The sequence below is a fragment of the Salvia splendens genome, chromosome 5, assembly GCF_004379255.2.
Source record: "Salvia splendens isolate huo1 chromosome 5, SspV2, whole genome shotgun sequence".
Taxonomy (NCBI): Eukaryota; Viridiplantae; Streptophyta; class Magnoliopsida; order Lamiales; family Lamiaceae; genus Salvia; species Salvia splendens.
This window is the reverse complement of record NC_056036.1, coordinates 32639826-32711914: the sequence shown is the minus strand read 5'-3', so window position 1 is coordinate 32711914 and position 72089 is coordinate 32639826. Positions and strand designations below refer to the sequence as shown.

The following is a 72089-nucleotide window of genomic DNA, read 5'->3' as shown; positions in this document are numbered from 1 at the left end:
CCGAAGTATCTCCAAGATACAGCAAAGCATAGAAATGAGACTTACCTTATATTCATATCTAGAAAACTAAATAACTATAAAGTATATTCTCTACTTAAAATACCTGTCTAGTGTCATTTCACCAACCACGTAAGATGACACATTACGTGACACTCTAATGATCTCTCTCAGCATTTGTTTGTGACACTACCTCCGTCCATAAAAAATAGTTCTGGTTTTCTATTTTGGAACATCCACCAAAATTAGTCTCTATCTATTTATAGTAAGTTATCTCTCTTTGTCGATGCAGGTCTCATTTTCCAATAACAATACTTTAACTACTTTTTCTCACTCTCTCTCTCTTTCTTACTTTACCAATTTATTAAAACTCATGACGTCCACTACCAATAATATTTTTTGTTGACGAGTTAGTATTAGCTTAGATGTCAGGTGTATAACAATAATAGTGGCACATTTAGTCGAGCAACTGGCAGGCATGGACTCATTTATATCTCAAAATCAGAACGAAATTCAACCAGCAGAGATGATGGATAGAGCAACAAGGAACCATTATCAAAAATCATTTGGGTGCAATGCTGACTCAATGAGATAACTTCCTTGTTGATAACTAGAGCAGCTTGCTACAAGGATGCTCCTTCAATACAACAATCATATCATACCAGTAACATCTGAATTCCACGCACCCAATTTGGACGAATTGAGAAGCATAAATAGGAAATAATAATATTGGCATAAAACGGTAAAAAATTTATAAAAAATACAACTGTAATCGAGACTTACTGAATACCTGCAGGCTGTTCGGTTAGAGGCGTCTGATTGTCGATCTCCTCTTACAAATTCACGCAGAAAAATCCTCAACTGCTCATCTTCTGATCGAAGAACTTGAACACTACAATGGTGAACTCATCCCACTAACAATTCGTGGCGTAAAATTCTTGAAATAAGTTACTCTCTTTATATGTTTTGTTGATAATTTATTACAATTTTGCATTAAAATTTCTAGTTTGTGATGAAAATGGTGTTCTATACAAATTATGTGCCCTTTCCATTTTTATCCAAAAATATGTGTATTTCAATTTTGAAAAATTTATTAATTTAATAATGTAGGATCTCCCTATTCAGAAAAAATTCTCTAATACATGTATACCACATGGCGATCTTATTTGGTATACCTTACTAATAAAATCTTGCCAAATGAAAATGTATAGCATGGCCAAATGATTATAATCACATAATACGATGTTTTAAGGAAATTTTTATAATTTCCATATATAAAATGATTATAGTTGCACTAAAATGATTATAATATTGCACCACCAATTTATATCGAGACTGTTATTCTTTTATATTGATATATAAAATATAAATTATATTGATTTATTTATTTAATGGGAACTTTTATCCTTTTATCGATATATACATAAATTTAATTATATTAGCATCGCACACAATAAGTTTAATATATGAATGACTATGCAACGTGGTTCTATTTTTTTATTTTATCATTACACATAAACTATATAATGATTATATGTTAAGTTAAAATATTAATTAAGATAGTTAATAATAATAAAATGATATGATGGATCTTATACAATAGACAATATGTGAATAAAATTTAATATGAATTTAAAGAAATTAAAATACTACAACTATTTATTAGGGTATTCAAATTAAGGATTACAATCTTCTATTATGTAATTAAAATAAGATTATCTTGATAAAGGAACATCAACTATAAATCTAAGAAGATAAGACTTTACTAGTCATAAATATCTGTTTTTAATTTATATTTACTTAACTGTAAAAAATAATTATAAACTAATGAAGATAAATATTAAATTTATATAAAGATATAATCAATAAATTATAAATATAGTAATTAATATATTTACTTGACTAAAAAAATAGACCAGATTTTGATACATACGATTCTAGAAAATTATGTGATGAAAAATAAAAAATGAATAAATATGTACTCAAGTGAAAAAAAAACAAAGGAAAAAAAGCATTATACAAAAATAATGTGCTTGTCAAATCTCAAACGACTTTAATTCTTTAATTGAATTGAACAATTAATAATTTAACATATTGTGTGTGTATATATGATTGTATATATTATATATGGGAATTATAAAAGTTTTCTTAAAATATCATATTATGCAATTATAATTATTTGGCCATGTATGCTATACATTTTCATTTGGCAAGATATTATTAGTGAGGCATGCCAAATAAGATTGTCATGTGGTGTTCATGGACTATGGGAATTTTTTTCTCCTCATTATCCACTTACATTACTTTAACTATCATTCTCACCCTCTCTTTTATTTCAATAATTTTGTCTTAATATTCGTACCATACATATTGCCCATATTTTTATGGGACAGAGGGAATATGTTTTTAAGATTTGTAGTAAAATTCAAATTTTGTATGAACATAAGGGATCAACTCTAGCTCCAATATGGGACACATTAATACAAGACTTATACTAAAATGACAATCCAAATTAAAATGACAATTTACTACATCAAAAGTCTTAGATTTAGGATCAGATTGAACCTTAGTTTGCTATGTGGTAAATTTGTTTGTGTATGTGTTGCAAATTGTTTGATGATTTCTGATTTTGTATCATAGATTGCTTAGAACCATATGTTGAGAATTGTTTACATATGTATCACATATTATTTGTCTATATACTATAAATTACTTGCTTAGTTATCATTTTAATTATGATGTTATTATAGTGCTCCTAGATCAAATATAAAACATATTAATATGGGACGGAGTAAAATATATAATCGGAGACTAATGGAGTAAAATAACGTTTGAGTTGTTAGTAGTTAAGTGCCATCACCTAAGTGACGGCCCTGCCTTTTATAGATGCAAACATAATTAGTAAACCACTTTTTTTCTAAATTTTATTATAGTACTCCTAGTACTTATTTATTCTAGTTTGTTTAAGAAATAATAAACCTAGTACATATTTATTCTTGTTTGTTTAAGAAATAATAAACGTATTTTTAAAATTGATTCTTCTTTAAATAAAAATATCTAAATTTAACACTGTAAATCTTGTTTGGTGGTTGGCTTTAGTTATCTTTATTTTATTATGAAAAATTAAAGGTAAAAATGTGAAAAAATATAAGGCTACGCGGATTTGAGTTTGAGGTGCTATTCGAATCTATTTAAATTAAATTTAGTACTTATTATGTTTGTTATTGGTAAACTTTATATTCGTAACATATTTTCAAGAAGTTTCTAAATCTAATGGTTATGATGGTGATTTTATATTATATACTCTATCTGTATATGAAAAAATAGTTTTATTTTACTTAACAATATTTTAACAATTTTTTTCTATTCTATCGTATCGTCTATTATTAAAAATATTTTTTATGAACAAAAGGATTATTATTTTTTCAAATGCATTTACGGCAGAGCCTCTATAAAAAAAATTTCTGGCGTCCGGGCCAGGGCAGCGACGGATCCTTGAGTAGTGCGTGAAATGGAGGAAGAGTGAGACCGACGCTTGATGGTATAGACTGGGCCTTTATTTTATTTCATAAAATGCGAGGGAGGGAAAATTGTTTTACTAGTAGAGTGTGTTTGGGAACATAGAATTGGAGCTATGGAATTGGATTGGAAGCTTCAATATCAATTCTATTGTTAGTATCACAAAAATGTATTGATTTGGAATTGAATTATAATTCCAAAATTTTCGATTTCATGATTTGAATTCCATATAAAAATAGAAAAATAGTCATAAAATTAGATAGCTTCACTACCCACTACACACATTTCACATACACTACACACATTTCACACACTACATATATTTCACACGTTTCACACACTACACACACACGTTTCACACACTACACATACACATTTCACACGTTTCACACACTACACAAATTTCACATATTTCCTGCATTACACACACCACACAAATTTCACACACTACACAAATTTCACACACTCACAAATTTCACACACTCACAAATTTCACACACTACACACTCTACACAAATTTCACACACTACACACTCTACACAAATTTCACACATTTCTCGCACTACACACATTTCACACACTACATAAAATACACACTATTCACAAACCAAAATTTCAAATTTGGTTCAGTTTAAACTTTTGGAATATTTCAGTTTTTTATTCAGATCGGAAAAAAAAATCTAAAACTGAAAAAAATCCAAAAATCGAAAGCTTGAAATGTGTAAAATGTGTGTAAAGTGTGAAAGTGTGTGAAATGTGCGTAGTGCGGGAAATGTATGAAATTTGTGTAGTGTGTGAAATGCATGTAGTGCGGGAAATGTGTGAAATTTGTGTAGTGTGTGAAATGTGTGTTTTGTGTGAAGTGTGTGAAATGTGTGTTTTGTGTGTAGTGTGTGAAATGTGTGTTTTGTGAAATGCGTGAAGCGTGTGTTTTGTGTGTGAAGTGTGTGAAAAGTATGTAGTGTGTGAAAAGTGTGTAGTGTGTGAAATGTGTGTAGTGTGAAAAATGTGTGTAGTGTGTGAAATATGTGTAGTGCGGGAATGTGTGAAATTTGTATAGTGTGTGAAATGTGTAAAATTTTTGCAATGTGTGACGTGTGTGAAATGTGTGTTTTGTGTGTGTAGTGTGTGAAATGTGTGTAGTGCGGGAAATATGTGAAATTTGTGTAGTGTGTGTACTTTGTGAAATGTGTGAAATTTGTGTAGTGTGTGTACTTTGTGAAATGTGTAAAATTTGTGTAGTGTGTGAAATGTGTGTAGTGTGTGAAATTTGTGTAGTGTGTGTAATGTGTGAAATGTGTGTAGTGTGTGCTGTGTGTGTGAAGTGTGTATTATGTGTGTATAGTACGTGTATTTTGTGTGAAGTGTGTGTGAGTGTATTTTGTGTATAGTGTGTGTACAGTGTGTGTGCACAAATTATTCAAATTCAATTTCATATCAAATACTTTCACTTAACCAAACATAGGATTTGGAATTGAATTAGAATTCATTTTCTTCCAATTCAATTCGATAGAATTCCAATTCAATTCTAATCCTGCGTACCAAATTGAGCCTTATATATGTATGGACCGAATAAATTAAGGTATTGGGCATGGGTTAGTATCTTTGTTGCATGGATCTTAATTAAAATGTGGTCTAAATAACGTTGTTTAGGCTGAGTACAAAATTTAGTTCCGGGCTCTTTTAATTAAACTAATTTATTTTAAATTTAATTAATTGGAGTAATAAAAAATTTGATATAATTTTTCGATTCAAGATTATCAAAATAAGTAGATCATTGAATTTAATTAATAGTCGAATGTAACTAATTTGCAGATAAATTAATCCATAAATTAAACTTGTCGTGTTAATTAAAGAGAAAGAACTAAAGTCTGCGAGAAGAAAAAATCTAAAGTTTTTGTAACTAATTTCCAGATAAATTAATCCATAAATTAAACTTGTCGTGTCATATCATCTGACTATAGATTCCTTCTCGAAGCTAAATAGCTTGTCAATGTTTTCTTCGAAAAGGGCGATCGCGAGGAAAGTAAACTCAAGGTGGAGATTTTATCTGAAGTTGGAAAGCATACCAGGTGTGCTTTATATATCATACTGACAGGTTTTAAGTTTCCAATCGAGAGGTTTATAGAGCACGCGAAGATTGAATGGAGTGAAAGAGATAATTCCCTAGTTGAAGTTCTAGGATTTTTGGAACAAGAATGAAAATAGAAGTTTATTTCATATTTCTCAATGAATCGTAATGATAGACAATTCCATTATTTATAGAATTCTAAACCCTTAAATCTATCTTGCTAAGCAAGCAAATAAATAAATAAAAAGATTACAAAAGATATGCAAAATCAAATCAAATACTATTAAAAGATACGTTGGAGATTAAGAGAGATTTGGACACGATCTTGAGCGTGATTTGGATGCTCGAAGGCCCTATCACATACACGTTAAGTGCGAATATATTATAAATTACTGAAAAATAGTACTCCCTCCGTCCCCAAAGAGTATGAACTTTGGGTTCGGCACGAGTTTTAATAAATAAGGGGAAAAGTAAGAGAGATAGAGAAAGGGTATTGGAAATAATATTAGTAGGGAGTGGGGTCCACATTATTATAATGGTATAAGTGTTGATGGTAATGATATAAGTTGTAAATAAAATGAAGTGTATGGGTAGTATTGATGGGGTACGAACTAAACAACTAAACCCTAATGGCGAGCCCAATAGCAGTGACGGCCCATTAGCCCAAAACCCAAGAAAGAGTATCAGTTCGGCACGACCAAAGAGTTCAGTTCGGTTCGGCACAACCAAAGAGTTCGGTCGCAGCCTACAGCTCGGTAAAAGCCAACCAATCAAGCTCTACTCTCAGATCGGCAAAAGAACCAATCAAGCTCTACTCTCAGATCGGCAAAAGCTGATCGGCAAAGTTCAGCAGTTCGGTCTCAGTATTCGACCGAACAAGGAGATAGTGGACCCATGCAGGACCTCCACGACCTCCACTACACCCACGATCTATTTAGTGGTATGAAGCAGTTGTCAACCTGCAAGCCACGATCTTGGTTCAAATGTATAAATAGAACTTAGATCAGATAGACAAGGGTTAAGCTCTCTAGATATCGAATCTCATATAGCAAGTCAGTATTGTAAGCTGTAATCCAGATCAAGCAATACAAATTTGCCCTCCTTTCTTCCCGTGGACGTAGATTTACCTCAGTAAATCGAACCACGTAACTTTCTGTGTCGTGATCTATATTTATTACCTGCATTTATTACCATCAAAAATTCGCCCAATCATCACTGGCGCCGTCTGTGGGAAGCAGAGAACCAAATCTGTGATAAAAGCGAGTTTTTGATCCTCTTCCACCAAAAAAATGCATACCAGATCACATAATACCCGTGCTTCCGTCCGTGATAACCATGAGGAAGCTAGTCCAGCCCGTAGGTCTGGAAAACAGCCTCGTGAGAAATCTGTCTCCAGTCCTCACGGTGAAGGAACAAGCCGCTCCAGAAGTCGTCGCACCGAGTCTTCCCAGCAGCCCGATTTGAACGAGGCTGTCAAGTTGTTTTTGGCCGAGATGCAGGATGAATTCTTAACATTCCTGCAAACAGGCCAAAAGCCGGAGACGAAAACGGCGGATTCTCCCTCTCCATCCAGACATGAAAGTCACTACCGCAGTAGTGTCGCATCTCCCCGGAGAAAGAATCCTCACCACCGACATGTTCCTCTTCCTCCTCGTTACCGGAATCACAGGAGAACTCCATCTCCACCATACCGAAGAGATGTCGGGTTCGCCATGTATGGAGCGCTGAAGACTCCATTCTCGGATGATATCACCCGAACTCCGTTGCCGCAGAATTACCGAACTCCGTCAATGACTTATGACGGGTTAGTGGATCCTCATGATTTCTTGGGACGCTATCAGTATAATATGGCGAACCAAGGTCTCAATGAGGTTCACATGTGTAAGCTGTTTCCCGAGCTGCTCATCGGGAACGCAAGGAGGTGGTTTGATAGCCTCCCTCAAGGCAGCATTAGATCTTACAGAGATCTAATGGATGCTTTTCATAGGAGATTCTTCCAGAAAGCGGAAGCCCGAATCACTTCGGCTCAGCTGCTTTCTATTCGTCAAGGTCGCGATGAAAAAATTAGCGACTTCATGACGAGGTTCCACAAGGAATGCCTACAAGTAGATGATCTCAATGATCTACTTGTCATTTCGGCATTCCAAAATGGAATACTGCCATGAGCTCTCTACAGGAAGCTCGTTGAATGCAGTCCGCAAACAGCTCAAGAGATGTGGGACATTGCGGACCAGTTTTCTCGTGCCGATGAGGCAGACCGTCGAAAACGGTCTTTAGACAGCTCATCTAGAGGAGACAAAAAGAAGCCCGATCATAGCGATCAGAGGCTTCCTCGCCGAACTCCTTTTGAAAGAATTCAAAGGGCACCGGTACAAGGCAGATTGGGACCACGTCTCGATCTTGAGAAACCGCCCGCTCAGTTCGTACCATTGAACAAGTCGAGAGCGGAAATTTTCGAACTGCATTCCGATATGTTCGAAAAGCCAAAGCGGATGACGAAATCGGCCGCGCGCCGAAGTCAGGATAATTATTGCTCCTTCCATCAAGACCACGGTCACGATACCGAGGAGTGCCGACATTTGGCTGCAGGTATTGATGTTCTTGTGAAAGCAGGGACGTTAAAAAAATACCAAAGCAAGCAGCCGAAAAAGAACAAGAAGCAGAGAGGTGCGAACTGCGCTCCTCAGGATCCGAAAAGGCAACAGGATCCCGAAGACGATGACGAGCCGCAATATGATGGAGTAATCCAGACTATTGACGCTCTCCCAGCCGGGAAGACTAAATCGTCCCTGAAGTCAGAGCGCAGAGGCTTCAATCGAGAGGAGCCAACGCATAAAAGGCTGAAGCAGGACGAAGTGATTACATTTTCAGATGCCGATCCCGTCCCGGCCATCTCTCCTCATCAAGACGCCATTGTCATTCAAGCCGGAGTGGCAAACAAACTGATCCACAGAGTGTTCGTGGATACAGGAGCGTCAGTTAGCATTCTTTTTAAAGAATGTTTCGATAAACTGGAAGTGGATCCAGCTCGGCTCAGTCCGGCTCCGCTTCCTCTGAAAAGTTTCGCCCAGGAGGACACCCGCCCTGAAGGTATTATCAGCCTTCCGATTACGGTGGGAAGAGCGCCTACAAGCTCCAGTACGATGATCGAGTTCTTTGTGGTAAAAGCTCGGTCCCCGTACAACATTATACTGGGAAGAGACTGGCTCAACACAGTTCGGGCCATTTGCTCTACTTATCACCTCACCATCAAGATCCCCACTAAAGGAGGGATAGCGGTCATCCGAGGTGATCAAAAGAGAGCAAAAGAGTGTTTGCAGATTGCGCTTAAAAGTGACGAGCAATCAGATCGGCACCATCAAGCATAGCAATCACAGCAGCCGGAGTCAGAGGCAGGCGAAATGACCGAAGTCACACCGGAGCCGAACTCGATGGAAGTTCGGTTATATGAAGATGATCCATCCAGAACGGTGAAGATCGGTTTCGCGGGAACACCTCTACTCCGGGAAAAGACCATCCAGCTCCTCAAAGAGTACAAAGACGTCTTTGCGTGGTCGCCGTTGGACATGACCGGAGTGCCCCCCGAGGTAATTACACATCGGTTAAATATTGATCCTTCAGTCCGGCCTATAAAACAGAAGCAAAGACTCTTTGCGGCAGAAAGAAGTCAAGTCATCCATGACGAAGTCCGCCAATTACTGAAAGCGGATGTGTTATTTGAAGTGAAATATCCTTCTTGGGTGGCCAACCCTGTGATGATCAAGAAAAAAGAGGGAGGATGGCGGATGTGCATAGATTTTACCGATCTAAACAAGCACTGTCCTAAAGATTGCTATCCCCTTCCGAACATAGATAAAAAAGTAGAAGCTTTGATAGGCTTCGAAATTTTTTGTTTTCTTGATTTATACAAAGGATATCACCAAGTTTTAATGGATGAGAGTGATGCTTCAAAAACGGCTTTCATTACTGACTTCGGCATTTTTGCTTACAAAAAGATGCCATTCGGTTTAAAGAATGCCGGAGCCACATATCAAAGGATGGTTGACAAGCTATTTCGGCACCTAATCGGAAAAGAGGTTGAAGTGTATGTTGACGACATAGTCGTTAAAAGCAGAAGCACTTCGGAGTACGAAGACAATCTCAAGTCCACTCTCGACGTGCTCCGAAAAGCCAACCTCAAACTCAATCCCCAAAAATGTACCTTTTTGGTAGATTCGGGAAAGTTTCTAGGTTGTTGGGTTTCAAAGGAAGGACTCAAGGCAAATCCGCTAAAAGTTCAAGTTGTTCAGAACATGGCAACGCCGAAGTCCATACATGATGTGCCAAGGCTAACTGGATGTCTAGCCGCACTGAATAGATTCCTTTCCCAAGCAGCCGAAAAGCAAATGCCGTTCTTCAATGTGTTGAAGAAGGCACCAAAGTTTGAGTGGGGAGTCGAGCAGAAAAAGGCTTTTGACGAGCTCAAAAGTTATTTAGCCGAGCTTCCTATTCTCTCTGCTCCAACAGATGCCGAAGTGATATTCTTATACTTAGCGGCATCAGATCAAACCATTAGCGCGGTGCTTGTACGAGAAGAAGGCCTAAAGCAGCTTCCCATCTACTTTACAAGCCGAGCATTAAGAGGTCCAGAAACAAGGTATCAACCTCTGGAAAAAATTGCTCTGGCATTAGTAAATGCAGCAAGGAGACTGCGGCCATATTTCTATGCTCACAAGGTATGCGTCTTAACCGATCTTCCACTTCGGCAAGTTTTGACTAAGCCTGAAGCATCAGGCAGAATTGCCAAGTGGGCCATAGAGCTGGGAGAACACTCAATAGAATATCTACCTCGGAAAGCCATCAAGGGACAAGCCTTGGCAGATTTTCTTGCAGAGGCAAAGTTCGATCAAGCAATCCCTGTTATTGCCGAACAGAAAAATCCTGCCAATGACGAACTAACACAGCCCCAGGAATCCGAAGTAGAGCCGCCGGACTGCTGGAGTGGATTCGTAGATGGAGCTTCGAATAAGACGGGAAGTGGAGCTGGTATTCTACTTATCGCTCCCGACGGACACGAGGTAACTTATTCACTTCGGTTCTTATTCCCAACTACTAATAACGAAGCCGAATACGAAGCCCTCCTTGCCGGACTTCAATTAGCGCAAAGTCTATTTGTCAAATCTCTCAAAATCCATTGTGATTCACAAGTCATAGTGAATCACATGCTGGGTACAAATGAAGCCCGAGATGAGAGGATGAAAAAATACTTGGACAAAGCGCAAAGCATTAGCCGAAGTTTCTCTTATTTTCGGATAATCCGCATTCCCAGAGCGGAAAACAGCCGAGCAGATACTTTAAGTAAGTTGGCCTCATATCCGAGCTCAAAGGTGGAGGAATTACTACACCGAAGCATTGATGAAGCTGAGGTACATTCAGTAACCAGCTCGCCGAACTGGATGACGCCGATCTTACAGTATCTAGATCAAGGACAACTGCCCGAGGATAAGAGAGAAGCTCGGAAAATCACATGCCGAGCACTTCGGTATGAACTTCATGAAGGAGTCCTATACAGAAAGTCCTACCTTCAACCGTTATTGCGATGTGTAGGACCAGAAGAGACGGACTACATCCTTAGAGAAGTTCATGAAGGATCTTGCGGTAGCCACATCGGAGCTAGAGCTTTAGCTAAAAAAGTTCTGAGATGGGGATATTATTGGCCAACTTTGGTACAAGAAGCAGTGCAGCTCATCAAGACATGTACGAAGTGCCAAATCCATGCAAATATCCCAAGGATGCCGCAGACCGATCTATGTGCTATGCAAAGCCCTTGGCCTTTTATGCAATGGGGCATAGACATAGTAGGACCACTACCACAAGCTCCTCGGCAAATGAAATTCCTTATCGTTGCCGTGGATTACTTCACGAAGTGGGTGGAGGCTGAACCATTAGCTACGATAACGAGCTCGAAGGCATTGGATTTTGTCTGGAAGAACATAGTTTGCCGATTTGGCATACCCCATATCCTCATTTCGGATAATGGGACTCAGTTCACCGACAAGACATTCAAGAATTGGTGCCAAGAGCTGAATATTCAACAGCGGTTCACTTCGGTCTCTCACCCACAAGCAAACGGACAAACGGAAGTAACAAACCGTATTCTGGTGAAAGGGTTAAAAGCTCGGTTAGAACAAGCCAAAGGACAATGGGTAGAAAATCTTCCTCAAGTCCTATGGTCTTACCGAACTACACCAAAAACCTCAAACGGTGAAACTCCGTACAGTCTGGTGTACGGCACTGAAGCCGTGATTCCGGTTGAGATCGGCATACCCAGTCCCCGAACTCTTAATTTCTCAGCAGAACTGAATGAGGACGGACTGAGAGCCGAACTAGATCTTGCCGAAGAAAGAAGAGAATTGGCCTGCATAAAAGCAGCCAAGTACAAGGAGCAAGTAGCCCGGTATTATAACCAAAGGGTGAAAAAGCTGCAATTTCAAGTGGGAGATCTCGTCTTGAGAAACAATGAAGTAAGCCGAGCAGAAAAGCTGGGCAAACTCGAACCCACATGGGAAGGTCCATATCGGGTGTCAGAAGTCCTCGGCAAAGGGTCTTATAAATTGACTCACATGTCAGGAGAACAAGTACCCCGAACATGGCACATTTCCAACCTCAAGAAGTTCCATTTGTAAGAGACAGTCCGGTCAGTCAGTCTTGTGTCTAGTTCGGTCCTAGGGGTATGTGCTTTCTTTGTTTTTTACTTGTTTTTCATGCTTGTCGTTTTATAAAAGTTTAAAACCTTTTTCGTCTTTTTTATTTGTCTTTATGTGCGTTGTCTCTCTATGTGCGTGTCGTCTCTTACAAATGTTACTGAGGTATCTTGTTCTTTAAAGGCTGATCCCCTTTTTAGAACATGTATTAAAGACAATTGTGAGTCCAAGCTTCTCAGGAAGATACAAGACTCCACAATTCAGCTTAAGAAACAAGCAGTTCGTCTGAAACGAACTGCAAAAGGGGAAAGTCCGATCCGAGCGATAAAACTCGCCAAATTAGGACAAAGGGAAAGTCCGATCCGAGCGATAAAACTCGCCAAATTAGGACAAAGGGAAAGTCCGATCCGAGCGATAAAACTCGCCAAATTAGGACAAAGGGAAAGTCCGATCCGAGCGATAAAACTCGCCAAATTAGGACACAAACCAAGTCCGGTCAAAGAAGATTTTACTTAATAAGACCACTTCGGTTAACAAAGGGAAAGTCCGATCCAAGCGATAAAACTCGCCAAATTAGGACACAAACCAAGTCCGGTCAAAGAAGTTTACTTCATAAGACCAAAGACGAGTCCGGTCAAAGAAGTTTACTTCATAAGACCAAAGACGAGTCCGGTCAAAGAAGTTTACTTCATAAGACCGAGGACGAGTCCGGTCAAAGAAGTTTATTTCATAAGACCGAGGACTAAGTCAGGTCAAAGAAGTTTACTTCATAAGACCAAGGACGAGTCCGGTCAAAGAAGTTCACTTCATAAGACCAAAGACGAGTCCGGTCAAAGAAGTTTACTTCATAAGACCGAGGACGAGTCCGGTCAAAGAAGTTTACTTCATAAGACCGAGGACGAGTACAATAAATGAAATAAAAAATCGCTGAACTGTAAGTACACAGTGATAGAAGCGAAATAAAATCGCTGAACTGTAAGTACGCAGTGATAGAAGCGAAATGAAAAAAATTTCATTTATTAAGTCTTGTTCGGCATACAACTCCGCTGCCATACGAGAAGGCGTTACGCTATTACAAAGGACTATTCTACTGTCCACGGTTGCTAAAGTTGAGCCACCTATTCAAAAAATCCTCGTGAAGCCGAGTTCGGGCGTTCCGGGCAGCTGAAGAATAAGCAGGTCGACGAGATGCTCTGATCGACCTACCGCCTCTTCCCTGAGTCCGGGAAGTTCTGGCACCTCGGCGGCGAAGAGTCTCTTCACGAAGCATTTGTTGATCTTGCTCACTCATAATCACAGCTCCTCTACGAACTTCAGTCCGTCCTTGTCTTGACGTTTCCGGTTGCTCCTGAGTCCGTTCTCGTCTTGACGTTTCCGGTTGCTCCTGAGTTCGTTGCTGATTTGGAGTAGGATTTTGAGCAAGTGGATCAGAGGTTTGAGCTGGAGTGTGAGCATCTGTTGGCGGGAAATGCCTAAGGAATCTCTCGATTGAAGGACGCCGGGAAAGAATGATGTCGTACCGAGAAGCCCAGCGCCGCAATGATTTCACAACTTGTTGGCAAGCCGAGCTCTCCAGCGCATTGTTCCTCCGGAGTACATGAAGCTCCTCCCACAGTTCATCAACTTGATTCTGAACTTCAGATATGCTCATTCCCCCGCGTCCGCAGATGAAATCCTCATATGCAGTCCTCTCAGCGACGACAATATCCAGCTCGGCCTCCAGATCCTTCCTTATGGACTCTAAGTCCTTATTGTCGGACTCCAGCTCCACTGAACGAGCCAAGAGTTCGTCATACTTCATCTGGTCCTCTATGGCTTTTTTCTCAGCTTCGTTTAAAGCCGAAGAGTATAGCCGCTTCCAGTGAAGTACCTCCAGCTCCTTAGAGTTAAAGAATACAAAGCAGCTAGTTCAGTTCGGCATTTCAGCTTACCGAGCAGGCAGTAAACCACAACAGGAGTAAAAGAGATCAAGAAAAGCTATACGAAGACACGAGTGTAGAAAGAAAATTTTTTCATTCATAAGAAAAAAATTTTTTTTTACACAAGGAGGGCTTCAAGGCCATTTTACAAGAAGGAAGAAAGAAACTAAACTAAGAGAAGGGAGACGAAATCATACTCCGCCAGTTTCATCTCCGGCTCCCCTCCGGGTTTCAGCTTCTCCCTCCTTGTCCACCTCGGCTTCAGCCTCAGCCTCCCTACTCCCCCCAGCCTGCTCGGCGCCCCCATAGCCGATCTGCTGCACCTCCTGCTCGGCCTGCCCGTCGCCGGTCTGCCGATCCGGCTGCTCGGTCTCCTTGCCGGCCTCGTTTTCCTGCTCACCCTCTCCTTGGAAAATTGGAGCGGGTGAAACAGGTCCCAAGGAGGCAAAGATGGCCTCCATGTTCTCGTCCCGGTCAGCTCGGCAATTACGGACTCGGTCAGCAGAAAGCAGGACCGAGGAAGACGCGAGCTCGTCAAGGAGCGGCAGACTCTGGAGACGAGCTGCAATTTCTCGGCCATACAGCGGCAGGACGACTTCGGGTCCTTGCTCAGCATTATCGGTCATCAGTTTCAGCAGATCACCGACAAAGGCTGAAAATTGATTGCTCAAAAAGAGTTTCTCCGCGAAAGCACGGAGAGCCTCCCCTTGGGCAACCACGGCAGCAGCCTCCCTCTGTTTCGACTGCTCTCTCTGGATAATGAGCTCGTTTTTTGCCCGCTGTGCCTCATCCTGAGCCGAGATCCTAGCAGCCCTTGCCTTCTCAAAGTCTGCCCTAGCCTGTTCGGCCTGGTGACGAGCAGCAGTCAACTTCCTCTGCATCTCAGCATAGTCGCTGGACGCTTTAGAGAGTTCAACTGCGACGAGCTTGCTGAGCATATCGTTCCTCTGAAAATGGAAAAAGGAAAAAGTCAACCGAGGGGCCACAAAAAATACAGGAAAAAAGCAAGGCCAGAAAATCAAGAAGAGAATTCACCTCGGCGAAGTCCGTGGGCCATAAAAAGGGCTCACAGATATGTTCCGAAGGAGGCGCCAAGACCACGTCTTTCTCTGGCGTTCTTGGGGGCTTCTGAAGCTTCGCCTTCCCCTTTGCCGAAGTCGACTCCGGCTTCTTTGGATCCGAAGAGGTCTTTTGCCTCTTCGGATTCTTCTCGGCATCAGACGCCGAGCTGGTGGTTTTCGGCCTCTCCGGTTCCTTAGATTCGGAGGATTTGCGACCGAGCTTGTTTAGCAAGTTCACTGCCAAAAAGCAAGAAAACAAGGTTAGTTTTCGTCGTCAAGGCAGTAATGCATAAAAAAGAAATCCTCACCCTCAGTCTCGTCGTCCGAAGACGAGGAGTCGAACACGAAGTCGCCCTTGACGAGCTCAGACTCCAAGTACTGCTTCCTAATCATGGGAATCTTATTGAGCTCGGCCTCGAGCTCGTCCAACGGTTCTACCCGAGGATGAGGAATAACGGACTTCGGCCCTCTCCAGGAAAAGTCCGAAGCCGAAGTCCTATTATAAAAAAAGAAACGATTTTGCCATTTCGGCCATTTGGTTTTACAAAAGGCTCTAAAGGGCTGTAAAGGGATCAAGTAAAACCAAGATCCCTTCCTCTTAAACTGGAAGAAATTAAGGATTGCCCTCAGAGACAGATCCTTATCTAGCCTACGCAGTTCGGCAGCAAAGGCCGATAAGTGCCTCCAAGAATTCGGAGTCACCTGACCTAAAGGGAGTTGGAAAAAATCAAGAAGCTCTACAAAAGGTGGGGGAAGAGGGAAACGAAGCCCGCATTCTAAGCAGGCTTCGTAAACGGTGGCATAACCCTCCGGCGGCGAGTTAGCCCTATGATCGTCGTCGGGAATCACCACCTTCCCCCCGGGAAGAAGATATTTTCCGTGTAGGGATATCACAGTGTCCTTACTCAAGATGCTGTGAAAGTATTCTACGGTCTTCTCCCCGGACTCTTTCCGGCTAGAAGATCCCTTACCCCCTTTCCTACCGCTACCTGACTCAGAAGAAGAAGAAGAAGACATGATTCTTACTCTTTGAAAGTCTGAAGAAGTTCTGAAGAAATTCTTGAAGGAGCGGAAGGAAATTTTGCGCAAAAGAGAGAGAATGCAGAAGAAACAATAGCAAAAGTGTTCCAATGATGGAAAATGGTAATATTTATCAGATTCACAGAGGCATTTCAAATCCGTAGCGCCGTTTCAAATCCCCCTTTTTCTGGATTCAACGGCCGGATTTGCTATCGCATTTAATGCAGACACGCGCATGGCACGTCCCCTGACGTCAGCCTCCCCCTTACACTCATCCAAAATGCCGAAGTGATTCACTTCGCTTTTCGGGGGGGGGTAGTGATGGGGTACGAACTAAACAACTAAACCCTAATGGCGAGACCAATAGCAGTGACGGCCCATTAGCCCAAAACCCAAGAAAGAGTATCAGTTCGGCACGACCAAAGAGTTCAGTTCGGTTCGGCACAACCAAAGAGTTCGGTCGCAGCCTACAGCTCGGTAAAAGCCAACCAATCAAGCTCTACTCTCAGATCGGCAAAAGAACCAATCAAGCTCTACTCTCAGATCGGCAAAAGCTGATCGGCAAAGTTCAGCAGTTCGGTCTCAGTATTCGACCGAACAAGGAGATAGTGGACCCATGCAGGACCTCCACGACCTCCACTACACCCACGATCTATTTAGTGGTATGAAGCAGTTGTCAACCTGCAAGCCACGATCTTGGTTCAAATGTATAAATAGAACTTAGATCAGATAGACAAGGGTTAAGCTCTCTAGATATCGAATCTCATATAGCAAGTCAGTATTGTAAGCTGTAATCCAGATCAAGCAATACAAATTTGCCCTCCTTTCTTCCCGTGGACGTAGATTTACCTCAGTAAATCGAACCACGTAACTTTCTGTGTCGTGATCTATATTTATTACCTGCATTTATTACCATCAAAAATTCGCCCAATCATCAAGTATGTTGTTTGAATTTTAAAAAAATAGAAAGTTCTTACTCTTTAGGGACGGACGAAAAAAGAAATAGTTCATACTCTTTGAGGACGGATGGAGTATCATTTTCATGTTTTTGTTTAACTCGCACTTATGATTGTTTTCAAGTTATTATGTTGTCATAAATAATTTGTTTTATGTGAGGTCTATCTGTTAGTTACGCCATAGATGATTGAATGAAATGAATTCGGCCTCCGATAGGAACGTAAATGCTATTCGAGTTAGTGTACATAAAGAAATGAACCGAGTGTTATGGAGAGGATTGGTCGGTCAAGTGTATGCGGGAGGTGGTCAACTTCATGGCACACACGGAATGTTCAGATATGGTGGAATGTTGGAACGAACTTTGTTTGATCAGATGAAATTCATGTAAATAAATTTAGTAAGCTTGGCTTTTTAAGAAAAGTCCTCATATGTATGTTTTGGCAAGTGTAATTACTAAGTCATGCATATATTTATAAATGTGCAGGTTGAGCTATGATGAGAAAAGAGTTGAGCGGAGTTTTGGCAGTTAATCATTGTTTAAAGTAAGATTCTTGAAGGTGCATGTCTTTAAACATGTCATTGTGTTTAACATTTATTCTGCTACGTACTTTGATGAGTTCTTTAAACATGTCACCGTGTTTAACATTTATTCTGCTTCGTACTTTGATGAGTCTTTAGAAAATCGTTACTTCAAATGTTCTATTCAGATCCATGTTTCTAAGTATAATTATTATGAATTCTCTTTTGTTATCATATAAACGAAAAGTAAATTCCAACTTCATAAAGATCAGATTCAAAACGAAGTATGTAAAAATCCAAGAAGAAACGACGATAACAAAAGATCCCAAATAAAACAAGTAAAAACTAGAGTTAAACTACAAAAGCGAGTAAAGATTGTTTGGCCCCTCGGGCGATAAAACAGTGTTTCTGCGACTACAACTGCTGATTGGAACGGTGGTGAACTCCCTCCGACGGAATACCAGAGTCTTCAAGTGATCATGACGGATGGCGAGGAACGAGAAGTGGCGAAGCTAGTCTCCACGGTAGGAACTTGGGATTTCCGAGAGTGAAGTGAGCGCTTTAGTGTGTATGAGTATAGGTCTCCCTCTCCCTTCATGCGACCTTCTATTTATAGGGTGGCTCGCCCTCATTCTTAGGGTTGCCCTCTGATGTGGAAATGTCGTTTTTGCCCTTTTTGAATAGTAAGTCTTTTCTAGTAATCCTCCATTCTCTATCTCGAGCCTTATGACATGCATCCTGACCAGTATTGCACCCTTCTGGCCTCCTTTTCACTTGAATCTTCCAATTTCTCTCTTACTAAATTGTACCCCTTTTCCTGCATACTTAAGAAACTTTCTTACGGATAATGCACGTTAAACTCATCATACTGACCAGTAACCAAAGCCTAGAAAGCGACTTATCAAACACGGAAAGAACTCGACATGAATAATAGAGTGAAATTGATTTACATAATACTCACAGTGTAACATGTTACTCGCACTTTTCTATTTCGACTCATCCCAAACTACTTACACTATTTATATTTTAAGTAAGAATTACGAATTAGGATGTTTAATTAATACATTGGAGTTAATTAAGTATTTCATTATTAAGTGATCTCTCATTATACTAAAAATATTAATTTAATTATATTAAAAAATCAATCTCCAATTAATAATTGAATACAAAATAAAATTATTTATACAAGATTAGTAGCTATAAGATTATATAAAATTACTAGAGAAAATAAACAAATTACTGACATTAAAAAATCTAACTAGTAAAATCTAATAAGTACTCCCTCCGTCCCACCGAAGATGACCCACTTTCCTTTTTCGTCCGTTCCAACCAAGATGACCCCTTTCTTATTTAGGAAATATTTAAAATACTCAACTATCTTTTTCCTTCATTACTTTATTCATCTCTCCTACTTTTAAACTCCCAACAACCTTTTCTCTTACTTACTTTTTGCATCTCTCCTACTTTTAAACATCAACAACCTTTTATCTCTCTTACTTTATATATCTCTTATACTTTTAAACTCCCAACAACTTTCCCTCTCCCTTTTTAAATACTATAAAATTAGCATGCATAAAATCTCGTGCCGTCCCAAGAAGGGGTCATCTTCCTTGGGACGGAGGGAGTAGAAGATAAAAGTATTTAAGTGAAACCTAAAGACTTGAACAAATACAAACATAATGGGGACGCCAGGGTGTGTACCCGGGATCAATGGTTTCCAAAACCGATATCTATACCAACTACGATACCAAAACATTGGCTAAGTGGTGCGTTCATATAGAATAATATATAGGTAATAGTCGAATGGGTGAGGGGCCCTTGAGCCCCTCTGGCCCCACCCTAGCTTCCCTAATGGAGGCCATCCGCAACGCTGTCTTTTATCCGTCTCATCTCTTCATTATTCATGAATCCCACTGTACTTTTCACCACATCTCCTAACTAAGAGACAACACCTGCATCCCTCCATCTCTTAACCATCTCATCCCTTAATTATTCATTCAATTTCATTTTTTATTTTTATTAACAACAAATTCAATTAATAAAAACACACTTCATTAAATAAAATAAAATTACTAACTTAAAATTCTACAAAAATAATAAATCACATTAATAAAATCCTAAAAAAATATAAAATACATAATTTAAAATATTCCGCTCACTATCTCTAAATTCAAAATCTCAAAACGCAAAGAACCAGAAGAAGATATCATCAGTTGCGACGTCTTATTCCATGGGATCAAAGCTCGAGGCAACAAAAATTCGCAGCGATAGACTTGGGGAAGTGAAGGATTTTATTTCGAATTTGGGAGAGAGTTCCGACGAACTTTTAGTCTGTGGATTCCAACGATACTTGAAAATTTAGGGTGTTTGATATTTTTATTCGACTCATTTGCTCAAATGGATCCATGAATGGATTAAATTTGGGAGAAGAATAATGTTTTGAGATGAAGAATGTAGAGTGTTTGAGTGAGAATAGAGAGTTTTTTTTATGGTGGATTAATTTGTTGGAATGATTTGATATTTATAGAAGTGATTGGGGGCTTAAAAAAATTTAAAAAAAATTTAAAATTTGCAAAAAACGACTATAAACGGCTAGTATATTTTTTGGAATTTTTTTTAATTTTCAAAATTTTCCTGGATTTTAAAAAAAAAATATTTTTTCAGATAAAAACGACGCCCACTCGCGGGCCGGTGAGTGGGCGTCACGGACGAACCGGCGCTCGCCACGTGGCGCTGGCACGTGGCGAGATGTCTCGCCAACTCTCCCTCCGAGACGAGACCGAGACGAAGGGCTGCATCGCCGTCTCTTATCCGTCTCGTCTCTCCGAGATGAGACCGAGACGGATAAGAGACGGAGAGACGAGACCGAGACGGATAAGAGACGCGTCGCGGATGCTCTCTCATCACTTTAGGTATGTCTGCCTATGTATCTAGATATTGGTGAACGTTCTTTTCTTTCTAGGTACATGTCGGCAAAAGTAAAAAAATAAAAAAAAAAAGTAAATTAAGGAGTACTCCATATATGATGAAAAATAAAGTGATCAATATTTATATTTGGACAAAATAGTACTGTATGGTTTCAATTTCAGATGCATGCATACAATCAGATGGGCCAAAAATAACATTGATGAAAATGCATGACTTTTGACCATAATTTATACTATACCCTTAACTACCTAATCTAAACCCCATGCTGCCGACATCCTCTTCACTTTTTGCTAAATGAAAAAGTTGTTAGCATTATGTTCATAGTGCGTTATGATATATACACAGAGAATTATAATCAAAATTACATCTTATAGAGAACACTAAATATCAATTTTAGAATTGCGTTATACCAAACGGTTGTAATTGATTCCACATGACGTTTAATTAATTATAACGTTTAAGGATAATTTTATCTTAATATAACAAGTTGTGAATCTTATGATAATTCGTTTTTCAATTGCAAGTTTTAGCCAAATTCACATAATTTCCATACACATTTAATGTTACTCGCTCTCCATAGTCCATCCCATAAAAATAACACAGTATGTAAGTATTTATTTCAACTGTCATTATAATGATATAAACTTAATGTTATGATAAAATATATTCTCGAATTTTGTAATAATGCAAATGAGAGTTATCACTCTACCTTGATTATCATAGAGTTAATATACTTGTAATATGATGAAATGCATTCATTGTTGTGATGAAATAAATTCGATGCTATGCTGATTTACATTTAATTTAATGATGAAATGTATTTTTAAACTTGTAATTAAAATGACTTATAAAGAAAAGATTTAATTCGACGCTATGATGAAATAAATCATTGTGCATTCATATTTTTTGGCTTTTTCAAATACAACCATTGATACTATTTACACCAATAACTACTTTACCATTTAATCTTCTGAATTGCAAAATATAATGGCATGCACAATGATATATTCTTGACCACTCAATGAATCATTTTTAATCTTTGTTATACTAAGAGTTTGTTCGGTTTGCAAGATTATATCTTATGATTGAATATGTATTATGTTTGGTTCATGAGATTGAATTCTATAATTTAATTCTAGATGAATAATCATGTGATAATTAGTTATAGTCACCCCTTCAACTAAAATAATCTCACCACTTAATCATAGATGAATTATCATTTGTACATATTTATAAAGATTTAATATGATATATATGTTCGTGTTGCTGATGTTGTGCGTGATCAACTGATATATATGCATATTTATATCAAAAGCCTCCGTATGATTTTGTTCTATGTTTTGATATTAAGATCTAATTTTGTATAGATCAAAACCCCATGAATTTATGTTTATAATTCTATTGGTACACGAATTGTAGTAACATAATATGATAGATGTATTTATAAATGTATCTTTTAGAGACCCAAAAATTGAGACGCAATTATTATTGTTTGAAATTTTTTAAAACAATCATAATTTATGATGCAAAACAAAGCGTCCCTAAATTGAGAGCAAATTATCTTAATCTTTTACCTTTTTAGGACGCTTCTATTTGCGTCCCTTAATTTAAATTTTTTAAAACAATCATAATTTATGAGGTAAAACAAAGCGTCCCTAAATTGAGAGCAAATTAACTTAATCTTTTACCTTTTTAGGACGCTTCTATTTGCGTCCCTTAATTTTAATTGAGACACTAACAATAACAATAAAGACATTTTATAAAGCGTTGGTGGTATAATTAGATACACAAATTAGCATCATTAATAACATTAAAAAGTGTTTTTATTCAATTTTTTTGTTGCAATGGTGAGTCGACTGATGCATAAACCATATAAATGATTTGAGAATTTGATCTAGAATAGCATCAAACTCGAGATCAAACTCGAGCAATCAGATTCGTTCCACAGTAATAGAGACATTTTATTTTGCCCACTCATTTTGAAAAAATAATTATAAATAGTTAAAGTGGAGAAAAAGTAAAGTAAGAGAGAGAATATTGTAGATAAGACTCTTCTCTACATTATTCTCTCTCTTACTTTACTCTCTCTCCACTCTAACTATTTAATACTCCTATCATTTTTTTAAAACGAGTGCAGAAAATGAAATGCCTCTATTACTGTGGAACAGCGGCGGATGGAGGTGGGGTCGAGTGGGGTCGGCCGACCCCACCGCCATCCTTGGTGAACTGCCAGAATACTCCTCCCAACGGCCCCCGACCCCACGGCGTTCGGAACTCTGGCCCATGATTCATCTTCAAGCTGCGGGCAGCTTTTGCACCTCCATTGTTATTTCCTCTACTACTAAATCTTTTATGCGTGGGCTTAGGTTTGGGCCTTGAGGAGTAGAGCATAGGCTCTGCAAAAAAAGATTCGGTGCATTATATTATAGGAGTATAGTTTATTGAACATCTTGTAGTCATGTTTTATTAATTAATTTATTTTATTATCGTAGTAACCGATAAATTTTAACCTAATTTTAATAGATATTCCCTCCGTCCGATAAAAATATGAATATTTGGAATGAAACGGAAATTAATGTACAATTGTTAAAATAAGAGAGAAATAGAAAGAAAAAGTAATTATAGTATTGTTAGTGGAGAATGTGACTCATCTAATAGAAAAGGAGTTACCAAATACTATGAAAGGAGATAATTTTACGTGACATTCCAAAATGAAAATGTATTTATTTTTTTGGGACGGATGGAGTAATATCTATCTTTCACTTTTAATTATTGATTTTAGTTACCTTCTATTTTAGATTAATAGATACTCCATTCGTCCCACAATAAAAGTCATATTTTGTCATTTTGATTCGTCCTACAATAAGAGTCACATTTCACTTTTATCATAAATGGTAAATAGGTCTCACATTCCACTAACTCACTTCACTCACATTTTATTATAAAAAATTAATATAAAAAGTGGGCCTCATGTTCCACTCACTTTTCCTACCCACTATTCTTTACATTTCTTAAAATGCATGTCTACATCAAATGTGACTCATATTATGGGACGGATAGAGTATTCATTTTTGAAAAAATCTCGAGTTTCCATCAACTCTTGTAATGCTAGTGGCGAACAAAAACAAAAGCAACTAGAAGATATTTTCGCAACTAATTTTGTCAGTTTCATAATATAAGTACATATAAAATAGAGATATTTCATTTATAATGTATCTCTATAAGTATATATATTAGTATATTTTATTATTTCTTTCGACCCCACGGCATTTTATTCCTGGATCCGCCATTGCTGTGGAATGGAGGGAGTATGTCACTATGTTAATCTACGATATACTCCATCTGTCCCATGAGAATATTTACTCTTTCTTTTTTAGTTCATTAAGAATATACACTTTCTAATTATGGAAACTCTTTTCACTCTAATGAGGTGAGACCCATTCCCCACTATAATACTTTAATTATTTTTTCTCTATACCTCTCCCCTACTTTATCAATTTTGCATTATAAGTTGGTGACGAACCCAAAGTGCATACTCTTTTGTGACGGAGGGAGGAAGTAATATACAATATCAATATAATTGTGTTAGTATCTCAACAAAGAGCACCGATTCATAAAAACATCATCTGGTATTATATCATTATTAACGTATTGATATATATATATATATATATATATATATATATATATATATATATATATGGTCTTGTTAGGTTGAGATTTTTTAGCTTAATTGAGAATTGAGATGCATTTTCAGCCACTCATTTTGAAATGTCAACTGCAAGTAGATTATGTCAACTAAGGGGTATTATCGTCATTTCATTTCAATAGCCAGAATATCAAATGTCAACAACTCGTATTAAAATGTCAACAACTAAAAAAAATTTTAATTTTCTTTATTTTTTAAATTTTTTTTAAAATTTTTTTAAATTTTTTTAAATTTTTTTTTAAATTTTCGCGCGATGTCAACTACTGAGGCATTATGTCAACTACGATGTGTAGCCTGCACATCAAATGTCAATAGCCCTGCACATCAAATGTCAATAGCCTGCCCATCAAATGTCAACGCTTATAATTGACATTATATATGTGTAGTTGACATGAATTGTACATGTAGTTGACATTATATGTGTGTAGTTGACATGAATTGTATATGTAGTTGACAAAAAAAATAAAAAATAAAAAATAAAAATAAAAAAATAAAAAAAAATAAAAAAATAAAAAATCGAAAAAAAAATTAATTTTTTTTTAAAAAAATATTTATTAAATAAAATGTATGATGAAATTACGAATCTGCCCTTTCACAATTAATTAATGTAAAAATATTTTCCATGTGGCAAATTCCGGACCACTCATTTAATAAAAATGAGTGGCTTATAATGCATCTAATTCTCAATTAGGCTAAAAATGAGTGGCTTATAGGGTTGTGATCAATTGAGATTTTTTAGCCTAATTGAGAATTGAGATGCATTATAAGCCACTCATTTTTATTAAATGAGTGGTCCGGAATTTGCCACATGGAAAATATTTTTACATTAATTAATTGTGAAAGGGCAGATTCGTAATTTCATCATACATTTTATTTAATAAATATTTTTTTAAAAAAATTAATTTTTTTTTCGATTTTTTATTTTTTTATTTTTTTTATTTTTATTTTTTATTTTTATTTTTTTTGTCAACTACCTATACAATTCATGTCAACTACACACATATAATGTCAACTATATGTACAATTCATGTCAACTACACATATATAATGTCAATTATAAGCTGTTGACATTTGATGTGCAGGCTATTGACATTTGATGTGCAGGGCTATTGACATTTGATGTGCAGGCTACACATCGTAGTTGACATAATGTCTCAGTAGTTGACATCGCGCGAAAATTAAAAAAAAATTAAATAAAATTAAAAAAATAAAAAAAAATGTGAAATTAAAAAAAAAAAAAAACTTAGTTGTTGACATTTTCATACGAGTTGTTGACATTTGATATTCTGGCTATTGAAATGAAATGACGATAATACCTCTTAGTTGACATAATCTACTTGCAGTTGACATTTCGAAATGAGTGGCTGAAAATGCATCTCAATTCTCAATTAAGCTAAAAAATCTCAACCTAACAAGACCCTATATATATATATATATATATATGCGTGCTTATATTGATATAATTTGACTTTTATTAGTATATTGATATTGATATTGATACTGATATAATAGATGTGTTGAATATTAAAAAAATTTATCAAATTTTTTATCTGATTATATGCAATTAAAATATTATTAGAATCCTTTTAACATTATATTAATATTATATATTGCTTCTATTAACAAATGTGATTGCTAGTACTTATTTTTGAATCTAATGAATGTTACTTGATCTTTATTATGCACGTCATTAAATGGTCTTTGTTATGCACTAATGTGCTGGTAAAATGAACCCATTAATTGTAATCACAAACAATTGTGAATTATATCACGAACATGTGTGACTTTATATAAGTAACATTAAAATTATCATTGCAAATATATGGATGGTTAAAACATAAAAATAGAAAATCCCATGTGACCTCATAGAGTAGGGAGGGGCTAATTCTCCATTTGTCATATTTTGACGCTCCCAATTAATTTAATCAGTCATTTAAAAGAATGCTTTTTTCCATATATTTTGTCGTGTTCAACTGACGGATAAGAATAAAAAGTTGAAACAGAATTGAAATAGAGAGAGCTATATGCACTATAGTTATATCTAATGTTACTATATTAATAAATTAATAAGGACAAATAAATAGTTAGAAAGAACATATAGTATAATCCAATTTTCTCTCTAATTAAAGAATTATTTTAAAATAATATTAAATCTGAAAATATGCATATACATTTCAAAACTTTATTTTAAATTACGAATAATTATCATATATTATTTTAAAAGATATACTACTAACAATATGTAAGATCCAAGTAAAAAAAAAGTTTGCATCAGGTAAATTCATCACAACATCTCGTGATTAATTTACTTTTCAATGTCTAGTTAATAATGGGCGAGTTACAATGAAACCCTCTAAATATTGTGAGAACATAAAACTATTTTCAGTCTTTGTATACACAATTTATTTTTATGGCAAGAATACTTTATACAAAAAAATCATTACTTTATAACCATTCAGATTCAAAAATTTGTTAAAAGATCTCACACTCACCGGCCGTTTTTTTTAATATTTTTTTAATAAATTTGTCCCCATTCATTTAGCTATTCATTGGTTTATTAATTAAGAGAATTGAGTCAGCCTCAACATTATGTTGTTTAATTACTATTAATATTTGTAGCTTTTGCTTTTGCATCGATTCCTTCATACCTTACACTCTCTGTATGTATATATGTATGTAAACGATCCTCACCTTTAGATAATTGGTATACATATATTTAAGTATTTAACCATATGTCTCCAATTCGCTTTTAGGGTTTTCCCACTTTGTACTATTTTCTCTTCAGCTTCATATAAACGCACACACACACACACACAGTTCTCGTTTGACACATTAATTAAGAATGAATATTCATTTGAAATATCAGCTCGGTGATCGAAGATCTACATAAACTAGCTGCTGTTTTCCCAAAAAAGAATAGGTTTTTCAAGAGAAGAGAGAGATCCAACTAAGGAGGTGTGTACCAGCAAGGCAGGTTCAAGCTTTCAAATCTAGTTTTAGATCCATTTATTTCTTTCTATTTTGCTGATTAGTTTTAGTTTGGTATCTTAATCCTCATCACTCAATTTTTCTTTGGAAATTCCTATGCACACAATTTATGTTTGTCCCATTTGGATAATTTTCTTAACAACTTTTTTCACTAGTATTAAAGTCAAATTACAAAGACTGATTAGAATCATGGATGAATTTTTATATATTTGAAAACGTTTTCTTTCATTGCAGTTTTTAGGTTCTCAAATACAAATTTGTTGAAAATTTCATCAACTATTCGAGGCAATTATTTTTCCTTTCTTAAGTGTTTTTTTAATGCTGATCAGAATGCTCTAAACTCTCTCTCTCTGTGTGTATCGAAAATGTATTGATTGCAAATTTCAATGTGATCATAATTATTCCTGGTAAATTATAATTAAAAGAAAATTCACATATATGGCGCTTATATATTATAGACAAACGCGTCCTACTTCAATCGTATTGTTAAATTATGTACTTAATCAACGGAAGAAAGTATAGTAATTAACCGATCAATAAATATTCTGAATATTTTAGCCATGTACACACAATTTGATCGCATCATAAACAGATGCTGCATTCATCAGTCACAAGTATTTTTCCAATAGAAGAAAGTATGGCGGCTGGGGAATTTTTACGTTCTTTTTTTCCTCTAAAAAAATAATTAAAAAATAATTTTATTTCATAAAAAATTCAAGCTGTCAAATTCTACTTTTTATAAAGACTTGGTTCAAAAAAAACCTAACACTTCACAAAATCTCAACCTAAATACACAAACATCATCTTGAATTACACATACATTTGTTATTATTCCAATTGGTTTGGATCATGCTTTTATTAGATACACTGATAGCATATGGTTTTCAATTTCTTCGTGATGCTATTATTTTTGTATTTTTTTTATTTATAAATAATTTAAAATTTATAATCATGTTGGCTTCAGAAGACCGATGTGATTATTTATAAATAATTTAAACCATGAATCTATTAGCTATATTCGCAGACAAAAAAAAATGTTCCCTCTTTATTGTGTAGATTATGGCGGCTTCTTCTTCGAGCAGCAGCTACTCAAACCCTCCGTGCGCCGCCTGCAAATTCCTGCGGCGGAGATGCCTCTCCGGGTGCATCTTCGCGCCATATTTCCCGCCGGAGGAGCCTACGAAGTTCGTGAAAGTCCACAAAATCTTCGGCGCCAGCAACGTGAGCAAGCTGCTGAACGAGATCCCGGCTTACCAGCGCGAGGAAGCGGTCAACTCGCTGACTTACGAAGCCGAGGCTAGGCTGAAAAACCCCGTCTACGGCTGCGTCGGCGCCATCACCATTCTCCAGCGCCAGATTTTCACCCTTCAGAGAGAGCTCGACGCCACCAATGCTGACATCATGCGCTTCGCTAGCGGAACCGGAGCCCCTGCGGATGATCCGAGAGGAAGCGGGTCGGGTTATGCTGACCCGAATAGTACGGATTATTGGACTGGGAAAGGTCAAGATCATGGAGGCATCTAATATACTATCACTATGTGTGTATATGAAAATGCATATATCATATGTATGTACATAATTGACTAAGCTTTGGTAATTACTACTAAAGTGTTTGTATATGAAAATGCATATGCATGTTGTGTATATGATGAAATGATACATATTGACTATGCTTTGGTAATTACTAAAGTGTGTATATGGTGTATTATGTGTTTCAGTTTTAATCTTATACTACCTCTATTTATAGTAGTGGAGTCATTTTGGTACGTTCCATATTAGTGGGGTCATTTCCCTTTTAAGTAAAAGTCAACACATTTCTCATAACAAAACAAAAGGAGTATAGTTTGCATGCGTTTTTTAATATGTCACCTTTTTCCAGTATATATACATAAACTTACAAGTAGCGATTGTACTAGCTAGTATAGGAGATTAGTAGTTGTATATATGCATTATGTATGAGGCGAGATCGTAGGATTATTTGACGATAGAAGGATTAATTATCTATTTTACGATGGATTTAATTTAACTACAATATTAATTTACCTTGAACTCTTTTTCCGACAAACGGGGAAACATATATTAAAAGAGAAGTCATGTCTAATCTAGGAAATAATAATAATCAAAGAACGATAAGATTGTGGAATGATTCAAAGAACCAGCCTCCTTAAAAAAATTCATATCTTAAATACGTGGAATGGTATAAACCTTTAGAATAAGAGCATCTCCAATGCACGGATGTCCCACTCGGACATCCACTAGGACTACCCAAAAACACCTCCTGCCACGTCACTAGGACTTCCCATCCCACTGCCACGTCACTAGGACTTCCCCTGCACAATCCGCTCTTCCCATCGCCCTTCCCACTAGGACTTCCAGCAATAAAAAAAATCACAATTATTTAATTACGTAACGGAATTGTAATTACGTAACGGAATTGTAATTACGTAACGGAATTGTAATTGTAAAAATGCACGGATGTTCAACGAGCCGTATATATAGAGTTTAAAAAAAAATTTAAAAACCGGACGTCCGACCCACGCCACAATGGCGGACGTCCGCCCACCCGTCGCCCACACGTCCGAGGACATCCGACGTCCATACGGGACGTCCGTATCCGAGTTGCCACGGCACAATGGCGGACGTCCCGGTCGCCCGTCGCGGATGTCCGACCGGACGTCCGCCATTGGAGATGCTCTAAAAGGGTGACTAATTAAGAACTTCAGAGCTTATATGACAAATAAAAGGGAATTTTATAATAAATCTAACGATATTCGATTTTGTGTGTTCAGATAAAAAAACGATATTCGATTTTGTGTGTTCAGATAAATTTTTTTTGACATTTTTTAAAAATCAATAAATACCAACATATCTATGTATACTGTTGTATACATGTATAATATCAGTCTATACCATACACAATGTCTATGTCTCTGTATACGCCATATATAGCAACTTTCACTACAAAAAACTTATGTCACTTTTAAGGATACAAAAATCGAGACACAAATTTAGAAAATTTTAAAAAATAACAACAATTTAGGACGCAAAAGAAAGTGTTTCTAAATTAAGGACATATTACCTTAATTTTTTTTGTTTTTTTGACGTTTATATTTGCATTCTCTAATTTTAATTGAGACACTGACATTATGGACAATTTTTGAAGTGTTGGTTGTATATTTAGAAACATAAATTAGTGTCCTTAATTGCATTAAAAACGTCCTTAACGAGTTTTTTTTGTTGTAATGTTTATGTGTCACGCAACATATAGTGGTACATCCAATGCTGACATCATGCGCTTCGCTAGCGGAACCGGAGCCCCTGCGGATGATCCGAGAGGAAGCGGGTCGGGTTATGCTGACCCGAATAGTACGGATTATTGGACTGGGAAAGGTCAAGATCATGGAGGCATCTAATATACTATCACTATGTGTGTATATGAAAATGCATATATCATATGTATGTACAAAATTGACTTAAACTTTGGTAATTACTACTAAAGTGTTTGTATATGAAAATGCATATGCATGTTGTGTATATGATGAAATGATACATCAACTATATGTATGTAAAGAATTGACTATGCTTTGGTAATTACTAAAGTGTGTATATGGTGTATTATGTGTTTCAGTTTTAATCTTATACTACCTCTGTTTCATAGTAGTGAAGTCATTTTGGTACATTCCATAGTAGTAAGGTCATTTCCCTTTTTTGTAAAAGGCAACACATTTCTTCTCACTTACTTTAATCTCTCTTCATATTTCATTTCCTACTTTATTCTTCCTTTACTTAACTCACTTAACACAATTTTTCTTAAATCGCGCCGAAAAGAAACGCATCCACTACCTCAGAACAGAACAAAGGGAGTAGTTTGCATGCGTTTTTTAATATGTCACCTTTTTCCAATATATATACATAAACTTACAAGTAGCGATTGTACTAGCTAGTATAGGAGATGAGTAGTTGTATATATGCATTATGTATGAGGCGAGATCGTAGGATTATTTGACTATAGAAGGATTAATTATCTATTTTACGATGGATTTAATTTAACTACAATATTAATTTACCTTAAACTCTTTTTCCGACAAACGGGGAAACATATATTAAAAGAGAAGTCATGTCTAATCTAGGATATAATAATAATCAAAGAACGATAAGATTGTGGAATGATTCAAAGAACCAGCCTCCTTAAAAAAATTCATATCTTAAATACGTGGAATGGTATAAACCATTAGAAAAAAAGGGTGACTAATTACGAACTTCAGAGCTTATATGACAAATAAAAGGTAATTTTATAATAAATCTAACGATATTCGATTTTGTGTGTTCAGATAATTTTTTTTCAACATTTTTAAAAATCAATAAATACCAACATACATACTGTTGTATACATGTATAATATCAGTCTATACCATACACAATGTCTCTGTATACGCCATATATAGCAACTTTCACTACAAAAAACTTACGTAACTTTTAAGGATACAAAAATCGAGACGCAATTATTTGCGTTAGAAAATTTTTAAAAAATAACAACAATTTAGGACGCAAAAGAAAGTGTTTCTAAATTAAGGACATATTACCTTAATCTTTTTTGTTTTTTTTGGACGCTTATATTTGCATTCTCTAATTTTAATTGAGACACTGACATTAAGGATAATTTTTAAAGTGTTGGTTGTATATTTAGAAACATAAATTAGTGTCCTTAATTGCATTAAAAACGTCCTTAACGAGTTTTTTTGTTGTAATGTTTATGTGTCACCCAACATATAGTAGTAGATCATTATATCGGTTTTATATAGCGTCATCCGGTTGTTTTGACAATTTTATAGGGAGATACAATATGTGAATATAAGTAAAATATTGAATCCTGGTAAAAGTATTTATTTGATTGGAATGATAGATTGTGTACATTACACATACTTAACTGATTTACTTAAATACTCTAATCTTTACAACTCTTCAATGTGAAGAGCTTGAATTCTTTTGAAAAATAAACGATAAAACTGTACAAAACATTAATTTCAAGCTCGATTAATTTTGTGGAGATAGGCAGCCATGATTCCTTATCATGTCATTATTCATCTAATATTATGTTGTAAATTTCAATCATATGAACCGAAGATACAATCAGAAAATCTAATCTCTCAAACTGAACATGCATAATATATTTATTTTAGTGGATACCTATATTCTTTTTGCATTAAAATAATTAAAAATCATTCTGCTACATAGTGTTGGTTTCTGGATTACAAAGATAACCACCGGGCGTAATACAACCCAAAAGAAAGAAAAAGGAAGAACTGAACTTAAAATTACAACGTATAATCGAAACTACTAAACCAGTATGATTAGCCGAGTTGAGGAGGCCTCTTCCCGCAAGACGAGATACGCCCCGGTAGTGCTCTTCGGTTTGGCGTGTCGTCCCCAAAGGTAAAACGGCTACGTCTCTATTGATGCAGCACCGCAATCAGTAGAGCTCCGGCGAACGGGATGGAGGAGAGGGCAGAGCTTCGACAGAAAACAATGCAGAGAGAGGGAGAGAGCTTATGATGCAGAATGCTTGGATGTGTAGTGTACTAATGCATTGGTATGGCTAGCCTATTTATAGGCCAAGCCACCATGCAGGGTCAACCGAGCCATGAAGGCTCATCATGGCAGAATCGTAACCGACGTCGGTTACGAGCGAGTGGCAGGCGTGTGCCTTTCGCATGTGGAGCGTGTGGATTTCTCACGTGGCAGCCGTGACTGTGCCTCGCTTGACGACGTGTCAAGCCACTTGGATTGCTGACTCGGCGGTGGTCCAAAAAGAATAGTTTGGGCCAAGCCCCAAGCCCAAAGACCACCCAAAGACCAATTGCCAAGATCCAAGTCCAAGCCCAAACCCAAGCCCAAGATCGAGATCGGGCCCGAGGCCCGTGCCCACGAGCACGAGCACGGGCTCGGGCGGGGCGGGCGGCGGCGGCGGCGCGCGCGTGTGGGCTTTTCCACCCATCTTGATCACTATAATTATTAAGTAACATAAAGTCACTTAATTTAAACACATTAAAAGATGTAGTAGTCTTCCAATGTGGGATAATTAACACTAGTTAATTATTCCCTAAGCACATGCTCCAAGCTTTAATTAAAAGCTAATTATGCCCAACTTTAATCCACTATTTCTCACTCACCGGAAATCGGATTAGAGAAAGTGAATATACTACGTTTATCTACGTAAAATGTAGATCGACGCTATATCATTTAATTTCACAAAATTAAATGTCTCGTCACATTTATTGTTTGGTCAAAACCATTGACCGGACACATTAATCCATGATTTTTTACAATCCCCCACATGAGTGAAAATAGCCGAATGCATATGCATGCAGACACAAGCTCAACCCTCGAGAGGTATATAAGCATAAGGATAGGTAGTTGTTGACTTTGAACCCTCCATAGTCGACACCATCGGATACACAGGCGGCTTAGTAGCGCGATGCTTTGAACTAATCCCCCACGGCGTGCACCGAGACAACGGTGTTAACGCTTAAACACCTCAACCTCATCCGTTCTCACGTTTTGTGTCCATTGCGGTCTTGGACACCACTTTGGATTCATAAGTACGTTTTTATGAAGCGACCACACTTCACACTTACATAGGTGATTCTTAGTCAAGTACCTTGCCATACTTGGTCTCTTTGAGAACTCCATCTCTTTGAGGTCTTTAAGAACCATTAAAAGTCATAGACTTAGCCTTTACCACTAGGCAAGTTCTCCAACACTCTATTGCTCTTAGGGAATAGATATAGTTGAGTGTTTCTCATGAACTCTCATAGCTTAGTTGTCCCTTTGAACCAAGTTCTTGGGATCTCCAGTCATCATGGTTGGGTTACCACTATGACAATTCTTTAGTTTGTGGATTTCAAACCCATTCCCTCTAGCAACTTATTCATTTGATCACGGTTTAACCCTTTGGTTAGCGGATCCGCTAGATTATCTATTGACTTCACATAGTCAATTGTAATCACGCCAGTTGTGATCAAATGTCTCACGGTGTTATGTCGTCGACGTATGTGTCGAGACTTGCCGTTATAGAAACCATTGTTTGCCCTTCCAATAGCCGCTTGGCTATCGCAGTGGATTAGCACTGGTGGCACTGGTTTAGACCAACATGGAATGTCTTCTAGAAAGTTCTTAAGCCACTCGGCTTCCTCACCTGCCTTATCCAAGGCAATGAACTCCGATTCCATTGTTGATCGGGCTATACATGTCTGTTTTGTGGATTTCCACGATACAGCACCACCCCCAATAGTAAAGACGTATCCACTTGTTGAAAGTGAGTCTCTATTATCGGATATCCAGTTGGCATCACAGTACCCTTCAAGTACCGGGGGTATCTCGAGAAGTGTAGCCCATGATTTTGAGTATGTTTTAAATATCTCAAAACCCTCACAAGAGCTCTCCAATGCTCTTTGCTTGGATTGCTCGTGTAACGACTCAACTTGTTCACGGCACAAGCAATATCCGGTCGAGTGCAATTAGTCAAGTACATAATGCACCCAATGACCCGTGCATACTCTTCTTGTGCAACGGGCTCGCCTTTGTTCTTGCTCAAGTGAACGTCGAGTTCAATTGGAGTCTTAACCGGCGCGCCATCATAGGCTTTGAATTTATTCAATATCTTCTCAACATAATGTGATTGTGTTAAGATGATTCCATCATTCGTCCTTAGAATCTTCATTCCAAGAATTACATCGGCTAGACCCATGTCTTTCATGTCAAAGTTTCTCTTTAACATGACATTTGTATTGTTAATTACTTGAGTGTTGCTACCCAAGATTAACATATCATCAACATATAGACACACTATAACATGCCCGTTATTAGTGCTCTTGATGTAGACACACTTGTCACACTCGTTGATTTTAAACCCATTTGATAACATCACATTATCAAACTTCAAGTGCCATTGCAACGACGCTTGTTTCAATCCATATAGGGACTTTACGAGTTTGCATACCTTTTTCTCTTGTCCAGGTACTACAAACCCTTCGGGTTGTTCCATATAGATTTCATCTTCTAGTTCACCATTTAGAAACGCGGTCTTTACATCCATTTGATGAATCTCAAGATTGTGCAATACAGCAATAGCGAGAAGCACCCGGATAGATGTAATCCTTGTTACAGGTGAATAGGTATCGAAGAAGTCATGTCCTTCCTTTTGTTTAAAACCCTTTACTACTAGTCGGGCTTTAAATTTATCCACTGTTCCATCGGCCTTAAACTTTCTTTTAAGGACCCATTTACATCCTAAAGGTTTAGCACCTTCGGGTAAATCAACCAACACCCACGTGTGGTTTAGCAAAATTGAATCAATTTCGCTTTGAACAGCTTCTTTCCAATGCAACCCGTCTGGGCCATCGAAGGCTACTTTTATAGATGTGGGTTCTTCATCTAACATAAAAGCAATGTAGTCAGGACCAAATGTTTTTGGTGTTCTGACCCTACTACCACGTCTTAGTGTTGTATCATTTGGATCGGGCCTTGCACGCTTGCGCGATTCAGGTTCCTCATCCGCTGATTTAGAACTAGTGGCCTCAATCTCCACTGGTTTAGAACTAGTGGGTTCTTCCTCAATTCTTGTCTCAGAATTGGTTACGACTTTGTCTTTGTCTTTGCAAGGAAATGTATTTTCGAGAAATACGGCATTCCTTGACTCAATTGTTGTCCCTACTGTTATAGTCGATATTTCAGACTTGTGAACAACAAATCGATAGGCACTACTGTTAAGTGCATATCCAATGAAGATACAATCAACCGTTTTAGGTCCGATTGTAACTTCTTTGGGCGGAGGAACCATCACCTTTGCCAAACACCCCCACACTTTGAGGTATTTGTAGGATGGCTTCCTTCCCTTCCACAACTCATAAGGAGTAACATCTTTTCCTTTGAAAGGGATCTTATTCAAGATATAGTTGGCTGTCAAAACAGCTTCCCCCCACATGTTATGTGGTAATCCTGAAGTTAGAAGCAGTGCATTCATCATCTCTTTTAGAGTACGATTTTTGCGTTCTGCAACACCATTAGATTGTGGTGAATATGGACCAGTTGTTTGATGAATTATACCACTTGCGTTGCATAACTCTTCAAACGGGGCTACATATTCTCCTCCTCTATCGCTTCGAATCATTTTGATTTTACAACCAAGTTGATTCTCAACCTCGTTCTTATAATTTTTGAACGCTTCTATTGCTTCATCTTTACTTCTTAAAAGATAGATGTAGCAATACCTTGTGCAATCATCTATGAAAGTGATAAAGTACTTTTTACCACCTCTAGTTTGCACCATCTTTAAATCACATACATCCGTGTGAATTAATTCAAGGGGTTTTGTGCTTCGTTCAACCGAATGAAACGACAACTTAGTCATTTTTGCTTCAAGACAAATTTCACATTTATCTTGATTATCCACTTCATTAGCCTTTAGTAAATCTAAATTCACTAATCTTTTAATGGCTTTTGAATTTACATGTCTCAATCTACAATGCCACAAATTTGAAGACTCGGTCAAATAAGAGGAAGTAGATGCTTTATTATTATTGGCCAAAGGCTTTGCAACACTGCGAGTTGCTACACTAAGCTTGAAAAGCCCGTCGGTTACATAACCTTTTCCGATGGATTTTCCAAACTTATACAAGACAAACCTATCAGACTCAAATACAAGTTAATTATTCCCTAAGCACATGCTCCAAGCTTTAATTAAAAGCTAATTATGCCCAACTTTAATCCACTATTTCTCACTCACCGGAAATCGGATTAGAGAAAGTGAATATACTACGTTTATCTACGTAAAATGTAGATCGACGCTATATCATTTAATTTCACAAAATTAAATGTCTCGTCACATTTATTGTTTGGTCAAAACCATTGACCGGACACATTAATCCATGTTTTTTTACACATAGCATGAATGATTGCAATTAGATTATAAAATCTAATGGATGGTATTAATTCTTAGTTCTTATTTTAAGGGTGATTTTTAGGAGATCATCATGGCCCTACAACATATGTATATATGCATCTATTCTACCAAAATATATTAAGAATGAATACATACTATAATTTGGATCGGAAAATGTTACCTAACACGGCATCAAAATTTTCCTACTTGCATGACTTTTTCCATGAAGCACATCAATCTGAAGATGTAGAAAGTGGAAACACATCGACAATTGGAATAATGAAAATTTCAAAGATTTATGTCGCAGGAAGGGATGACACTTTTAAAATCTTAGCTTTTAAGAAGGTAGGAAAAACTAACTCTAGATATATGTAGTACTACTAAACTGGCTATATATTTTGTTTCAAGTTTTAGAGTTATTATTAGTATTATTACTAGCTCAGAAAACTGTTATGTCTAGGAGAGTTTCACTTATTTATTATTGTTATTACAAAACAATGGGCAAAAAAGTCAGACAAGATATCCTTTTTCCCACGTGAAGAAACATGAACCTACATCCTGCATGAATTGCTCAAAGTTTTATTGGTTACACGGCTCAAAAATTTTGAAATGAACTATTGCATGGATATATGTAGGGATGTCAATCGGGCCGGCCCATCGGGTTTCGGGCCAACCCGCTCGGGTTGCGGGTCAATCGGGTGCGGGCTAATCGGGTTGTGATTTCTTTCGGGTTATAAAAGTTCAACCCTAACCTTAAAAGCTCGGGTTTCGGTCTAGCCCAACGGGTTAATCGGGTTGCTATCGATAAAATTAACGTGCGATCAATCCAATAAATAATGATGAAAATAGTTATATTTATTAAATATAAAATATTTAATTATGAGATATTTGAGATATATGCTTAAACATGATCAAATACTAATATTTGAGATATTTTGTGAAACTTTAATGCATGTTTTAGAAATTTAAATATTTTTTAGTGATTTTAAAGTTTTAAATTTATTTATCAATTTTTATATTAATAAAAAATTTAATATATAATTTATATATTTAATATAAAATTGAAAGCTATTTTTTAGTTATATATATTATAAAATTAATCAATGAAGTGTCGAATTATAAGTAAAAATATTGAATAATAGAAATTTTATCGGGTTTTCGGGCCAGCCCATCGGGTTTTCGGGTCTGGCCCTAACGGGTTGCGGGTTAATCGGGTGCGGGCTAATCGGGTTTTGATTTTATCGGGCTAGAAATTTCCGGCCCTAACCCTATAAATTTGGCGGGTTATTCGGGCCAGCCCACGGGTTGCGGGCTACACTGACATCCCTAGATATATGTCTACTCACATATTAATTGGTAAGAATTGAGATTGTATAGTTAAATCATAAATGTAGGGTTAAAATAATCTAGACAATAGACATGATACGATGAGTCAGTTCATCCGCGTCTCACCATTGTAGTGGTTGTTCAATTTTTTCCGATATTCGACAGAGCAAAAGCGCCTCGACTACGAGGAACAGTGCTTATTTGCAAACCCGGCTCATCATTCTATCACCATATTTTATCAAGCAAGATATAAATTGAACTTTTTTCAAAGTTACAGATTTTTTACAGAGAAAATGTATGTATATTGATAACATTATTCTGGAAACACTAAAATGTACATATTGAACCCATTGATATATGCATATAGGTATGTCTGAGTCATTGATTGTGTTATCTTAGTTAATTCAATTGTGTTATCTTAGTTAACATTATTATGCATATAGGTATGTCTGTTTTAGTTTGATAAAATTTCAAAATCTTTATGCAATTCACAAGGACAAAAAATTTCACATCACCAAAATTGAAGAAAGAAAAGGACAAACTTAGATGCTGGACAGGTCATTATTGTGTAAGCTAGTCGACATGAGAATTGTGATTTATTTTAAACTGCAATAGAATTGCGAATATGTGTAAATAACAAAGAGTGTATATATATACATTATAGTGCACAATAACGAGCGTATACATTATTGCACAGCACCTAATAGAATATGTAATTCGAATTTTTAATTATATTCTTGTTTTTTTAATATTTTGTCTTTTTAGCCGTTTTTAAAAATTTAAATTAATTTAAACTAATATCGGTTTTAATTTTGTCAAATTTTAATTATTATACTTTTCGTTGTAATTATGCTATCTTTTATGGTCGACTCATTTATAAGTGTGAAATGATTTTAATTGTACATTGTGGGTGATGACATGATGTTAGGCAATTTGGGCCCTGCCCTCCCTAAAGTATTAGCCAAGCTAGTGGAGGGGATAGGGTTAAATTTAAGAATATTATTAAACATTTGTTAAAATGATTGATTCGAAAACAAATTACTATCTTTTATCTTCCTTTTTCAAATTTTCAATATAGAGCAAGTCGCGCGTGGTGTAATCACAGTAGCAAAAACAACCTTTTTTTTTTTATCGTATCCTAATACTCCAGTTATTAATTCCACATTATGCTTATATGAAATAACTTAGACATACCACACATGGGTGGACGCAGAATTTTGTTTCAGTAAGGGCTATGTTGTAAATGATACTCGCTCTATTTTTCATGGTCTTGGGGGTATTTTTATACCAAAAAAATTTGAAATAGTAAAAAAAAAGTAGCTTAAATGAGTATTAAGTTAAAGTGGACCGGTCTCAAAAGATGTTTTCAAAGTTTACAAACCAAAAATATTAGTTTGGCAAAGTTTGCGAACAAAAAATATATTTCATCTATTAAATTATAACAACTAAACATTCTGAATTTGTTAGGTATCAATTACATGAAAAACATTCAATGTAAACAATTCAAACTCAAATAAATAATTTTCATAAAAAAATGTTGTATATCTTCCTCCTCAGACCATTACCACCATTGTTACTTTCTTTCACCTATTTTCAGAATTTCAGATTCAGCCCCACTCATCAACAATTTCCAATGATTTAGTCTTCATAGGTACTGGTTTTGTAAGGGCTAAGTAGATAATATTCAAAAATTTCAAAAAAATTACAAAATAAAAACATAAAAAAAAATTATTGGGTAAGGGCTTAAGCCCCACCCTACCCTCTTCTCACGTGTGTCCGCCCCTGATACCACATAAAATAAAAGGTAATTTTGCTGTAAAAAAAATACAAGCCTGTGTTAATATTCCAAACGTTTTGAGGATTGATTCGCATCACCTTTTATTTTCATGGTTCATTTTCTTTAAAAAATATTAGGAGGTAGAACCCATTCTACCATTGAAAATAAGTTTTCTAAATCATAAAAAAAAGTGAATAAAAGAGAAGTCAAGTGGGACGATTTATTTTCAAATTAAAAATAATCAATCGAATCAGTCATTTTCAGTTATAGGGCCCACTCCAAACCACCCAAAAGTCTACAAGCCCAAGTCCAAAGTATAGCATAATCTAAATTAGGTGCATTTGATTGATTTGATGGGCTTAAAACACTAACATTAACCAATTTTAACTTTTTATTTTTTATTATAGAAAAATTAATTGAAATTTAAAGTTGTAACGTGGACTTAAACCTTAGACTTTTGGTGAGAATTTCATTATCAATTTACACCTTCTTACCACAGTGGCTCTATTTTTATTTAATTTACTCACAGCACATCCATTTTATTTAGAATTAATTTCCCTATGTAACTACGATTGTTCTAACTTCAGTTATATAGAGGTTATAAATTTTTCTATTAAACAGCCTTCGCGTACATGTTCTGTCAATAGTATTTGATTATTCTTTTATTTAAATAAAGAAACTATAGACTGGATATACAATTTCACTCTCAAGTTTGTTGTGATGGATGAACCAATGATCTAAATCTAGATAGGGTTTTGTATAGGTGACACGAAACAAAGCAAATTCTGCTTTGAGTTAATCTTAGATCCAAAAGAGTTATTACAATTCATTTCCTATTAACATATATACGAAATAAGTTATTTCAACAAATTTACGATATATTAAAAGTATATTTTACCTCTCGTATAAAATAAAACGATTTTAAAAGACATTCGTCCTTTACCCCCTCATAGCAACTAAAACGATCTATCTAATAATTGTTAAATATGGAGCCTAAAATATCTCCTACCATGTTTAGGATTTGTTTCCTTGAAGTATACTTCCTTGTGATAGATTTATTCCTTAAAAGATATTTCCTTATGGAATATGTTTCCTAGTTTAACTAGAACTAGTTTTACCAACCGTGCTATGCACGGGCCATAAAACTTGTAAAAAATTCTAAGATAAATGAATTTAAAAAACAACGTTGACAAATATTGTAATTATGCTTGCAGACGGAGAATAAATATCTAATAAAAAGCACATTGTAAATATGAAGACAAATGAATAAGTGTCTATGAATAAGTGTCTATTTCCAATGAACAAATAAATTTTTTTGAATTTGAAACGCATATATGAGTGGACTAAATAAAATATAATACAGAATAAAGATGAGATAATGATACTTATATACATACATTATACATAAATGAATACTAAAATAAGTTCATTAAAAAAACAAAAATTCATAAATAGGAAATTATGCAAATATCAACAATCCAATAGTTCATAAGTTTTGAAAAACTTCTTTATAAACAATGTTAACAGTAGAATCACCATTGCCTTCATCTTCTTCATCTTTACACACCAAAATCTTCAAACCTTCACGACTTGTGACTCTTGATATAGCAACATACAGCTGTCCATGATTGAAAACAGGTTTTCTCAAAAATAATCCAACATGAGAGAGTGATTGACCCTGACTCTTGTTAATGGTCATTGCATACGACACAGCCAAAGGAAATTGTCTTCTTTGGAACTAGAAAGGCAATCTCGGATCAGATGGTATTAAGGACATTCGAGGAATCAACACTTTATGACCAATATTATGGCCACCCAATACCTGTCCCTCTAACACATAATCACCTAATCGTGTAATTATCAATCTTGTGCCATTACACAACCCGTTTGACATGTCTATGTTCCTCAACAACATCACAGGAGTACCAACTTTCAGCAACAATTCATGGTTAGGTGTACCAGAACACTTCAAATTATTTAAAAACTCAACAGACTGTATCTCAGCAAGATCATTTGATGTGGAGTCAGAGTTTGAAATACTATCAGAACTAAAGTAAACTCGACCTTGAGACTGATCCAAAGAAATCATGAATTGGTTAACCTCGTCAACTACCTCCAAAGTAGGAGCAAGTATAGCACGACCATGCAAACAACTAATCAATTCTTCAGGATTCATGTAAGAAGGATAGACATATGAAACAATGGTTCTAAGAGGATCACCAGAATTTGACAAAACAATGTCTCTAGGAAGTTGAATACACACTTCACCATCATTTGGACCACCAATAACACCATCTCCAATAGAAGCAACCCAAGAGGAAAATTCCTTTAATTTAGAGGCTTCATCAACATTTTCAACATTCAAAAGCCTCATATTTTTGGTCAGCCTTAAAACTGTGCAACTCTTCCAAAGATAAGATGAGTTAATGGTAGCATTCACAACATCTTGACGACTGCCTTTAGGAACAACTGGTAAGATTTGTCTAAAGTCACCACCAAAAACAACAGTTTTACCACCAAACGGTTTGTTACTATTTACCTCATTGCATACACGCATAATATCTCTTAAAGTTCTATCCACGGCTTCTATGCAATGTTTATGAATCATCGGAGCTTCATCCCATATAATAAGCTTAGCTCTCACAATCAACTCAGCAAGTGCACCGCCTGGTTTAATATTGCACATAGAATCTTCATTCACATTAATGGGAATTTTAAACCGAGAATGAGCTGTTCTACCACCAGGCAATAATAAAGAAGCTATGCCACTGGACGCTACATTTAAAACAATATCGCCCTTCGAACGAATCCCTGCAGACAATGATCTCCAAATGAACGTTTTCCCAGTACCTCCATAGCCATAAACAAAAAATATTCCTCCATCATTAGAATGCACAGACGACATTATAGTGTCATGCACACAAAGTTGTTCATCAGTGAATTTGGAGATAAATTCCAAATATTCCCTTGCTAAACATTCACGATCATAACACAACTCATCAATAATCAGTCTATTTTCACTTGATTCAAAATACTGATTATCAGGATACGGCAAACCATGGAAATCACGCAAAGTTTTGCCAAGATTCTGCAACAATTTCTCAATCTCTGCCAATGCAAAATTCTGAATTTCATCATCACTCAAGATCATACCTATAGTAGTTAAGAATACGTTGTTAGAATTAAACTTATATTATAAATTGAAATTAATAACAAATAACATAATAAACATGCAATGAAAATAATTTAAAAAATAACTTACCAGGATAATTTGTTAATTTCCGGCGGTTATAAAGAACATCTTCAGACAAATATTTCCAACAACTTCGCCAAACAAAGTCCGGGCGTGAAATAGATTCCGATGTTAACAAACTCACAAAGAGCAATCTCAAAGAGTGAGCTGAGGCCCAAAAAGAAGCCTCTACAATTCCATCAACATATTCCTTATCATCATCCAACAATCCTAAAGCAAAGCAAGCATCTCTAAATGTATCATACTGAACACCATTAACACATGTGATGTCTTCATATGAAGAAGCTCCTTTAACAATATTCAACAAACATCTGAGATAATACATATCACCAGAACCAGGAGCAACATAAAACAACCTTCCAATCGAATATCTTTGTTTCCTAGGTTCCCAGTGATTCTTCTTCCATACAAACTTCGTCGGAAATTCACCATAAGTGAGATCCCTACCTTGGGAATATATCTTATTTGCTTCCATCCAAGCCAAGAACTTACTTTCATGAATTGTCTTACGATTCAAAACAGTTTCCAAGTCATCAGCTTCATCAAAAATAACATGTTGTTGCTCTGGAAGATGAAAACTCAATCTTTCAACAGGAGGATCCTTGTATTGAATTTCAAATCCAAATATTCTCCAAGCAGCTTCACAAGACGATATATACCTACAATCGTAGTACAAACTTACTTCATCAATACATCGTTCAGCACCATCCGCACCAGATTGGAAAAAAGAAGTTGTCACACGGTCATAACCCTTATTTATATACTTAAACAAATACTTAATAGATTGCGACTGATTGCACCACTCAACGTTGACATGACCGCTATACTTCATAAGAAGAAAACGATTGTGTGGAACAACATATCTATTATCTAAGGGCACACCATCCTTCATAACAACACGACCATTATCTCTACGTCTATAAGCAGGATAGCCATCATCATCAATGTTTGTGGCCGCGAGATATTTCTTGGGAAAATATTTCGAGCAACGTCCGTTGAGCATGCAAGGAGATGATTTTCGAACAACACCACACGGCCCATGCGTCATGAATTCTTTAACATACTCATGATAGTGAGGATCAGTTACTTGGTCGGGAAGTTCAGCTGAAATTATCTCATCAATGCGTTGAGGCTTAGGATGTTTGTCCTCATTGCTTAAAAACAACAAAATATGGGCATGAGGCAATCCACGTTTCTGAAACTCAACCGTGTACACAACTGCACAAAACAATTTATGGATTTAAATTATTTTTCATAAACAACTAACAAAAAAATTATAAACCAATGTCATTATTTAGATAAAGAATGCTCAAACACACCTGCTTTCACAGCTCCAAATACTTTTTTACTCTTAAGATCTCTTATCAAATTATCCAACTTGACTTTAAAGATCCTACGAATAATATCTGGACGATCATCTGATTTCAAACCCTTAGATGCAAGATATCGACATATCTCTGGCCACTTAGGATTGCACGTAAAGGTAATAAACAAATTTGGATAACCAATCTACCTACAGATCGCCATAGCATCTTGATAATTCTGAACCATATATCGAGCTCCACCAACAAAACTGGAAGGCAAGATAATTCGTTTCCCATGCCTTGAACCATCCGTCTCACCACGAAGAACAGCTTCCGCTAAACCACTATACAATTCAGCCCGCAACCTTTTCTGATGGGTTCGTACAAAAGTAAGACGACCGGTCTCAATCATCGTATAGGCATCAACGACAAACTGTTGAAACAATCTCCTTCCAAATAAAAGAATAGAATACTCAGAAGTTCTTTCATGTAAGCGAAACGCAAAAAATTCTTTAGGACTAATACTTTTCCTATGGGTCGACGAAGAAGAAGAATTTCTAGAAAATCCAATATCTTCTTTATAACCATCCTCCCCGTAAGGAAACAAAAGTGGATACTGAAGTGGAAGATAAGAAGGATGCAGTTCACTAATGCGCTGCAACTGCCCTGACTTCTTTACAACAACAATATCTCTGTCACCCAAAGCTTCATCAAAATCCCCAACGACAAGCATAGCAACCTCAGAAACAGAAGGTAGGTTATGAGTTCTTCCATCCCTACCTCTCTTACCAAGCAACCTCAAACTTACATTGGGTTGATTTTCATGCCCAATCTTTTCTTTGGCCATACGAAAAGACTTTACTAACACATTTTCTTCATCCAACATATGTTGCAAATCACTAACAATCTCTGAATGAAGATTATTCACAGCATCCCTTTGCCTGTACAAATAAAAAATACTAATTTATTTTTTAACAAAAAAATATAAAAGTAATGTGTTAAAAAATGAAAACTATTTACCTCACGGACGTTATTCTGTAATTGATCTCATTGTCCGTATCATACACATATAACTGGGCAAACTTCGGTTCGCAACCATCTAATGGTAGTAAACTGCCAATTAAGTGGTAATTTTGCCCGTGTAAACGAAATATAGGAGGACCACCACCGGTGTTCACACTATTATCAACTTTACCTCCCATGGAGGTAAACCCAAACATCGAATTATATGAACGAATATTTTTCAAATAGTGACTACTTTTGGCGTCATTAGAGAACATTAATTGGTGCAAAACGTCAGGTGGAGAAGTCAATTTAGGAATCTCAATGTTTCCATTCATACGGCAACCCGAATATCTTGGATTAGTAGGCTTACTTGGTTTGCCAAGACGTTCCTCATACCAAAATATTGCCCCACAATGTGAACACATATACGAAGGATCACCAATATCCCAAAATTCTATATAAAAAAATGTTAGTAAAACATAAATAAAAAACTGATATAATTTGAAATATTTAATCAAGAAAATAAGAAATTAAAAAAAAGTAACCAAGCTACAATAAAAAAATTACCTCCATCTTCATTTAAATTGGATGAATCGAAAGAGCTCTCATTGACAATAGACCGATTGCTTTCATCAAGAACATCATCACTTATAACAATAGGACTTTCAAATGATCCACACACATCACCTACAAAATATAAAGCAAAATGAAAAAATAAGACAATCTTTGTGGGACGGAGGGAGTAATTAACTAATATGATCATGCTAAAAAATAAAATACTTAACACAACTAACATTTTATAGTTTGCCATAAAAGAACTCCAAATAATTCCCAAAGAAAAACCTTGACCAAACGAATCCAATACTACAATCTCCGTCAATCTTTATCTCTACCAAACAATTGAATATTTATTTCTTGTATACTATTGAATTAAAATAGGATATTAAATAAAACAGGCCACAACAAAAATACATAGCCCAATAAATATAACACCACAACTCAAATTAAACTAAAATCTCATACTATACAAACCAAATAAAATAAGTCATAGCCCAATTATTAATTGAAAAAGGCTGAAAAACAAAAAAAATGGCCCAAACAATTTACCAATGTACAGAAAAAATAATGGCCCACACAAAAAACAAAAATAATGGCTCAAACAAAAACAAAAAAATGGCCCAACAGAATTTTTTACCAATGTACAGAAAACATGGCCCAAACAATTTTCCAATGTACAAAAAAATCAACTTACGTAAACTAATCATCTTAGTAGGTAATAAAATTTAATTACACCTACATATCAAATTAATAAAGTAAAGTAATGAAATATTTAGAAAATCCCCCCCCCCCCTCTCTCTCGACAGAAACCCTAGGGACCTTTATTCCCCCCTCCCGTCGCCTCCCTCTTCCTCCACCACCACAACCCCGCCTCCCTCTTCCTCCACCACCACAAAGCCAACGACCGGCAATCATATACACTACAACAGATCTCCAAAGATACATCCTAAAGCACAATAAATTTACCCTAATCCTCAAAAATTAACACATCAAAACGCACCACAATCTGGAAAAATGAAGAGAATCACACAATGTACAGAGTTTGCGAAGAACGGAGTGCGACGGAAATGATGGAGTCTCCAGTGAAAGCACAAAAACATCGACGGCAGTCAACGCATAAAGGTAATCCAAAACTTTATCAAAATTCTCTCAAATTCATTCTTCTACACGATTCTCACAAATTAGACTAAATCTAATTAGGAATGAGGACACAGTGATTACGAAATTGGGAATGTTTTGGAGCCGGCGAAACACCAAGTGGTAATTTTAATCCATTTCCAGAACTAAATCGTCGCCTTATTTCTATATGACTGTCCAATGTTGAAACGAACCTTGCAAATATGAGCTTAATTCAGAAAGGACTTTTTCTTCATTAAGCTCATATATGAAAAACTTGAATTTGTTTATTAAAGACATAACACAGTTGTTTCTTCAATGCATGCTTAAATTTTTTACTAAACAGCTTGAAAGATGGATAATTTCAGAACATACAGGTACTAAATGAGTTTTAAGAAAAACATCATACATCTCCAGGGAAAATTTCAAAACAGTAAAATTTACATAGTTTACCTGATGTTGTAGGTGTTAACTGTTGAGGAGCAGAACTCCTAAGTATGGCAGAACTCTTAAGTATGGCAAATCTTTTTAACTTCTTCATTGATTAAGCATATCAACTTCAATGTCAAAGAATGTAATAACAACTTATATGTGCCTTAAAAAGAAAAAAACTTCAGATTATAGTGAGGACATATTAATATCTGCAGATTACATCTTTTAAAGCTTTAGAACTTCACAAGTACCAAGAAGACCTTTCAGATTATCCCACAAAACAGATTATTTAAATTGTTATTTCAGAAATTAAAAGGATGAAACCCAAAAGAGTTTTCACCAACATGATTCTCAGATTAAGCTTAATATTCAGCTTAGAATAATGGCCAAAAAATTCTTGTTCATTTCCTGAAACTGCTACATATTAGGAATTCAAGAAAAAACATGTAGTAGAATCTCATCTTGAATGACAAAGAAGGTAATAACAACTTATATGTGCCTTACAAAGAAAAAAACTTCATATTATAGTGAGGACATATTAATCTCTGCAGATTACATCTTTTAAAACTTTAGACCGGTTAAAAATAGCAGGAAGACCTTTCAATTTATCCCACAAAACAGATTATTTAAATAGTTATTTCAGAACCTAAGACTCTGATTTTATCAGACAACTTTTGTTGACAAATGCTCTATTATGTGCCAATGATTAGGACATAACATGTTCCAAATGTAGAATTTCCTTTGAATTAAGACTCTGATTTTACATATATCAAGAATAATCTATGAAAATTATAGCCATGATGTTGACTGCAATGTATGAAATAATTATAATTAATAACTAAGTAGATAAATAAAGATTTTATTTGGCAACAAACAGTTTATTTATCATGTTCAAAACTTGCACATTGCAATGATATAGTGATTCAATTTGAGAATGATTTCACCTTTGTTTTGGCAGGTAGTAAGGTGTGAAAGAAGGCCCATTGAAGTGACAAAAGGATGGATAAAAAACAATAAAAAGAGGTTAGAACTTTTTCAGTAGATATAAAACAACATATGATCATAACTGAATTAACAGTTAAAGGATTATAAAATTGTATGGCAGATTCTGAATAATTGTGAACAATATTGTATGAGTTAACAGCTTACATCAGGAATTATAGACACACATGAATCAGAATGTTGACTGCAATGTCTGAAATTATTATACTTAATAAATTCAGATTTTATTTGGCAACAAATAGTTTATTTACCATGTTCAAAGCTTGAATATTGCAAGGATATAGTGATTCAATTTGAGAATGATTTCACCTTTGTTTTGACAGGTAATAAGGTGTGAAAGAAGGCCCATTGAAGTGATAAAAGGATGGTACAAAAGCAATAAAAAGAGGTTAGAACTTTTCAAGTAGATATTGCTCAACATATGATCATAACTGAATTAATAGTTAAATGATTATAAAATTGAATGGCAGATTCTGAATAATTGTGAACAATATTGTATGAGTTATCAGCTCTCATGTTGGATTTATACACACACATGAATCAGAATGCAAAAAGATTATTTTACACATCCACTTCTAGAATTGCCTTTAGGTTTATTCAATTATTAATACTCCTCTATTGACCTTAATCATATATTTCAAATTTAAACATTGTCAAACATTAATATACATAATAAACATTAATATACATAATAAGTGGAAAAAACAGAACAATAACTTAAAAACTTCATTATAAAATGAAGGGATAGCTGAACATTAAAAATTCTTGATGAAGATCTCATCTTACTAACTTGACTACATGGAAAACATGCACATGCCCTAACAACATCAAAAAATTGTCAAGTTCAGTGACAAAATCCAAAACCAACACAACAAAACATAGGATGAGAGTTCTTTTAAGATGCAAAAAAAAAACAAAACACTGCAAAAGATAAACACCAAGTATGATTGCCCATCTAATTAGAACCAGCAATTTTCTCTTTCTTCTTCATCTGAACTTCACCAACATCATCACATCCGTCAAATTCTAAATCCAAGCATCGCTTTACAGAGCCTTCAACACCCCATCCATTCATTTTATCATTAGAAACAGTAGACAGATCAGGTGTAACAAACACCCTCTGAGAACCCTATATTAATAATGATAGTTAATTATTAAACATGAAAAATATTTACAAAATAATCAAAATAGCAAAAATATAAACAGAAATACCTCAGCAACATCAACTCCAACATTTAATTCAGATCCTTCAACAAATAAGTCACTGATATTCTCATTAGCAAGAGTGGACAGATCAGTTGTAACATAGGGCTTTTGAGAAACCTATAAGTAAAATGAAATCAGATAAAAAACAATACCACTTTTTCAAAATACAAAATATAGCTACTGAATAATAACAAAATATAAATACCTCAGCAAGATCAGCTCCAAAAAGTAGATCAGATAACCTCGTATCAAATTTAAAGATCTGTTCACCCAAGTCTTTAGGAGTATACTTGTCAACTACTTCAGGGAGATTACAAATTTTGTTCACAGTAAAAGGGTAACTTCTGTAATACTCAATATGATTTTTAAGCTGAAGTTTAAACAGTACATTCTGACCCACAAGAATCTCTTCAATAAGTGCAGGAATGGAATTCTTAGGAGCAACCTGCTGAAATAGAAATGAAATTAGAACTCACCATGATAGAAAAAGACTAAATTTCAGTGTTTTAATATACAAACCTGACCACCATTTCCTACAAAATCAGTCACATTTCTCCCTAACAGTTGGCTGCCTTCCCTATCCCACAATAACAAAGATGCATTGCTGGTATGATCAACAACATTCACCACAAACTTGAACCTGAATAAGACAAAATTATTGATATAAATTACTTAATTATATTGGAGTTGGATCTACATATATAAATTTATAAATTCAGATACAAAGTATCAAACCTTTTAACTGCATAAGAATGAGTTTTTGTACATCCAGAACAGTTAAACTTGTTATCCACTTCTCTGACCTTCTTAACACAAGTCTTACACGCCAAAAAATACCATTCACCGTAATGGCACTCAACTGACTCGATTTTACCGAATACCCAACATGAACCTTCCTGTGAACCACAAAAAGAAATAAACTATTGAAATATTAAGCATAAAAATTCAAGAAACATAATAACATAAAAGAGACAGATCTGATACTTATTCAATACCTCTAGGCAAGACAAATCCTCAAGGGACTTCACTTGTAGATCATCATATTCACCACCAAGCCTTTGTCCTCCTTGAATGACAGAACCTTGCTGAAGAAAACTGCTATCATCTCTTATTCTAAACAAAACAAAATAAAATCTCAAGTGCTGAGTAATAAAAGAACTGAGTAATAAGTAATAAATAATATAACCAATAGCTGACTTGAAAATCCAGTAAATAAAAATGGCTACCTCATCCTAAAATCTTTAACTTCTTTGACATCAGCATTGATCACAACCTTAGAAGCTTGAAAATGTGTAGAAATGCGAATTTCACCTAAAACATAAACACTAAAAGATTAACACAGATAATGACAAATAAAAAATTTAAACACTAACAAAACATCAAAGATAAATTACCTCTAAATAGATTGCGCTTGCAAAACTGAATAATCACAATTGGAATTGTTCCTTCACTCTTTTTCAGTTGATCCAGGTATAAGTCAACATTTGATTCTCATATTGTACAAAATAGTTTGTTATGGCTGTTAAGAAAGATATACAATTAGTTTAAGAAAAGTAGATTACCAAATGTGATTGCCCAAATAGTCATGAACTTACTTCTCATCAGATATTTCAATCTCAATCAATCTATACTTAGATTGAGAGATAACTCTACCAGGTCCTGTTATCACACCAATGACATCTAAAAGCAAGTCATTAAGATTGACAGAAAATAGCTTCAATACATACAGTATAATAGGCAATAGATTGAATAAGTACACTAAAGTAAATGTCAATAACAAAAAAATCATACCTAAGAAGGATGAATCATCAACATTTTCATATTGTGATATTTCAGCAAAGGGCTTGAAGTCAAACATTTCTCTCAAAAACCTAAGATCATTAACCTCAACCATCTCCGTCTTGACATTCATTAGCAATCTAAATTGGTGATTTGATGCTTTGTTTCTGAGAGTATTAGGTCTGACAAAGAAATTTTTAATACAAAATATCCCTCCTTCCCTAAGTTTATTTCCAAAGTTCTGGACTAAACTGTTTGGAAATGTTGCTTGAATTCTGGTACCCTGAATATCAATACCAAAATATATGTTATAAAGTATAACATTGTTTACTAACTGTAGTTCAAATAATACATGGTGTTAGCTTGCATATTCTACACAGATTATCTACCTTGGAGTCATGAAACACACATTCTAAGCTTTTGTCATTCTTGTCTTCAGGTAAACCTTGATAAGCCCGAACATACCTCACCTTGATTGTGGAGTTGGTAATTGCCTTGCTGAGATTGTTAACACAGGTAATGAATGGAGCCATTATTTCAGAAGTGTTCCTGTAAAAAGCCAAAAAGTTTGTTCAATTACAGACATATATAATTAATGATGCAACTCATACAACTCTATACTTTAACTCTCTAACTCACTGATCTGCAGGTATCTATCAAACTATCAATAATGCAGGAGTGAAGTCCTAAAATGAAAGATACAAAGAAAGGTAATGAGACCCTCTATTCATTATAAACCATTTAGTTATATTTCCTACCAAAAAACATTTATTTAGAGTATTGATCTCCAAAATGTTGGCCAAGTTATAACAAATTAAAAAGACTAATTATGTGACAAATAGATGGTCAGAAACAATTAAAAAGATGATAGCAACAAATGATGAAGTTCTTTTGTTAAGATTGTATATTACAGTGGCCCACAACTATAAATACCACATATGTGCAAATATAACGCAACAAAATGGGAGATATCAGTGAAAGAAAAGGGAGGCCAAGAAGATCTTTTACCAAAATGGTAAGAATGTATTTACAGAAATCAAAACAATTCCAATAGAAACACTTAGTCTACTGATTTTACCCATAACACTTAGTCTACTGATTTTCTACTGATTACATACATATATAATTACTGATGCAACTCATACAACTCTATTATTTAACTCTCTAACTCACTGATCTGCAGGTATCTATCAAACTATCAATAATGCAGGAGTGAAGTCATTAAATGAAAGATACAAAGAAAGGGAGGCCAAGAAGTTCTTTTACCAAAATAGTAAGAATGTATTTACAGCAATCAAAACAATTTCAACAGAAACACTTAGTCTACTGATTTTATACAACCCATAACACTTAGTCTACTGATTTTATACTGATTACAGACATATATAATTACTGATGCAACTCATACAACTCTTCTATTTAACTCTCTAACTCATTGATCTGCAGGTATCTATCAAACTATCAATAGTGCAAGAGTGAAGTCATAAAATGAAAGATACAAAGAAAGGTAATGAGACCCTCTATTCATTATAAACCATTTAGTAGTATTTTTCCTGCCAAAAAACATTTAGGTAGAGTATTCATCTCCAAAAGTTGGCCAAGTTATAACCTCTGAAAAAGACTACTTAAGTGACAAATAGATGGTCATATTAGTTTAAAAAGATGATAGCAACAAATGATGAAGATTTTTTGTTAAGAATGTATATTACAGCAACCCATAACAATAAATACCACGTATGTGCAGATATAATGCAACAAAATGGGAGATATTAGTGAAAGAAAATGGAGGCCATGAAGATCTTTTACCAAACTGGTAAGAATGTACATTACAGCAATGAAAACAATTCTAATAGAAACAAATAATATGCATTTAGTCTACTGTTTTTATAAGAAAAGGAATGAAGATAGAACTACCAATAAACCGAGCTAACTACTGTGAGTTGGAGTGGAATGTAAGTTTGTAAGAGAGTGTTGCTAGCTGATTTGTAAACTAAGTGATTAAACGTTTTATAGAGGAGGGAAACCAGCCTGCACTGCACACATGGAAACCATTACATATTCCCAAAAAAACAGAATGATTATTAAAACCTTTCACATATCTCCTTTAAAATATATATCAAATAATATTTTAATGAGTTTTAAATAAGTATAAAAACAATAAAAGGGTGTTAAAACTACATTACCAATATTAGGGTTTAAATTAGCCGAATTAAATGAGTAGGAATCTAAATGAGTGACAGTTGTGTCTTGGAAAATGAATGAAACAGTAAAAGCTATTAATTGAATGGCCCATTTGACTTGCCCAATAAATGAGTTTGCTGATTGATATTTCTCTATTTAAACTAATCCATTTTTTTTACAGGAATGCAAAAGGGATTCATTATAACCCTAAAAGGGTAGTGAGTAGTCGCCAGCCACCCTCTCCAAGAGAAAAAGAGAGACAAAAAAGTTAACATAGGCTGCTACCTACACAGAGACTGCAAAAGTTTTGAGAAGAGATTCCTCCATAACCAACTCTTCAAGTCTGCACATTAAAAGGTAACACATTTCATAACTAAAAAATAGTTTAAATCAAGTCCAATAACTATCTTAATACCCTTTTATATTAGATTACATTCTTCTTCAGATTACTTATAATATCACTATCATATTAGATTGCATAATATTCAGATTACTTGAAACAGAATCTGTTCAAGTCTACACACAACCATAATCGAAGGAAGAAGAAGAAGAATTTAATTCAACAGGTAAGCAATAAAAATTGTTCAATAACTTCAGATGTAGTGATGACACTGCATAAGTTTTTATGATTAATATTACATACCGTTTTATGATCAGTGGATACTGATTATATTATTTGCAGTGATTATTTGAATACCTATTTATGATTAGTATTACATAACTTTTTATGATCAATGGACACTCATTATATTATTATTATTAAGCAAATGATATACATTTATTGTAAATGTTGTATTAGTAACACAATTCCATAGCTCCAGAAAGTTTCATTACGTTTTAACTAATGATACTTTAATTTGTCAGGGATGGATTGCAAAGAGTTCTAAATGAGCATTGGAATGGCTTGAAAGTTTGCTTAAAGGTGTAAATGAGCATTGGAACGACATCAACCATTTCATAAACTCTCCACCCCCACCCATCTTTTATTATATTAGTTCATTTACATTTCGTTTTGATACTATATACTTAAAGGTATGTTCTATTAAATCATTTCATTCTTTATTAGGATTTCTTTTGTTATATTTTATATTTAAATGTAATAGTAAATAGTAGAAATTGTAATAGAATAGTATATAAAAAGTAGGCCTTTGGCAGATATAGGTTTGTCTCTACACAACTTTCACAAAATACTACAATCAAGCTATACTTAACAGGTTAAAATTGATATTAAAAAAAAAACATAAAAATACAGCAGCTATGATGGCCAGTTTCCCGCCAAAAAGGGTAAAATTGTCATTTTAAAAAGTTTCCACAAAACTCTCACTTTAGATATTGATAGATTAGGGCTCTCTAGTTGCTTATAAATAGAGGTGCTCCCTCATTGTTAAACCATCCTGAAATTATATAGTGAAATCCCTGGCTTGGCATCGCCCCCAGACGTAGATACACATTGTATCGAACTGGGTAAACAATTTCTTGTGTTCATTCTCTTTCATATTCGTGATTGCCTGTGTTTATTTCCCAACAACTGGTATCAGAGCCTAGGGTTTAAGAGGCAGAAATCACGATGGGGATCGACGAGAAAATTGCTGTAGAGAAGTTCGATGGATCTGATTTCGGATTTTGGAAGATGCAGATTGAGGATTACCTGTACGGTAAAGATCTCTGGAAGGCTTTAAAAACCAAACCCGAAAAGATGGAACAGGAGGAGTGGGAGCTGCTGGATAGAAAAGCGATGAGCGCGATTAGGCTATCGTTGTCCAAGGATGTGGCTTATCACACGACTGCAGCAAAGTCGACAAAGGAGATGATAAAGATCTTGGAGGACATGTATCAGAAACCATCAACGGCAAACAAGGTACATCTGATTAGACGATTGTTTAATTTTAGAATGCAAGAGGGAAAGCTGGTGCAACAACATCTCAACGAGTTCAACATGATTACTTCGCAACTGAACTCGGTTGATATAAAATTCGATGATGAAATTCGTGCCCTGATTTTGCTATCGTCTCTGCCTGAGAGTTGGGCTGGTACAGTGACAGCAGTTACTGCTGCAGAGACAAAACTAACAGTTGACAGAGTAAGAGATCTGATGATTGGTGAGGAAGTTCGCCGGAGAGAATCAGGATCTTCTACTTCGGGATCAGCACTGAATACAGAACAGAGAGGCAGATCGAAGGGAAAGCAAAATCGTGGAAGATCAAATTCCAGAGGAAGGAGTCAATCCAAGAAGGGTTTGGATAAAGTTAAATGCTGGAATTGTGATGAGTTTGGGCATTTTAGAAATCAGTGTGAGGCACCGAAGAAGTATAAGAATAAGGATCAGAAGGACAAGAAGACAGCAAACGCTACCATGTCTGATGACGATGGCGAGGCGTTGGTCTTGAGTGTCAGTAGTCCGATGGAATCGTGGGTATTGGATTCTGGGGCGTCGTTTCACTCCTGCAGCAATGTGGAGATAATGGAAGACTACGTTTCTGGCGATTTTGGGAAGGTACATCTGGCTGATGACGAGGCCTTAGATATCGTGGGAAAGGGAAACGTGAAGGTAGTGACGTCCAATGGATCCGTAATAAAACTGAATGGAGTCAGACACATTCCTGGATTGCAGAGAAGTTTGATTTCGATTGGGCAGCTTGATGCAGAAGGGTACACCGTGACGTTTGGCTGCAACAATTGGAAGATTACCAAGGGAGCTATGATAGTAGCTCGAGGTAAGAAGGAGGGTACGTTGTATGCCACAACTAACTCCAAAGATTGCATTGATATTGCAAGTGAGGCAAATAATGCAGATTTGTGGCACTGTCGTCTTGGCCACATGAGCGAGAAAGGGATGAAGATAATGTGCTCAAGAGGTTTACTGCCTGGCCTGAAAACTGTTGAAGTTGGCCTGTGCGAGGATTGCGTGTTTGGGAAACAGAAAAGGGTGAGTTTCTCAAGAGGAGGCAGAAAATTGAAGACACAGAAGTTGGAAATGGTCCACACTGATCTATGGGGACCGGCACCTGTGACGTCCCTAGGAGGCTCTGAATATTATATGACTTTCATCGACGACTCTACTCGAAAGCTATGGGTTTATTTTCTGAAGAGTAAATCCGATGCGTTTGACGCTTTCAGGGAATGGAAAGCCCTTGTTGAAACTGAAACCGGGATGAAGGTGAAGTGTCTAAGATCCGATAATGGAGGAGAATATGAACTTGCAAAGTTCAAGGAGTTCTGCGCCGAGAATGGAATCCGCATGGAGAAAACTGTGAAAGGAACTCCACAGCAGAATGGAATCGCAGAGCGCATGAACAGAACGTTGAATGAGCGAGCAAGATGCATGAGGTTGAAAAGTGGATTGCCAAAGAGTTTTTGGGCAGATGCAGTCAACACAGCTGCATTCCTAATTAATAGAGGTCCATCAGTTCCCTTGGAGTTTCGGATACCCGAGGAGGTCTGGACAGGAAAAGAGGTAAATCTATCTTTCCTACGCATCTTTGGTTGTGTTGCTTATGCTCATGTTAGTTCCGTTGAGAGAAGTAAGTTGGATGCTAAATCTATTAAGTGTACGTTCATTGGTTATGGAGGCGATGAGTTCGGTTATAGACTCTGGGATGAGCAGAACCGTAAGGTTATTCGCAGTAGAGATGTCATCTTCAGTGAACAGGTATTGTACAAGGATAGATTGGAGGCGTCGAGTCCCAGCAGTTCTGAGCCACAAGTGGTCGAGCTAGACATCTCAAACTCGAGTGGGAGCAAGGAGAGTCAGAATGCTGAAGAGGTGCTTGAAGAAGAACCAAGCACTCCACCACCGACTATTCCGCTGCCTAAATCGACTAGAGAGCGACGTGCACCTGATAGGTACTCGCCCTTTAATTTCTATTTGTTTACTAAGGTGGTGACCTTAGAGAAATTGAAGCTATGCATAGCTTCAATTGGCTTTGGAACTTGAAGAGAAGGTTAGGCGATGCTAAGCGGATGAAGGGATGAGATCACGAGGAAATGGATGTTTAGGAGTTGTTAGTCTCCAAGTGGGAGATTGTTAAATATGGAGCCTAAAATATCTCCTACCATGTTTAGGATTTGTTTCCTTGAAGTATATTTCCTTGTGATAGATTTATTCCTTAAAAGATATTTCCTTATGGAATATGTTTCCTAGTTTAACTAGAATTAGGGCTCTCTAGTTGCTTATAAATAGAGGTGCTCCCTCATTGTTAAACCATCCTGAAATTATATAGTGAAATCCCTGGCTTGGCATCGCCCCCAGACGTAGATACACATTGTATCGAACTGGGTAAACAATTTCTTGTGTTCATTCTCTTTCATATTCGTGATTGTCTGTGTTTATTTCCCAACAATAATAACCCCCGTGTTATCTAAACATGAAATCTATGTTTAGTTATCAATATTAGAATCTAGTTATGTATTGATCACAATTCTATATAGTTATAATGGTTCAGACACGTGAAACCAGAACTGGCAGTTTGCAAAACCTTGGCATCTCTAATATAGACTAGTTCGACCTTCTCTATATATATAATGATTCACACACACATAAACTAGCATACACGTACTAAGCTCTTGAGATTATGAAGCCCAAAGTTACTAGTTAGAAGAGAAATGTATGTCTTACTAATTAATTTAGTTATATTCATTAGTTATTCATAAATTTTGCTTTACACTTTAAGAATAATATTATGTACAATTTCTTTTCACCAGCGGTTGAAATCTCAGCATTTTTATTTACGAATCTGCTCATATACATGATTTATTTAAATATATATAATTAGTTAGAAATATAAAATTATCTTTCATTAAATTTAAGTCATCCCTGCATAAAAAACACGACAAAAAAATAAAAATCGAACGATCTATTTTACCTGCAACTCTACTTGAGGGCCCAAGCATAGAGCGTCACGATTTTTTGTCAATTAGTCTCGCCATTTAAATATTACGCCAACATATTAAGCCTAATATTAGTAAAATTTAACTTAATTCAATTGATTTGAGACATAATAGGTGGATGAATAAGAACTCTATAAAAGAGCGTAACTGATGGAAGCAGCATACCACCCACATAATTGAGTGATGCCAAATAATGTATATATAACTTTAATTTTTAAACATACATATTTGATAGAGTGGATAAGCCATGGTTAATTAAGTTATTTGTTTGGGTCTATCAAGTTGATTAGTACTACCATAAATTCATAAATCTGAAGGGGGCCGATTAGTACTACAAATGTGATTGCTAGTACTTATTTTTGAATCTAATGAATGTTACTTGATCTTTATTATGCACGTAATTAAATGGTCTTTGTTATGCACTAATGTGCTGGTAAAATGAACCCATTAATTGTAATCACAAACAATTGTGAATTATTATCACGAACATGTGTGACTTTATATAAGTAACATTAAAATTATCATTGCAAATATATGGATGGTTAAAACATAAAAATAGAAAATCCCATGTGACCTCATAGAGCAGGGAGGAGCTAATTCTCCATTTGTCATATTTTGACGCTCCCAATTAATTTAATCAGTCAATAAAAATGCATTTTTCCATATATTTTGTCGTGTTCAACTGCCGGATAAGAATGAAAAGTTGAAACAGAATTGAAATAGAGAGCTAATGTTACTATATTAATAAATTAATAAGGACAAATAAATAGTTAGAAAGAACATATAGTATAATTCATTTTTCTCTCTAATTAAAGAATTATTTTAAAATAATATTAAGTCTGAAAATATGCATATACATTTCAAAACTTTATTTTAAATTACGAATAATTATCATATATTATCTCTGTTCACAATTTGTAATGAAATAAGCTAGCTAGTTGAAATATATACTACTAACAATATGTAAGATCCAAGTAAAAAAAAGTTTGCATCAGGTGAATTCATCACAACATCTCGTGATTAATTTACTTTTCAATGTCTAGTTAATACTGGGCGAGTTACAATGAAACCCTCTAAATATTGTGAGAACATAAAACTATTTTCAGTCTTTGAATACACAATTTAGTTTTATGGCAAGAATACTTTTATACAAATTTTTTTTTACTTTATAACCATTCAGATTCAAAAATTTGTTAAAAAATCTCACACTCACCGACCGTTTTTTTTTTAATAAATTTGTCCCCATTCATTTAGCTATTCATTGGTTTATTAATTAAGAGATGAATTGAGTCAGCCTCAACATTATGTTGTTTAATTACTATTAATATTTGTAGCTTTTGCTTTTGCATCGATTCCTTCATACCTTACACTCTCTGTATGTATATATGTATGTAAACGATCCTCACCTTTAGATAATTGGTATACATATATTTAAGTATTTAACCATATGTCTCCAATTCGCTTTTAGGGTTTTCCCACTTTGTACTATTTTCTCTTCAGCTTCATATAAACGCGCACACACACACACACAGTTCTCGTTTGACACATTAATTAAGAATGAATATTCATTTGAAATATCAGCTCGGTGATCGAAGATCTACATAAACTAGCTGCTGTTTTCCCAAAAAAGAATAGGTTTTTCAAGAGAAGAGAGAGATCCAACTAAGGAGGTGTGTACCAGCAAGGCAGGTTCAAGCTTTCAAATCTAGTTTTAGATCCATTTATTTCTTTCTATTTTGCTGATTAGTTTTAGTTTGGTATCTTAATCCTCATCACTCGATTTTTCTTTGGAAATTCCTATGCACACAATTTATGTTTGTCCCATTTGGATAATTTTCTTAACAACTTTTTTCACTAGTATTAAAGTCAAATTACAAAGACTGATTAGAATCATGGATGAATTTTTATATATTTGAAAACGTTTTCTTTCATTGCAGTTTTTAGGTTCTCAAATACAAATTTGTTGAAAATTTCATCAACTATTCGAGGCAATTATTTTTCCTTTCTTAAGTGTTTTTTTAATGCTGATCAGAATGCTCTAAACTCTCTCTCTCTGTGTGTATCGAAAATGTATTGATTGCAAATTTCAATGTGATCATAATTATTCCTGGTAAATTATAATTAAAAGAAAATTCACATATATGGCGCTTATATATTATAGACAAACGCGTCCTACTTCAATCGTATTGTTAAATTATGTACTTAATCAACGGAAGAAAGTATAGTAATTAACCGATCAATAAATATTCTGAATATTTTAGCCATGTACACACAATTTGATCGCATCATAAACAAATACTGCATTCATGGTGCCCTAATCATTGGCTGAATCCGACGCATCAAGTCCTAGCATTCTAAGGGGGTGTCTGCCTGAAGCAAAGCGCGAACTGAACTTGAGCGCAGGGGGGTCATTGCTAAAGAAGGGCGAAGCAGAGGCCATGGAGGTGATTGAGAGAGTGACCTCTAATGATGAAAGCTGTATTAGAAATGGGCCACTCACCCGTTAAAAGGCCTTATAAGGGGGAGGGTTATCCATGTTTATATAGTAGAGATAGGATCATCACCAAGCCGATGTGGGACAAGATATTAGAATTTTAACACGCCCCCTCACGTGTGGGCCGGAATGACACATCGGACTTCCATCACGTGGGTAGACAAGAGAAGAGATAAAGAAATAAACTCCATCATCGACTTGGGCCCGCTCTGATACCATATTAGAAATGGGCCACTCACCCCTTAAAAAGCCTCATAAGGGGGAGGGTTATCCATGTTTATATAGTAGAGATAGGATCATCACCAAGCCGATGTGGGACAAGATATTAGAATTTTAACAAGCTAGAACAACGAGAGGAGCAACATACACAGGGTAGCCATTGCCGCAGAGAGTAGCCATGTGGATAACATGTATAAATAGATAGAGCTCCTCCACAAGAAGATAGATCTCATGGGGATGGGACCGGCTATACAGGAGCAGCAAGAGGGTGTAGAGGATGTTAACTACATACACCAAGGGGGTAATAGATACTATAACAACTCCCGCCCCAATCAAGGTGGTGGGGGTTACAATCATTTTGGGAACAAGGCGCATCCTAACCTATCATATGGGAACCCCAACAATGCTCTGCAGCCACCACCGGGGTTCACAGTGTCTCAAGGAATGATCACTGAGCCGCAAAAGAAAAGTATAGAGGACATATTGAATGCATTCATGATTCAGTCACACAAGAACATGGAGCACACTAATCAAAGGCTAGAGAAAGTCGAGAATAATATGCATGGCATGGCAGGACATATGAAGAGCCTAGAGACGCAGATGAGTCAGATTGCCCAAGTCGTGGGACAATTACATCAATCGGGGCAATTCCCAAGTACTACAATTCCAAATCCGAAAGACTGCAAGGCAATCTACTTAAGGAGTGGGACAAGCTACGAGAGTCCTCCTAAGCCCGAGGTGGAAGCTAATGAATTGCCTGAAGAGAAGGAAGAAGAGGAGATCGAGGTGGAATCACCTCTTATGCACCCCAAGGTTCAGCCCGAGGCAATTGCTCCTCCCACGCCACAAGAGGTTAAAATTCCTTTCCCTCAAGTGGTGCAAAAGAAGAAGTTGGATGAGAAGCTTGTTAAGTTCCTTGAGATCTTCAAGAGAGTGCACCTCAATATTCCTCTTATTGAGGCTCTCTAACAAATGCCCGGCTACCTCAAGTTTTTGAAAGAGATTGTGTCCAAGAAGAAGAGGTTGGTAGATTATGAAACCATAAATTTGACCGAGAATTGTAGTGCAATCATCCAAGAAAAGATGCCGGCAAAGATGAAAGATCCGGGAAGCTTCAACATTTCTTGTGTGATCGGGAATGATAGGCAAACTAAGGCCTTGTGTGACTTAGGAGCAAGCATAAATCTCATGCCTCTAAGCTTCTTCCGAAAGTTGAAATTTGGTGTCTTAAAGCCAACAACCTTTACCCTCCATATGGCGGATAAGTCCGTCAAATTCCCGAATGGACTCCTTGAGAATGTGTTGGTAAGGGTGAACGATTTCATCTTCCCCGCGGACTTTGTTGTTTTGGACATGAAGGAGGATCCAAATGTCCCTCTCATCCTTGGAAGACCATTCCTAGCGACCGAAAAAGCTCTAATTGACGTCACTAAGGGAGAACTCACCCTTAGGCATGGAAACAAGACGTCCATTCTCTCTATATTGGACAAGATGAAACGCCAAGAAGAGGAAGAGGCCAAGAGAGTAGAAGATGCCAAGAGAGTGGAAGAGATGCCCTTGAAGGTTGAAGATTGCAAGATGATACAAGTGGCACATGTGAATGGTAAGGATGATGAGGTGGGGAAACCTCTGGAGGAGAGACGTAAAGGAAGTGTTATTGGGGAAGATGTGAAGGCCACTTGGTGGAAGAAGCGGCTAAACAAGCTCTATTTGGCCGCTAAAGTAAAGACGGGCCCCGATGACATTATCCGAGTGAGGTTGGATCATTGAGTGGAGCGTGCAAAGAGTCGAGCATACGACGGTAAAAAGTTGCGCTATAGGGGAGGCAACCCCTAGTAGGTAAATTTATCGCTTTTGTGTGTTTTGGTGTGTTTTTGTTTTTGTTCTTGTTTTTGGTGTGTTTTCCTTTTGTTTGTTTTATTAAGTGTTGTCCCAAATATGTTTGAGATGAGTATTTTGTCTTTGTGAATTGAGTGGAACAGGAAAACATGGCTCCAAGGAAAAGAAAAAAAAAATAAAGAAGTGGCGAAAAGAACGCGAAGTATAGAAAGTTCGCCGGACCGGGCGTTTCCTCTAGGGAAAATCGCCCGACCGGGCGTTTTTGAAAAGCCAAGAGTGTCCAGTAAGTTCGCTCGACCGGGCGTTTTGCAACTTTCAAATCGCCCGGCCGGGCGTTTTGACGCGTATATATAGCTGTCGCCCGATTTGCAGCGGCATTCTTCCCCAATTCGCCCGGTTTGCCGAAACCCTAGCCCCCAAATCGAAATTTCTCTCCATTCTTCCCCTCCAATCCCTCCTCTACACTCTAATCTCTCTTCTACTCTCTATTTCACACATTTTTAACCGATTAATCGGTGAATTTTGGTAAGAACAAGGCACGAATCTAATTTTCGAATTTCACTCCAATTAAACCTCTAAGGTATGAATTTTTCCCTCATATTTTCTCTACCCATGGATTTTTGTTGACTATTGAGTACTTTATGCAAGAAAAATGATGAATTTGTATGTACTTGTGGGTTTTTGAGGATTTTTTAGGATGAATTGTTTGTGTGGTTTGGTTTACTGCCAATTCTTGAATTTATTGTGGAACACGGGCTTGAATGAGTGGATTTTTGGCCTTTGTTGGTTAATGTGATGTGAACTTGGTTATTGTTCGACTTGTGATTGAGATGAGTTATTATACGTTCGATTAATTGGATCTTCAGAGTGTTTTGTGGTGTGGAGTGTTGAATTATGATATCTTGGAATGAAATGTTTGATAGGGTGGAGCATCACTTGAGCTTTACATTTGGATTCTATGCTTAGTGTTGAGTATGTGGGTTGATGGTTTGATTGTTGATACATAAGTTCACAATGGGGGGTGATGCCTATTCTACTAGTGTTTAGGATTGTTCATGTGAATTGTGAATTGTACTCCATGTGCTATTTTGTTTATGAATGATGAAATGTGACCTAAGATTGAGGGAGTACTTTCACATGGTTTGATTGTGTGATTTTCTAAGTTTTGGTTATATTGCTATCTAATGCTCCCTACTTGTAGGTACAAAAATGGTTCTAGCAGCACAGACATGCGGTGTCAACCTCCGAAGTGGGAAGGAGAGTGACCGTTGGAAGGCCTTGGCCAAGCTTGATTACAAGGTTGCTAAGCAACCATGCCGTGACTTACTCAGAGGCTTGGTTTGCTTCAGTGTTTTGATGAGCTTTGCGAAGTGGGGCAGCTTACTGGGATCTTTACTAGAGAGATCGTGTCCTTCCATCGCCTCACATTGGAGTTCTTGACCACGTTAGAAGTGGTGATGAATAGAAGGGCGATCGCATCGATCAAGTTCCGCCTAAGGAACGAGGAATATGAGCTGCCTATGGGGGAGTTGAAGGCCATTTATGGGACTACAACGGATGAGTTTGACATGCCTTGGCAGTTCCGGAATAGCTCATTTTGGAACGAGATCACCCTTAAGACTGATGGGTTCAAGGCCAACCGGGCTAAGAGCTCCATGATCCGCAACCCAGTCCTCCGCATGATCCAGAAGGCGTGCATTAGTCACCCTTTTGCCCGAACTGAAATGGGAAGCATCCAAAAAGATGAATTATTTCTACTATGGTGCCTCGTCCATGGGAGGCGAATGAACATGGTCCACTTCATGGTCAAGAATGTGGAGAGAGCCTCCAGGAGGACTGTGGGCACCATTTGCTGTGGAGTTATAGTGGGTGCAATCGTGCGCCATTTGAGGGTCAACACAAGGGGCTTCCAACAGGATCTTGGGCCCACCCTGCTAGACTTTGAGGCCCTCCGGAGATCTCATGACATTGGAGTGTCGTTGAGTCGCAAAGCCTACTTCCTCCAAAGAGCGAAGGATCACTTCCCTCTTCCAGACCCTATTAATACATACATCAGGGGGTCTACTGATAAGAGGAATTGGCAGATGAACTCCCCCGTCCACCAAGCCATTGTGGCCGCCCACCCGACTGACAGGTTTCATGATATGAGCCCGGACCCGCACGCTCACATTGAGCATGCGAAGTTTTCAGAGCAATTGATGGTGGAGCAGCAGGAAGACGGAGCGGAAGCTGAGGAAGAGAATGAGGAGGAGGCCGGAGAAGATATCCCACCGTATGGAGGCGATGAGGCAGGGACGAGTTCTCAAAGAAGACGAAGCCGCCGAGAGCGCGAAGAGGAGGACTACGCTTCCCTCAATGAGAGGTTGACATGGATGGAGCTTAGGCAGGAGGAATATTGGGCCCAGAATGATGCGCGGCTGACCCAGTATGAGACCCGGAATGAAGCGCGATGGAACCAGTTCGAGACCAACTGGAACCAATTCACTGAGTTCAACACTGAACAATGGGCCAACATCAATGCCCGATTCGATGAATTCCGTGGCCAGTGGCAGCATCCGCCTCCTCCTCCGCAGTGAAGGTCCATGGGATATCCACCCTCTTTCAAACTTATCCTAGCTTTGCTTGGAATAAGTTTGGGGGGTGTCTAGTGGATTCCCTCTACCCTCTTTTATCTTTCTCTCGTACTGTTTATTTGATGATACCCCGGCCTGTACCCCTATTCTTTTGGCTATATTTGATGATGATATGTGGGCATGTAACCTTAACTTTGTCATGCTTATTTGTTCCGCTTGTTCTTGTTAGGTTTGTTTTGTGTTTTCTTGTTAGGTTTGTTTTTCTTGTTTCCTTGTGTTCAATAATATCCCTTGGGTAGGAAGATAGTAGGGTGATTTGAAAAAAAGAAGAAGAAAGAAGTTGAAGTTCGAACGAGTGTGAGACATGTTGGAGGAGTTGCCAATGATGATTTTGCCAAAATTTTTCAAAATTTCAAAATCCTTGTTGATATGGCTAAGTAAAATGTAATTTTCATTTCAAATGGCTTAAAGTGAATTGCATGGTGCCTTGCCTTTTGTCAAAAACAATATACCTTGTGAGAATTGAGCCTATTTTATTGTTAATTGTGTGATTTTTCTCAAGCATGTCATGTGTTTCTAGAACTTGCTCGCGATCTCCTTGAGTCTACATAGTGGTTATAGAGATAAGGGAGGATGATAGGCCATCGTTGTTAACTAATTTTTACCCTTACCCATTATCGTGTCAATAACCCTTGCTAGCCACGTTGAGCCGATAAACCGTTTTCTTTGACAAACCAAGGGGTTAGGTTTCTTATGCGTTGCTTGTGAAAAATCGAAGGGAAACGAAAGTTTGGAAGTGGTGCTAGAAAATAAAAAAAAATAATAAGAGTGTTGAGGCAAGAAAAAAAAAGGGATTGCATATAAAAAAAGAAAAAAAAGGGGAAGAGAAAAAATGAAGAAAAAATGAAAGTGAAGAATGATGCATAATTAGCTTTGGGTGAAAAGAATGTTTTGATGGTTGGAAAATTGGTGAAGAACAAGAGTGGAATGTTGATAGATGAGAAGAGTCTAGGCAAAGCCTAGGACTAGCTAAGATTGGAAAAGGAAGTGGGTGAAGTTGAACAAGTTACATCTTGGGGATTAAAGTCACTTTAGCCAAAAAATTACCTCACCTAACCAAAGAGCCTACATTACAACCTATAGAAAGACCTTTCGGATCTTAGATTTTTAATCACACCGTAGTAGAGGAGAGTGTAGATTTCGAGCAAGCCTATGGTAAACTATGCATGCTTTGATGATTTGAGAGTTATGTCATGAGCTTATACAATTTGAGAGTGAGTGAAATTTCTAAAATGCACATTGCATTTTCTCCTTGTGAGGGCAAATTGGCAAGGTTAAGTACATGATAGTAACTTGAAGCTATATTTCATAATACTTTACATCCATATGAGGCCATTGATACTTGTTCTATTTTATTTCTACTGAGGCAATGATGACACTCCACATCCTTACCTGAGTTTATAAGTCTTGCTTCTCTTTTCTTGTTCGAGGACAAACAAGTGTTTAAGTTTGGGGGAGTTTGATAAACTCGTAGTTTAGCAAGTTTCTTGGATGTTTAACGTGAATATTTCAGTGTTTTGTAGCATATTACTTGAGTTTGCATCCATTATCCACTATTTAAGTGTTTTGATGAGTTTGTCGAGTGTTTATAGTTAAAACAGGTGAAAACGCGTTGAAAAGGAGTTCGGCGCTAGAGAACGGAGATTTTGCCCGGCCGGGTGTTTGGAAGAAAAGATCGGCTTTCCAGAGAGTTCGCCCGACCGGGCGTTCTGGCGACTTAAAATCGCCCGGCCGGGCGATTTGTTCGGAAGGTTGAAAATGCTTATTTCCGCCCCGGGTATAAAAGAGACCTAGGTTTTCGAGACCCAGACAACTCACACGCCCCATAAGCAGCTTTGAAGAATTGGAGAACGGATTTGAGAGACAAGGAGTCCCAATTATCAACAAGGTTGAAGACGAAGACGAATTGCCCATTCAATCCACCTTTGGGAGTATCTTTATTAGTTTTGTTATGTTTGGTTCAATTTCTATGGATTTATCTTGTGAATTTGTGTTGAACATGAGTAGCTAATTCCCTTGTAGAGTTTTGGTGAAGACTACAATGAACGCTTTTGATTAATTCAAGGACTTTTGATTACCTATGCTCTTGTGATTTCTTTGTTTCATTATTGAGCTTTTTCAATTCAATTGCTTAGCTACCAATTGGGTTTGTTAACTAGTTTTGAGTCCTAACTAGGATTGATAAAAGAATGAACAACACCTAGATAATTTACATTCGAGAGAAGGAATTCTAGAGTGAGGGCTTGGGCATTTTATTTTACGGAGTTAATTGTGAAGTATTAGAAGGAGACTTCAATATTAATGGTTATTCAACGGGTTGAGTGCACTCGAGAGAGGGCTTAGCCTAGACTAGCGGCTTTCCTAGTAATCCTAGAGACTTCAATTGGGTAATCGAAGTTGTTGAATTGTTCACATTGTGTTCGTTGTAGTTGGATCCAAAGCTCCACTTCATCTTCTTATTTGAAATCCATCTTTTGTTGCGTGCTTTTAACTTGTTTATGTTTAATTATTTTTGAAGAATCAAACCAAACCTTCGATTTGTCTAGATAGTAGTTAACGTCGGTCTGTGGTACTTGAGTTTACACATTTTGTCTCTGTGGGATACGATACTCTTGCTTACTTTGTGCTACACTAACCCCGTACACTTGCGGGAATTCCTTGTGTTAAAATAAGTTGAGTCACCAGTCTATATAATTTTGGCCTTCGAGTTTGATTTCTTTAAGGTTCACAGACATTATTAAGAATTTGGCTGAGAAGAAATAAAACTATTTATCAAATACTGTGCTTAATACATAATCGCAAACAACCTCAAAACAATGTATGCATCTCGCAACTGTCAAAACCAAAATAAGTACGCCTATAGGGAGGTCATACAATTCCAACAATTTCCTGGTCACAATACCGACGAATAGTCCAGAGACCACTAAGGTGGCATGACCGCCAAATATTGCCTAAGCTTTTACCATAAATATTTGCATCTTGGAATTTCGTTTCTGTTTTGATACTCCTTCTAGGGAAGGTCGCACGCCACTAACAAAATTCCATAGCTATCTTATAAATATGTTTAAACACATGAACTTGCAATTTCGTAGGATTATGGCTCCCACTAGGGCGGGTCGCGATAATATTAGAAACATGCTTCCAGTTTAAATAATTTACCATTAAGAAGTCTAATCTTATGAACTTGCTATTTCGTAGGATTATTGCTCCCACTAAGGTGGGTCGCGATAATATTAGAAACTGCTTCATATATAGACCAATTTATGGAGACCATATACAACGCACTGTTGTAATTATCGCTTAGTCATTTTAAACATGGTTTTTGCATAATTATCACATAAGCAGAAAAGGCAGATAATCCACTTAAACCAGATTAACACCAAATAAATAGATAAATCCATTTAATTCATGGTAATTAATCTAACTGGATAATTATTGGAATTAAATAATTAATCCCTTATCTTATCCAAAATAGGAATTTCGGATTTCTTAAGATTTATCTTGGATAATGGTTATCCAAATTAATTTAGTATTTATCTAGATAGAGTCGAATCTATCTAAATCCTCTTAGGATTATTCTAGATTTTACATGGATAAAATCAAATCCTAAAATTCAAGATAATACTGACCTTGAATTATCATTATCTAAATTTTACCAGGATATTTCAGGATAAAATCAAATTTCTCCAAATCCATAAGACGAAGATAAAATCCAATCATTCTAAGATTTAAACAATCTTAGATTATTTAGAATAAGAAACTAGAATATATCACATCTATTAGGATTTATTCTAGATAAAATTAACTTTATCAAAATTATCTTGTATTATCCTTATCTAAATTTATCTAGGATATTTTCTAAATAGAAATAAATCTATTTATATCCATAAAATTAAGATAAACTAGAATTAATATTAATTAATTCAACTAGGATTTAACTAGATAGAACTAAATCTATCTTAAATCCAAAAGATAATTACAATACTGGATTAACAATTATCTAAATCTTCTAAGATATATTCTAGATAGATATAAATCTATCAATATCTATAATATAGAGATGCATTTAATTATCTAAATCTACTAGGATATTTTCTAAATAGAATTAATTCTATAAATATCCGCAAGATAAAGATAAACATGGATTTTAATTATCCAAATCTACTAAGATATATTCTAGATAGTTATAAATCTATCAATATCTACAAGATACGGATAAACTTAATTAATGTTTATCTTAGTCTATCTAGGATTTATTCACATAGAATTAAATCTATATAAATCCATAATACAATAAAATCAATTACTATTCTAATTTATCTAGGATTTATCTAGATAGAATTAAATCTATCTAAATCCATAAAATTGGGATAAAATCCAATTAATCCATAATTTAATTAAAATTAAATTTTAGATAATCCAATTAAAGATATATTAAAATCTTAATCTAAATCATATCTTGAATTATTTTCCAAAACTAATTTTGGAAAAATGGGTCTTAGAGGCCGAAACTGCCGCAGCACGACTCCACTGCTGCTCACCGTCGCTTTCGAGTCCGGGATCTGCCCACGAAGGGCTCCCACTCGATTCACGAACAGCTGCCGTTCTGCGTCACGCAAGCTGCCCAGCTCGAGAGCTTGGGCTGCCGACACAGCTTGGCCAGCCTGTCGTCGATTGAACTGTCGCCTTGCTGCTGCAGCGTCACTGCAGTTGCTGCCTGATTACCGTTGCCGCGTCGTTGTCGCCACTGCGACGTCTTAGTCTCTGCAGCCATCGGCGCTGCACTGCGGGATACCGTCGCTGCTGTTGCAGCGTCACCGCACCCACCGCTGCCCCAACATGAAACTGCTGCTGCGTCATCTCCGTTGCTGCAAGCATCCCGTCGAGGCAGCCCAGCCCAAAAGCTTGGGCAGCCTGAACTCCGGTCGCCGCCGCTGTCACAAACGGCCCAGCCCGATAGCTAAGGGCAGTTAGCGTCTTTTTCTCGTCACATCCGGAATGGACGACGCAATCCGCCATGATGTCAAACAAATTGATTCTCGTATTTGATGTTATCAACAATAATAATATTGTAATTCAATTCATACATCAAATAATCAATATGTAATCATTATATGTTAGAAGTCGGCGATTCAAGCATATCGATTCACAATTCGAAAATTACGGCAACAACACAAAATAATTCAAATCTATGTAATCATTACATGTATATAATGAATACAAATTGAATATTAAGTATACTCATTACAAAATTATAATGAATTATACCAACAAATTCACGTGATTGAATTGGTCAAGCGTCATCGTCGCTAAAACATGAATTTCATGATCTTAAAGTTCGAACTTTGTTTACACGTTAAAAAACACATCAACAACGAACTCCAATGAAATATGCGATCAAGCAATTCACATAACATGAAATTAATCCACATAATCAGAGCCAAAAATTGGCTCTGATACCAATTGCTGGGGTTTGGTGCCCCTTGCACAGCGGAAGACATGCATTCACAAATAAATCATACATATGGATCTATTTGACCGATTATGGGATTAATTGATTCACATGTTAGACATTGAATTTTATACAAGAACGCACAAAAATCATGCTTAAGGAATTAAAATAGTAATTCATGATATTCTACGGTTTAGGATTACCGATCTGATTCTCCAAATAATCGACGATTGCTTGCTCCTTCTCCACGTGATGTTCTTCGTACTCAACCACGAATCTTCTAATCTGTATCCCGAACTCTGATAATGACCTTTG

General features: G+C 36.3%; 4 protein-coding genes and 1 long non-coding RNA gene across 14 annotated transcripts; 3 read left to right on the top strand and 2 right to left on the bottom strand.

Annotated features, from left to right (window-relative positions):
* The first annotated feature begins 27057 nt into the window (after positions 1–27057).
* On the top strand, positions 27058–31031 carry LOC121802630 (LOB domain-containing protein 25-like). 3 transcript variants are annotated; one of them, XM_042202311.1, is made up of 3 exons: positions 27058–27356; positions 28428–28769; positions 30659–31031. In XM_042202311.1, the coding sequence occupies exons 2-3, from the start codon at positions 28431–28433 to the stop codon at positions 30782–30784; spliced, it is 465 nt and encodes a 154-aa protein (XP_042058245.1). In that variant the 5' UTR covers positions 27058–27356; positions 28428–28430; the 3' UTR covers positions 30785–31031. The 3 variants fall into 3 exon arrangements, with proteins under 3 accessions (XP_042058245.1, XP_042058244.1, XP_042058243.1); XM_042202310.1 differs by having other exon boundaries at positions 27059–27338; XM_042202309.1 differs by having other exon boundaries at positions 27060–27353.
* Positions 31032–41900: 10869 nt separating this feature from the next.
* On the bottom strand, positions 41901–47241 carry LOC121804142. Its single transcript, XM_042203682.1, has 8 exons — positions 47229–47241; positions 46544–46663; positions 45992–46430; positions 45185–45912; positions 44987–45085; positions 43677–44885; positions 42237–43567; positions 41901–42152 (listed from the first exon to the last, which is right to left on the bottom strand). The coding sequence occupies exons 1-8, from the start codon at positions 47239–47241 to the stop codon at positions 41901–41903; spliced, it is 4191 nt and encodes a 1396-aa protein (XP_042059616.1).
* Positions 47242–47327: 86 nt separating this feature from the next.
* On the top strand, positions 47328–55422 carry LOC121801969. 8 transcript variants are annotated; one of them, XR_006050711.1, is made up of 14 exons: positions 47328–47656; positions 47735–47794; positions 48116–48163; positions 49041–49105; positions 49408–49472; positions 52509–52585; positions 52719–52779; positions 52969–53084; positions 53253–53342; positions 53516–53576; positions 53814–53882; positions 54432–54607; positions 54754–54816; positions 55115–55422. It is a non-coding gene; the product is annotated as an uncharacterized LOC121801969 (long non-coding RNA). The 8 variants fall into 8 exon arrangements; XR_006050712.1 differs by lacking the exon at positions 48116–48163 and having other exon boundaries at positions 53056–53084; XR_006050709.1 differs by lacking the exon at positions 48116–48163 and having other exon boundaries at positions 52983–53084.
* LOC121801968 lies at positions 49504–51527 on the bottom strand. Its single transcript, XM_042201461.1, has 4 exons — positions 51517–51527; positions 51286–51403; positions 51026–51186; positions 49504–50930 (listed from the first exon to the last, which is right to left on the bottom strand). Exons 1-4 carry the CDS (start codon positions 51519–51521, stop codon positions 50789–50791), a joined length of 426 nt encoding a protein of 141 aa, XP_042057395.1. The 5' UTR covers positions 51522–51527; the 3' UTR covers positions 49504–50788.
* Positions 55423–60537: 5115 nt separating the features above from the next.
* On the top strand, positions 60538–66435 carry LOC121803179. Its single transcript, XM_042202879.1, has 2 exons — positions 60538–60807; positions 64891–66435. The coding sequence occupies exon 2, from the start codon at positions 65147–65149 to the stop codon at positions 66263–66265; it is 1119 nt and encodes a 372-aa protein (XP_042058813.1). The 5' UTR covers positions 60538–60807; positions 64891–65146; the 3' UTR covers positions 66266–66435.
* Positions 66436–72089: the final 5654 nt, after the last annotated feature.

What these genes read in the sequence shown, in the direction of transcription:
- LOC121804142 (XM_042203682.1), bottom strand. An exon ending in TCAAGATGCTATGGCGATCT is followed by an intron (nt 45,086 to 45,184) that starts GTAGGTAGATTG and finishes GTTTGAAATCAG; the next exon opens with ATGATCGTCCAGATATTATT. An exon ending in ATTATGTGTTAGAGGGACAG is followed by an intron (nt 42,153 to 42,236) that starts GTATTGGGTGGC and finishes TTGCCTTTCTAG; the next exon opens with TTCCAAAGAAGACAATTTCC.
- LOC121802630 (XM_042202311.1), top strand. Translation starts at nt 28,431, where the DNA reads ATGGCGGCTTCTTCTTCGAGCAGCAGCTACTCAAACCCTCCGTGCGCC. An exon ending in TCGACGCCACCAATGCTGAC is followed by an intron (nt 28,770 to 30,658) that starts ATCATGCGCTTC and finishes TCCAATGCTGAC; the next exon opens with ATCATGCGCTTCGCTAGCGG.
- LOC121803179 (XM_042202879.1), top strand. Translation starts at nt 65,147, where the DNA reads ATGAATAGAAGGGCGATCGCATCGATCAAGTTCCGCCTAAGGAACGAG.
- LOC121801968 (XM_042201461.1), bottom strand. An exon ending in AGGATTTGTCTTGCCTAGAG is followed by an intron (nt 51,187 to 51,285) that starts GTATTGAATAAG and finishes TGTGGTTCACAG; the next exon opens with GAAGGTTCATGTTGGGTATT. An exon ending in CATTCTTATGCAGTTAAAAG is followed by an intron (nt 50,931 to 51,025) that starts GTTTGATACTTT and finishes TGTCTTATTCAG; the next exon opens with GTTCAAGTTTGTGGTGAATG.